The sequence below is a fragment of the Lissotriton helveticus genome, chromosome 7 (genome assembly GCF_964261635.1).
Source record: "Lissotriton helveticus chromosome 7, aLisHel1.1, whole genome shotgun sequence".
In the NCBI taxonomy this organism is placed as follows: domain Eukaryota; kingdom Metazoa; phylum Chordata; class Amphibia; order Caudata; family Salamandridae; genus Lissotriton; species Lissotriton helveticus.
The window spans coordinates 175,974,533-176,046,621 of NC_136068.1; positions in this window are offsets into that span (position 1 = coordinate 175,974,533).

Genomic DNA, 72,089 nt, shown 5'->3' on the forward strand with positions numbered 1-72,089 from the left:
AGGGAGACAGACGGAGACAGACAGAGGGAGACAGAGGGAGGCAGCGGGAGACAGTCAGGGGGCGACAGAGGGAGGGAGACAGAGGGAGACAGAGAGAGAGAGACAGAGAGAGAGGGAGACAGAGAGGGAGACAGAGGGAGGCAGACAGAGGGAGGGGACAGAGGGAGAGAGACAGAGGGAGACAGACAGAGCCAGAGGGAGACAGAGGAAGAAGGAGACAGTGGGAGAGGGAGATAGAGAGGGAGAGCGAGGGAAAGGGAAGGTGACAGAGGGAGGGAGACAGAGGGAGACAGAGAGAGAGAGACAGAGAGAGAGGGAGACAGAGAGGGAGACAGAGGGAGGGGACAGAGGGAGAGAGACAGAGGGAGACAGACAGAGCCAGAGGGAGACAGAGGAAGAAGGAGACAGAGGGAGAGGGAGACAGAGAGAGCGAGGGAGAGCGAGGGAAAGAGAAGGTGACAGAGGAATGGAGACAGAGGGAGGAAGACAGAGGGACGGAAACAGAGGGAGATATAGAGCATGAGACAGAGAGCGGGAGACAGAGGTAGACAGAGGGAGGAGGGTGACAGGGAGTAAGACAGAGGGAGCGAGACAGAGAGAGACAGAGGGAGGTAGACAGGGGGAGACAGATAGTGGGAGACAGAGGGAGAGAGGGGGGAGACAGAGGGAGAGAAAGGGAGGGAGACAGAGGGACGGAAACAAAGGGAGACATAGAGAGGGAGAAAGAGAGCAGGAGACAGAGAGCGGGAGACAGAGGGAGACATACAGAGGGAGGAGGGTGACAGAGACCGAGACAGAGGGAGCGAGACAGAGAGAGACAGAGGGAGGTAGACAGACAGAGGGAGACAGATGGAGACAGACAGAGGGAGACAGAGGGAAAGAGAGGGAGGGAGACAGATGGAGAGAGAGGGAGACAGAGAGAGGGAGACAGTTAGAGAGAGAGAGGGAGACAGATAGAGTGAGTGAGAACCCCCCCGAACCCCTTTAGGTGGTTTGGGCTCGCTCGCTACGATCGCTCGCTACACTGCCTTACTGTGTCACAAAATGATGCATCTCCAAAAAGTGTGTCACCAACATGAAAAGTTTGGAAAGCTGTGATCTAAGCCAATGGTACTAGCTTGCAGGTTTAGGTTCATTTTGTGGATACATCTGGACAATATTCTGACTACAAAGTTATAAGCTGTGGCTGATTACCTTATGCAACTAAAAACCATTACTAGGTCAATAGTCCTGGCTTGCGGTAGGAGCAATAGATGCCCCTGACAATTATTCTTCAACTTGTAATTTGTGCATGTCCAGCTGGCTTAAATTGGGTAAGGCAAGTAGCTAGGGTGACCAGATTCCCAAAACAAAAACTGTGACAGTTCATAGACATAGAACTAGGAATACAGTTTGCAGTAACCGTTGACATAAAAGTAAGACTATTTGACAGCTGTAATAGACATAGAAAAAGGACAACAATGACAGCCGCCTCCACAGACACAGATGAAGAATTACAGATGACAAATCAGATGTGTGACACGGACAGCAATGGATTGAAGCAAACAGCATGTGCATGAATAGGATGTTGGGTTTTTGCTTTACGAATGCCAAGAACGGCCTCCAAACTAGTAACTTGCAAAAATGGCTAAAAGGTTTGCCCCATACCAGAAGTTGAGAAGGGGAAGGGAAAGAATGAAGAGAAAGGGAGACAAACGGCACTCTGATGCGGAAAGGGCTGAGGTGGTAGGCCTGTCTGTGTCTCTGAGATGAGGGGAGAGATGAGAGAAGTCCTTTCTGTGCCTCTGAGGTGTGGGATAGGCTGTGACTATAGGCCTGTCTGTGCCTCTGAGATGGGGGGTGGTGTACAGGTGGACTGTGGCATTTCTCTGGTACAAGGCTAACTCTAAAATAGATGCAGTATGTTACTGGTGAAGTTCTCTCTGTGCACGCTGCTGTCGTTTTACATAAGTGTCTCCTTTGAACAGCTTTAAAAACACCTCTAGGCACTGCGTAAACATACGTTTTTTTTGTTGTGATAAAACCCATGACATTATAGTGCTTAAAAACATTTCACTGAGTGCATTTTGGGGAGTGCTTGCTTTCTTTAGGGGGCAGTTACTGTCCATTTAGAAGACAGCATTTCTGGTTGTCTGGTAGAACTGTCCAGCCCCCAGCTTCTTCCCAGGTAGGTGGTCTGAGTAGTGCAGAGATGGGCACTACAGCACAGACGTGTTGTAGGTCACAGCAAGCAGAGCTCAACTCTGACCCTGTATATCTCACCCAACCATGCCCCAGACCACTGCATCCGCAGACGTCTCACCGCTTCAACGTCACACAGGGCCTTCAGATGTAGTTGAAATACTACCCGAGCTGGCATAGAGGCAGCAGTAACTTGACCACATCACCAGCACGAAACCCAACGATTGCCCCCACACTCCCTTCAACCACTCATGCATCCTGTGCCCTCCCAGCTCTCCCAAAAAAGTCAGCGCGCTGGAGTCCCATACAGTGCTCTACAAAGACCAAGTGACATGTCAGAAGTACCCAGGCTTTCAGTGGGATGAAAAAACTGGGGGGGGGGGTTTCAAAGGGGCATGGCCGAAGTAATGAAGGGCGCGTCTTCAAACACAGATAAACATTCTATGCTTACCATAGTGTCCCGCCTTAACATTTTTCTGCTTCTGTCATTGCATACAGACATAATACAACAAGTAACATTACACCTACAACAAGCCAGGTCTATTAACTTTGTCAGTTGCTGTTAGCTGCATAAGATAAATAAGCAACAACCTTGGCTTTGTTGTACAGAACATTGAAAATGCTTCAGTTCTGGAATGATGAGACTGTGAAAGAACTATAATGGGTCTCTTTGAAGGCAGGGAAGGGCAGTATTGCTGCAGCGGTAAGATTTTTTTTTCATCCTGAGGGCTAAAATTAAGAGTCCAATAGAGACCCGTCTCAGCACCTGTGCAAAGTAAGCTGAGAAATGTCCTGGTTTTTAAATAGTGTCTTGCTGCAAGACACTATTTAAAAAACAGGACATTTCTCTGTTTAACCCAGGCACTGAACAAAAACCTGGACATTTCTGCAATTTGGAGCAAAGTGTTGAGACACTGGGACACTGCTCCGAAAACCGGGATGGTCCGGGGGGAAAACTGGGACGTCTGGTCACCCTACGAGTATCCCAACAAGTATCATTGTCAGCTCAGAATAATAATAATAATAATAATCCACATTTGTAAAGCGCACAATCACCCGTAAGGGTCTCTAGGCGCTGGGGGCCGTTGGGAAGATTAAGCAAGCTATTGCCCAGAGTCACATGGTGCTGGGCTAAACTGCCGCCGGAGCCGGGGATCGAACCGTGATCCCCAGATTCCAACGTCAGTCGCCCTGGCCGCGGCGCCACACCTCTCCCCGGCTCATCGAGCAAGAGTTTAATGGCCGGCCAGCATGAGCAGGTGAATTCTTCGTGGGATCAGCCTTCCATGCCACTCTGGGTCTGGATTGTCCGACCAGGGTGATGCAGTGGAACTGGTTGCAGGCAAGGGTCGAGGGATGGGTTTTCGATACCATGCTACCCCATAAACTTAACATGGTTTAGTAATCAGGCCTAGGAGTGGCTGTGCGACTCTTTGGTGCTGGAGAAGGTAAGTTTGTTGCCATGCCTTTCCCAAGTTTGTGGCAAGCTGGCACATCATGGTTCCACTCTCCTTGGGCGACATCATAAATAACAGCCGGCCTGACTTGTTCCTTAATGTAGATAACTTAGCACCATCACTGTGGCCATTCGGGTGGAAATCTTGTGCACAGTTTGGGTTAGGAGTGCGAAAAGGTCATGTGGAAAGACCGGTTCCAGACCTTTATTTAAGTGCAAGCAATATCATTGTTGAGTGATATTGTAGAGCGCCCAATGTATTAGCTCCTTTTCTCGTGCAAGCAAAAGGACTGCAGAATTTCATAGTATAAGTGGAGCTGAACCTATCGGTTGGTAGGCAATTCTGTTGTATCAAAAGGAGTATCATGAGGTGTGTGAAACTGGTGCTTAGGAAACTCAGACGTAGCATGGGTGGTTTAGTTGTCAGAAGGTCCACAGCACTCACCAGTCCGCCTCTAGCACGTCTATTAATTCTACCCCAATGTTATTACGCTGACCTTGAAAAGTCATTTCTCAGCTCAAGCAGGATCCCTCTGGGTGGTTTTGATAGATGAGGAACATTATGTTCAACATTCAAATACAAGAGAAAGTTTATACAGGGGATGTCTCGACAACATAGACTTAGGGTGCCCTTATGTCAAATGAACGTACAAGGAAACATTTCAGACAATTGACTAGGTTACACAATTTAGCCAGGCAGGGATAGGGGATAGGGGCAGCCATTACTCAAGGCTTTCCCACTAGAAGGGGTGCTTCTGGACAATAGTGGGGACATGCACCAACAATTAACGGCCTTGGGGGATCAATTTGGCAGGACATTGACACACACTTTAAATCAAAAGGAGCATTAAGGGTTTGACATGCCCTTCCAACTGTAGCAGCAAGAATATGCCAGCAGCAAAAAGCCCAGCTGGGTGCTTGTTAGCCTGGAGCCACTGGAAAGGGCAGCAATCGAACTGAACCAGGTACCTAGGCCATGCACATTAGGCAGAGGGGCTTCATAGGAGCCACATGAAGGGGAACTGCACCAGAACACGAAACTGTAACTGTTAGATTCTGACAAGCCCCCTCTCCACTGAGATTGTCTACAGTTAAACGGCCTTGAGGGTGATCAGTTGAACAACACTTCATTGAACTGCACGAGGAAAATTTCTGTAGGAAGTTAATGGGCAGATTGTGGCATACAGACTTGCAATTGTGCAACGCCACTCAGGCAGAAACACCAGACGCATGGCTGGCAGGTAGCTTGGTGAGGACGGTCACAAACGTATATCTGTACGGGGTGGCCCCTCAAGCAAGACAATTTCACACTCTCCTAATGGGAGCTCCTAGGTGGCAAACAGTGAGTGGCGCCTGCCATTAGTGGAGAGGAAAGGGGGTTAAAGAGCATTTCAGGGACCCCTTTGCATCTGCCAAATGACCACTGCACAGGAGGATGGAGAGTGATTAAAAGGGACATGGCGGTGTAATGGCAATGGCAATGCAAGACTGTCAGCTCATGCTGAGTAAAATATTTCTTATCACCAATCAGAAGGGTGGTATGTGGTGAAACCAGTAATTAGGCAGGCCGTTGATTCTGGTGGAGGGCAATAAACTCTGAAGAAAAGCCTTTGAACTAGGTCCAACCCCTGATTAAGCAACATGGCCACACCCCAGTAAGGCCCTGCTGTTGTCATAATTGAGTTGCCACAAAGTACCATGGGTAGGGAGCAGATTAGCATATTAGTTATCACAAAAGGTGTATCACAGCAGGGACTTTTTCACGGGATTGCTGAGGCACCAATAAATTGTTCGCCATAGTTCTCAATAAACCTGTGTAAAGGTCTGGTCAAGTCAGCTAAGTAGGTGCACCCTGTAGCCCTAGCAGCTAGGCGGGTTGTGGTAGTTGTCATCCTACAAGTGTGCTGCGGTTCTTAAAGTTGGGGTTACAATGGGTAAGAGCACAAATAGGCTACAATGTATTAGGAACATTTGGGACTCCAATGATTCAAGAAAGGGCAAGTACCGGTACGCATTGTTCTCCTCCTGTTCCCACCCAATTTTGCTCCCTGGCACACATTAGCAGAAGCGGGGGATGTGGACAACTTGGGCTAGGGTGGGGCATCTGCTTCGTCAACACTGTATCTAAATATCCCATTCAATTAGGGGCTGGCAGGCCAGTCAGTCAAAAAAATTCTTTATGCGATAAAATTAATATCATAAAAGACACGGTACAATCATTTTTAAATAACAAAAAGGAAGAAACATTTACAAAAAATTAAAACATTTCATTGTGGTTATTAAAAATACAGTACAATTCATTCCATTCATTATCATTGTAAATAATACAACATTTTTAAAAAGAATTTATAGCACTTAAAAATTTGTACCTTTAAAATCTGTTAAAACTGCAAACCTTACTATGCAAGTATATTACATATTTTTACAAAAATGTTACTCAAAGCAACTTTGGATCTGCGGTAGGCTGATGTTGTTTTTCCTTACACAAATAGCTGCCGTCAAGAAACTGGCCACAGAAAACATAATGTATGGGCTACCCAGTTGCATTAAATATACTAGAGCTGGTCTAACCTGAACGAAGCCCGCCTTCTTCAGGAGTGGTAGTAAGTATTTCCGTCTACACTGTTCATAATGAGTACAAAACATTACAAAATGAAGCGTGTCTTGCAATGAAAAACAATCACAAGAACAAGGATCTGCCTTGTTCGGTGTACACCAAGTGCGGAAGGAACCCAAAGAGTAATGAATCAAATTAAGGCGGAAGCTCGTCAGGAGAAATCGGTGGTACCGATTATTTACCACTGATAAATATGGTTCGGGTCCTGGGCAACTTACCAGCCCATAATTAGCTCTTACAAGAGGTTTTCTCAGCTCCATCTCCTCCCGGTCTAATGTCAAAAGATCCAAAAGAGCGTTTTTTTTTAGGGCAATGTCTTTTTTAATTATTGTGTCGGGGGAGTAAAACATGGCTGGGCGGCCTATCTTCTGGAAACCCTTTTTAATGTAATTCAACCATACAATATTATCATCCCTCTCCAAATGTAAGCAGTCATTGATAATCGAGTGGTTTAGGGTAATTTCTTCGTTGAGCCAGATTTTTAGCCAATACAAAAGGGGTGCTATTTTAATTTGGTCTGAGATGTAACCAATCCCCACTTCAGTGTGTGTAGTAAAAGTGGGGGTAGACTGGGGAACTGAGAGGAGCCCTCTTAGGAATTTATTTTCCACCAGTTGGATTTTATTTGTTGGGGTATGGCCCCATATTTGACATCCATAAGAGGCCACCGCCAAACACTTCGCTTTATAGACCTTTATAATAGCTTCAACTGGTCTACCTCCCAGTTTTTTGGCAAACCCCATGAGGCCCGAAACACTTCTGCTAAAAGCCACACTACGGCTTGTGTTTTGTGGGCGCCATGTGCCCTTTTCATCGAATACTACCCCAAGATATGGAAACGAGGGGACCTTGCATACCACTTCATTATTACAATAAAAATTTTTTGGATTCCCCTTATTTTTGCCCCTCCCCGCTATTAAGACCTGAGATTTTTTTGCGTTAACTTTGAGATCAAGGTTACTCATGAATGCACCAAAGGCGTTCAACAGTTTTTGGAGGCCCACCCCGGTACGAGCCATGAGCACAGCGTTATCCGCATATAGGAGAACAGGTATAACCTGTACCCCTACACACGGAATGTCCTGACAGACCTCCCCAAGCTCAATCTCAAGGGAATTTATGTATAGGGTAAACAACAGAGGTGCCAAAATGCACCCCTGTCTCACCCCTCTTTCAGATCTAAATGGCCTAGTGCATCGCCCTTCCATGTTCACTCTAATCTTTGCAGAAAGATTTGTGTGTAGGTTCGCCAAAAAATATACTAGGGGAGGGTCAAGACCTATCTCAAGGAGTCCTATCCAAAGCTTCGACCTATTAACTAGGTCGAACGCCGAGGATAGGTCCATGAACCCCATATAGAGGTTACCCTCCTTGGCCACTGTATATTTACTAACTAATAAATGCAAGTTTAAACATTGGTCAATGGTACCTCTATTTGACCTAAAACCATATTGCATATTAGACAGGGCCCCTTTCTCCTTCAACCATTCACTTAGTCTATGCAAGACCACCCGTCCCAAGACTTTTACAGAAGAATCAATCAATGAGATCGGTCTATAGCATGCGGGATCCTGCCTAGATCCTTTTTTATAGACCGGAATGATAGTTGAAGTTAACCATGATGAGGGAATACTATCTTTGCAAATGGAATTAAAAAGGTTTACTAAATTTTTTTACCACAGACCAGGGGCAGCTTTAAATAGATCGGCGGGCACCCCGTCCGGTCCTGGGGCCTTATTTTTGGACATTTCCTCAATGGCTTTCACAACCTCTGCGGTCTCAAATTTCATCGGTGAGAAGGTGATTTCAGAGAATAGGGCCTCAGTATTTTGACATTTAGAGGGCAGGCTATAGATCTCCTCAAAATATGCAATCCAAACCTCATCTGTGATGTTGCAGTCCAGGGGCGCATTATCTGAATTCACAAAGAGGGGTTGATTGACTATAGCCCAACATTTACAGCTATCTCTTAAGACTTCAGGTGACAATAATTTATGCCAGGCTTCGTCCCTTAGTTCCCGCTTTCTATCCGTTATCGCTGACTTATATGCCAGTCTGCACTTGATTACTAATCCCTTGTCCCTGGGGATAGCTTTAAGGGCTTTAAGAAGTGCAGCATGCGCATTTGAACATTTTTTGTCAAACCACCTCTCACCATGCCCAGTTTTTGGCTTTCCCATGGCAGTTAAATTGTCTTTTACATGTGAGCAGATAACATTATAGGCATTAACAATGTCAGAACCATTTGCCTCATTATCTAAGCATGTAGCTATCTCTGCCCTTTTCATTGCCAACAGGTCCGCTATAAAGGTGTCAGGTACCACTTTCGTCCATTTTAATCTTCTGTCTTGATCTTTTAAGACAATTTCATTTTGTGCCCTGTTGGACTTGGGCCTTAGGGCAGGTTCACCCCTAATCTTTTTGCTTTTATTTGTGACCCAGTGTTAGTGATTTTTGGGTCTTGGCGCATTTTTTCCCTGTGTCCCAGAGTAAAGTGCGTGCGTGTAGTATGGCTGGCCTGCCCTCCCATAGGAATGCATGGGGAATGTGTGTGTCCATGTTAGTTCCTGATGTGTGGGGAGTGCAGGCTCGAGTTTAGTATGTATGAACTCGTGAGAATGAATGCTGCGCAATGGTATGTGTGGCTTGTATGTGTCTAGAAGGGAAGTGCTACTTCTGGACATTGATGTATGTGTGCAGTGAGGATACTGGAGGGTGATTGGCTGGAGCTGGCTGGCATGCCAGGCTCCAGGAAGTCTGGATGGGTCTGCCCGGTGGTGAGTGTGAGATCAGCATGAGTGATGTGTGGGAGGAGTGCACCTGGGTCCTGGATGGGCTGGGTTTTTCCCCACACAATGCTGGCTCCGCCCCCCTGTGGTGTGTCTAATGACCCTAGCCTCCCCAGTGAATGAAAGGGGTGGTTGGGCCATCAAGGGTACTCCCAAGCCAGCTGCAACTGGTTTCCCCGCACCCTGCACCCTGAAGACAAAAGAATTTACAGTATAAGAAGGGGCTGTGTCCCCTTACAATTTGTTCTACTTTTGGATCCTTGCCAGAGGGGGCTGTTGCTGCTGCTGGGGCCAGGAGGACCGCCACTTGGCTTGTCTCCCTGCCTGGAGACCCAGTGTGCTGGCTCTGGCCCTGCCTTGCCCCCCTACCTGCCTCCAGACCCTGCTGGAGCTTGACTTTGTGCTTGGGGAGCGCTCTCCCTTGTCCCCAGTGCTGGGAGCGCTTTGTTTCTGCCCTTTAGCGCTGTGAGCGCTTTTCCCTGCCTGAATAGCGCTGAGAGCGCTTTATCTTTGCTGCTAGCGCTTCGAGCGCTTTATTTGGATTTCCAGCGCTGGGAGCGCTTTTCCCTCTGTTCATAGCGCTTGGGAGCGCTTTGTGCGCAGCCGGTGCCCACCCGGCATTTGCCCGCTTGTATTGCCGATTTTCGGCATAGCGAGTGCCCACCTCGCTTTATCTTCTAGTTAAAGGCCGGTGCCTACCCGGCATTGCCCCGTGGTGTCTTGATATTTACGAGCCGGTGCCCACCCGGCATTGCCCCGTGATCACCGCCGCAAGCCCCGGAGCGTGAAAACTGTTGCCGGGCCGCTGCCTACTGCGACCCGGAAGTCCCGCCTCCTGACCCCCAGGGCCGCGCTGCCATTGGCGGCCCCAGCGGAAGTCAGGCGGAGGGCAGCGAGACGAAGTCAGGCGGGAGACGCAGGAAGCGGCCTGCAGCGTCTCTGCGAGGCTCCCGAGTGAAGGGGAGCCCCGCCCGCGGCCCCAGCAGAGTCGCCGAGGAGCCGTCCTGCAGCCCCAGACAGCCGGTGAGTGTCAGGAAGGGAGGGGCGCCGGGACACATTGTCGGTGTCCGCCCCCCCCCTCTGCCCGGTAGCGCGAGCTCGCGCTAGCTTCTAGAGTGAAGCCACGAGGGCTTCAAAAGGGGGCATTCATTCGATTTAGAGCCACGCGGCTCTGGGGGCATTCATTTGTTCTGAGTCCCCCGTGAGGGACTCCAACGAAGCCGCAATTGTGATTAGGAGCCCCGAGGCTCCTGGGGGCCATTTGTATATTTCGAGCCCCGAGAGGCTCAGCGCCCATATTGTTCGTGAGCCCTAAGAGAGGCTTGGGTGCCAGTTATTGTTTAGAGCGCTGATGCTCTTTAGTGTCTATTTGTCTTGCCAGTTGTTCTACAGAGCCCAGAGAAGGCTCACAGCGCCCACATTTGTTTTAGAGCCCCAGAAAGGCTCTTGGGTGCCATTCATTGTTCAGAGCCCAGCGAGGCTCCAACGGGTGCCCATCTGTGATTTACAACTGTCCAGCACTTAGTGGACAGTTGCTAAGTTTAGGCTGTTGTTCTGTGCTGCCTGCGCAGCCTCCCCTGACATTGAGACTCAGGGCATTCCAGCCCTTTCGAGGCCAGTTGGCCTGGGGGACAATTCTAGTGTTGTGCCATGTGCACCCTGCGCAATTTATGATTCCTGCTTATTTGATTTCTGCGCAAATATTCTACCTGCACCTCTGAATGTGTTTTAATGTTTCATGTGCAATTGTCTATGTTATTACCTTTGCTAAAAGTGACCTGCTTAGGTGATTCTTTATGTTTTTATTCCCCTTCGCTAAAAGTGACCTGCTTAGAGGATTGTTATGTCGTTACCTTTGCTAAAAGTGACCTGCTTAGGTAATGCCTTGTGCTTTTATTTCCCTTTGCTAAAAGTGACCTGCTTAGAGGAATGTTGATGTTTTATTGCCTTTGCTAAATGTTACTTGCCTAGGTGATTATTTTAGGTTTCCTTCCCTTTGCTAAATGTGACTTGCTTAGGTGATAGGTTTTCCTTCCATAGGTCCTGATGATAAGGTCCTAGTTCCCTGCGTGATTTCCCTACAGTGTTTAGGGTGGCGTAGGAGGTATTTTCCCTTTACCAGTAGTTACTGGTTGTATGCTACATTAACTATTTTCTGTGTTACAGTCATTATATGTTTATGTGCTAAGTGTTATACCTACAAGTATTATTTCTAAAAAGTGCATACCCCTGACAGTGGTCCAGGTGGCCCTGTCCTGTACATAATCCCTTGTAAATCTTGCCCGTGCCTGTTGGCACATTGTAAAGTGTGTGTGTTATCTAATGTGTTTTTATTATTATAATACAAAGGCTATTTTTGATATAACCTTGTGTGGAGTTTCCTTTGTGGTGGGCCTAGGGGGTTGTCGCTGGGGTGCGCGCACAAACGCTTTACACATCGCCTCTGAGATTAGCCTTGCTGCTCGCGTCACATTACCTAGAGGGTGAGCAGGGGTTATCTTGGTGTGTAACTCCCTTGCCCTGACTTAGAAATGGTGATCCCTGACTGACCTTGGCGTGAGCCTTGGCCGGCCGGGGGTCCCGCTTCTAACATTGGTGGCTAGCGGTGCGGATTGGACTTGCGTTTGCGCTGTACCACAGTGGCGACAGGCCACATTACAAAACTCTACAATTTTAGATAACCACATTTTGGGGATTATCGTTTTTTAGGGAAGATCAGTATTGCTTCTCCTGAAAGGTGTCATTTTGTAATTTCTGTCCAGTACATTTGTTCCCCGCCCTGCTTCCAGAGTTTGGTACCTGTGTCTTTATGGTCAGGTTGAGAAAATCAGGGGTGGTAGAAACTGCCTTACCGGTCCGAGGGGAGGGTGTGTGTGAATGAGTGGTGTGTTACACTGGACAGTGGAGTGCAAGTTCTCTGAGATAGGAATCTTGCTGAATTTTGTAATTGTGTACTCCTGTGTAAGCTCAGACCCCCAGGTTCCCTGTGTCAAACTCTTCTTGAGAACGTCCGCCAAAATGGAGCCTGTTTTTGATCTCTGTTGTCTTTTTAGGTACCGTAGGTCAGAGCTGGTCAGATTCTGTGAAGAGGGAGGCATGGAGGTGAGTGAGTTGGATACTCAGTCCCAGCTTAGGGACAGCCTGATCCAATGGCAAAAGGGTCAGTGGGATCTTGAGCACAGTGAGAGAGATAGGGCCCGGGCCACACGTCATGAGGATGGTGAGTCTGTTGGGAGCCCTGAAGAATGTGAGTTGTATGATGATGACAGTGGATGGATATCAGCAGGTAGTGAGGACCCCATAGATAGGGAGTCCCTTGCTGGGTCCAGTGTCAGTACCAGCGCCCCATCCCTTTCCCTGTCCCCAGAGGAGTGGTTGGATAGGAGGGAAGAGCGGGAGCATCAGCTAGCGATGGAACAGCTCAGGTTGGAGCACGCCAAGCTAGAGGCTGAAAGGGCTTTGTTCAGGGAGAAGGTAGCCCTAGAGGATAGGTTATCCCCTGAGTGCAGTTGTGGTTTTCTGGATTCCCCAGGGAGGGTTGAATCCAGTGGTGGCAGCTATTTAAGTATTAGTGTAGACAGTCCCACTTCCAGTTTCCTGAGTATGGTACCTGTTTCCCAAGAGGAGGAGAACAGGTTGAAGTTTAGGAACCTTAGGAAACCACCTCACCAGGAGTGGGGGTATTTTGTGGATGACTGTTCTGATGCAATGTGGGATTGGCTGAGGGCTAACTCGGACAATGAGGTGGACGAAGTGGTGAATATGTTCCTCAAAGAGCAGTTGCTCAGTGTTGTTTGTCCAGAGTTGCGCCAGCACCTGCTGAAGTTGAAATGTTTTTGTCCTTGGGACCTTGCAAAGGAAGCAGAGCGCTGGGACAGTGCGAGAGGTTCTTTAGAGTCACTAGTGAGTGATTCCAACAATAGTGGGTCAGGTGTCTTCCAGCCCAGTGTGGTGGAGGAGGGTGAGAGTAGCCCAGCTAGGTCCCTGGTTAGTGAGAAGGGTGTAGGGGCTGACTGCCTGTCTCAGTGGAGCGGGAGGGAGTGTGTGACCGAGAGTCCCCAGACGCCCGAAGCCCTGTCACAGAGCCTGGATGGTTTCTTTAGGGAACACCAGGAAGGGAACCTAGACTTGCCTGTTAGTTCACTTGAGGGAGATCTCCTAGTGGGTAGAGGACCTGGAGCATCTGTAAGCGGAGCTTCTATGGTTCTAGAGTCTGGCAGTACCGCTCCAGTAGGGGGGGTACAGGAGTCCAGTACAAGGAGTTATTGGGGGATAGGATGTGAGTCCCCAGAAGTCCTGGAGTGCCAGGCATTGGTTCCACCAAAGGTTTTAGACCAGAGGTTGGAAGGCCAGGTTCAGGATCCGCCTGACCTGAAGGGTGGGACTACTGTAATCAGTGTCCTGACCAGTTCTTTTTCCAGAGGTACGGCCCCGGTTCGGAGGGAGCAGGACTCTGGAAGGGGGTGCAGAGGGTGGGAGAGCCCACCTCTGACCCCGGTACCACCTGAGGGGTTAAACCCTAGGTTGGGAGAATGTTATTTAGAGGGGACCCCTCGCAGGAGGAGGAGGAACCCTAGGAGAAGAGGTAAGGGGAGGAGAGCCTTCCCTGAGACTCCTGGTCCGCCTGAGGTTGTAGACCCTAGGTTGGAGAACCAGTGGCAGTCTAGCCCTGTCTTGCAGACAGGAAGGGTGGAGAATGGCTATTATGTGCCAGGGGTTACTACCCCCCACTTTGTGGGTAGGCAGGATCCAGTGGTACCTGGATGGCCTAGGGCCTGGTCCTCGCCGAGGGCAGCTGGAGAGTACCAGTGGGGTAGCCCAGTTAGTCCCTACCGTAGTTTTAGAAAGAACCCCAGGGGTTCACCGTGGCGTAAAACAGGAGGGTGTCCCTGCAGTTGTGGGCCCGCGTCCTTGTTTTATCGCCCCAAGCAGGGAAGTCCATCACGGTGGTGATTGGTCTGCCCTGCGTTTTGGCTGGAAGGGGGTTGTGTTGGACTTGGGCCTTAGGGCAGGTTCACCCCTAATCTTTTTGCTTTTATTTGTGACCCAGTGTTAGTGATTTTTGGGTCTTGGCGCATTTTTTCCCTGTGTCCAAGAGTAAAGTGCGTGCGTGTAGTATGGCTGGCCTGCCCTCCCATAGGAATGCATGGGGAATGTGTGTGTCCATGTTAGTTCCTGATGTGTCGGGAGTGCAGGCTCGAGTTTAGTATGTATGAACTCGTGAGAATGAATGCTGCGCAATGGTATGTGCGGCTTGTATGTGTCTAGAAGGGAAGTGCTACTTCTGGACATTGATGTATGTGTGCAGTGAGGATGCTGGAGGGTGATTGGCTGGAGCTGGCTGGCATGCCAGGCTCCAGGAAGTCTGGATGGGTCTGCCCGGTGGTGAGTGTGAGATCAGCATGAGTGATGTGTGGGAGGAGTGCACCTGGGTCCTGGATGGGCTGGGTTTTTCCCCACACAATGCTGGCTCCGCCCCCCTGTGGTGTGTCTAATGACCCTAGCCTCCCCAGTGAATGAAAGGGGTGGTTGGGCCATCAAGGGTACTCCCAAGCCAGCTGCAACTGGTTTCCCCCCACCCTGCACCCTGAAGACAAAGGAATTTACAGTATAAGAAGGGGCTGTGTCCCCTTACAATTTGTTCTACTTTTGGATCCTTGCCAGAGGGGGCTGTTGCTGCTGCTGGGGCCAGGAGGACCGCCACTTTGCTTGTCTCCCTGCCTGGAGACCCAGTGTGCTGGCTCTGGCCCTGCCTTGCCCCCCTACCTGCCTCCAGACCCTGCTGGAGCTTGACTTTGTGCTTGGGGAGCGCTCTCCCTTGTCCCCAGCGCTGGGAGCGCTTTGTTTCTGCCCTTTAGCGCTGTGAGCGCTTTTCCCTGCCTGAATAGCGCTGAGAGCGCTTTATCTTTGCTGCTAGCGCTTCGAGCGCTTTATTTGGATTTCCAGCGCTGGGAGCGCTTTTCCCTCTGTTCATAGCGCTTGGGAGCGCTTTGTGCGCAGCCGGTGCCCACCCGGCATTTGCCCGCTTGTATTGCCGATTTTTGGCATAGCGAGTGCCCACCTCGCTTTATCTTCTAGTTAAAGGCCGGTGCCTACCCGGCATTGCCCCGTGGTGTCTTGATATTTACGAGCCGGTGCCCACCCGGCATTGCCCCGTGATCACCGCCGCAAGCCCCGGAGCGTGAAAACTGTTGCCGGGCCGCTGCCTACTGCGACCCGGAAGTCCCGCCTCCTGACCCCCAGGGCCGCGCTGCCATTGGCGGCCCCAGCGGAAGTCAGGCGGAGGGCAGCGAGACGAAGTCAGGCGGGAGACGCAGGAAGCGGCCTGCAGCGTCTCTGCGAGGCTCCCGAGTGAAGGGGAGCCCCGCCCGCGGCCCCAGCAGAGTCGCCGAGGAGCCGTCCTGCAGCCCCAGACAGCCGGTGAGTGTCAGGAAGGGAGGGGCGCCGGGACACATTGTCGGTGTCCGCCCCCCCTCTGCCCGGTAGCGTGAGCTCGCGCTAGCTTCTAGAGTGAAGCCACGAGGGCTTCAAAAGGGGGCATTCATTCGATTTAGAGCCACGCGGCTCTAGGGGCATTAATTTGTTCTGAGTCCCCCGTGAGGGACTCCAACGAAGCCGCAATTGTGATTAGGAGCCCCGAGGCTCCTGGGGGCCATTTGTATATTTCGAGCCCGAGAGGCTCAGCGCCCATATTGTTCGTGAGCCCTAAGAGAGGCTTGGGTGCCAGTTATTGTTTAGAGCGCTGATGCTCTTTAGTGTCTATTTGTCTTGCCAGTTGTTCTACAGAGCCCAGAGAAGGCTCACAGCGCCCACATTTGTTTTAGAGCCCCAGAAAGGCTCTTGGGTGCCATTCATTGTTCAGAGCCCAGCGAGGCTCCAACGGGTGCCCATCTGTGATTTACAACTGTCCAGCACTTAGTGGACAGTTGCTACGTTTAGGCTGTTGTTCTGTGCTGCCTGCGCAGCCTCCCCTGACATTGAGACTCAGGGCATTCCAGCCCTTTCGAGGCCAGTTGGCCTGGGGGACAATTCTAGTGTTGTGCCATGTGCACCCTGCGCAATTTATGATTCCTGCTTATTTGATGTCTGCGCAAATATTCTACCTGCACCTCTGAATGTGTTTTAATGTTTCATGTGCAATTGTCTATGTTATTACCTTTGCTAAAAGTGACCTGCTTAGGTGATTCTTTATGTTTTTATTCCCCTTCGCTAAAAGTGACCTGCTTAGAGGATTGTTATGTCGTTACCTTTGCTAAAAGTGACCTGCTTAGGTAATGCCTTGTGCTTTTATTTCCCTTTGCTAAAAGTGACCTGCTTAGAGGAATGTTGATGTTTTATTGCCTTTGCTAAATGTTACTTGCCTAGGTGATTATTTTATTCACTACACAATCTCCCTTTGTAGTTTTCTCCCTGGGTCCGACCCAGCCCACTCTTCATGCAGTGATTATGTCAGATGCAATGTCCTCATCCCCGCTACAATATTGTTTACACCATTTTTTAGTTCTTTCCAACAGATCCCTTGGTCTCTCTCTCGTATTGATTTGCAAGGGCGGGACACCCACCAACACTGCTACCAGGGGGGCGGCTTGAGGCGGGAGGTGTAACTTGGTGCTACAGTGTGTGGTCCCTATATTCATCTTTCTAGCTGCGCTAAGTGCAGTTCCCTCTTTAGTGGCATTCTTATCAAGTGGGTATGCCCTTATGGGCTTTTCACGTACTGTACCATCTACCTCCCTTGTGCCTAATGATAAACAATGATTTTCCCTTGTAGTATCGCTGGCAATAACAATAGCTGCAGTAGGGCCCCCCTCAGGCAGAAGTGACACTGCTAAATTATTTTTTAAAAGGTCCCGCTGGCAGGCAATATGGACCTGAAATGAAGCCAAATACGTGTGGATCTGAAATGAAGCAGAATATCAGGGGTGCAGGAGCATTGCTTTAGGTGTGCATTTGCTCTTAGGTGAAATAGGTGGTTTGTGCAAGGTTGTCAATCCAAATATGTGTGTGCTGCGACTCCAAGGAGGAGGAGACAGAAGGGTTCAGTGCACTCATGCCGACAGTTACTAGAACACAGCGTGTATTCGAAATTGGAAGGAGCAGGTACATTTCCACTGCTGGTGCGGTACACGGGTGTCAGTTTTAACCCCCAATTTTGGGAATAATCAAGTATGAGGGTAAACAAGGGCTTAGTCATTCTTATATGTAAGGCACATAATTGCACGCATTACACAATGAATTATACCGGACATAACCAGGGTTATGAAGAGCAGTGGATTCGCACTCCCGCTTGGGTAAGAATTCCGGCCAACGTGGTACTCCTATACAAGTTGAGGCCAGCAGGCAGAGTGAAGGGTAGGGTGTTGGCCACAAACAATAACTTGTTAACATATGCTCTGTTGGCCTGGGAGGCGAACTCCATCATGTTTGTCAGTGTATTCTGAAATCAGTGACTGGGCGGTGATGTGATGCACAACCCGGCAACACATAACAAGTAAGCCTATATTGGCACAGTGCAATATGAGGATCTGACACTGAACGGCGATTAAAGTAGAGAGCAGTTTATTCACTTCTAGGCAGGCCAACGATCATGCCGAAGAACAGGTAAATAAAGCTGTGGTTAAAACAGAACAGCAGTTCCCATTTAAGTGGAGGCCATCACATTTGTCTACGATGGGGTAACTTAGCCATTTCCTCAACTAACCCCCCCTTGACGCTAGAGCCACAATGAGTAAGTTAAGCAACAAATTAGGAACATGTGAGTTATGGTGGTCCAACATCACCCCACGGTTAGTTTGGCACGTGGCCAGGTCTGGATAGGCCATTGAAATTTCTAGAAGTAGAGTGAACAGCGTCATACGCAAATTCACTGAAGAGAGGGGTTTTGGCTTTAGCAGACACTGACTCTTGCATGCCAAGACCACAGGATGTTTTGATATGGATGAGTCCATTTGTCTAGAGAGGGTATGGACCTGTTTCTGTTGGACCTGGGCGACGCCCTAGGGTCAGCAAGGTGCAAGTAAGAATGCCTGCCTTGGTGGAGGGCCTTGGGTGTGACGGGTGCCACACCCAGAGCTATGGCAGAGTTACAGGGCAATCCAGAGGCTGAACGGTACATGGGGCTACCCTCTTCAGGAGCACAAGAAGGGTGCAAATGCTAAACAACCACAGGAAGTCCTTACGACAGGACCCTGGAGGAACGACAGTGCCCCATTAGCCCTTCATGTGGCTGTAGACCTGAGCAACCGGGGGCTTGCCTGGATATGCTCCGCCCCCTCAAGGGGCGTGAATAAATGGGTGGACTGGTAGTCCACAGGATGTAGGAGGGAAATTATCCCAAATGATTAGCACTGATTGGTTAGGCCAGGGTGCAATGTGGTTCAACAGATGTGCAGGGTAGCAAAGGGGCAGCCTGCCCTTGGATCGCCCATAAGTTGACCCACCAAGTTGGCATATTTCTTGTAAGAAATAAACCTGCAGCAATGTTTTCTCCAACAATTACTACGTTGTGTGTGTTTATTCATGAGATTGCTATGTTTTGCAGGTTGGGTAAGTTGCCGATATTAGCGATATGAGGCTGCCCGTGCAGGGGGCACCATTAGAGAACGGCCACCTAAGTGCCACATTTGGAACAGCCAACCTGGACCAGTTTTCCGACCTCTGGGGTTCCGAGGTCTGGCGCCCTGGCCGAGTCACTTCCAGCTCACTGAGTGGGCAGGGAGCAAGGTACTTATACTCCACCTACCCATCAGGCGTTCCTTTGCGCTGAGGTTTACATGGCATCACCTTCCCTACCGCATACCCAGCATGCCAGCTAGGACGGGTGACTAGGGGGGAAGGGTGTCAACTTGTTATTTTGTGCTGCAGGCGGAGTTACAGGTCGGAGTTACAGGAAGATCCAGAGGCTGAATGGTACATAGGGGTACTATTCAGGAGCACAAGAAGGGTGCAAATGCCAAACAACCCCAGGAAGTCCTTACAGCAGAACCCTGGAGGAACAATGGCACCCTATTAGTCCTTTGGGCGGTTGTAAACCTGAGCAACCGGGGGCTTGCCTGAACATGCTTTGTCCCCTCAAGGGGCATGAGTAAATGGGTGGACTGGTGGTCCACAGGATGTAAAGAGGAAATCTTGCTTCTTTCTGTCCCTCAGTTGCTTCTTTCTGCACCCCTCTTGTCTCTTTCTGTACCTCTCTTACCTCTTTCTGTACCTCTCTTGCTAATTTCTGTACACTTTTCCCTTTTCTGTACACCTCTTTCTCTTTCTGCACCTCTCACCTCTTTCTGCACTTCTCATTCTTCTCTCTGCACCTTTCTTGCTTTTTGCCGCACTCCTCTTGTCCATATCTGCACCTCTCTTGCCTTTTTCTGCACCTCTCTTCTTTCTTTTTGCACCCATTTTCCTTTTTTCTATACTTATCTTGCCACTATCTGCACTTCTTTTACCTCTTTGTGTACTTCTCGTGCCTCTTACTGAACTTTTCTTCCCCTTACTGTACCTCTTGCTTCTTTCTGTAATTCTCTTGATTCTTGCTGCGCCTCTCTTGCCTCTTTATGTACTTCTCTTACCTCTTTCCTCACCTGTCTTTCCTCTTTGTGCACATTTCTTCCTCTTTATGCACTTCTCTTGACTCTTTCTGCATATTTCTTCCACGTTTTGCACCTCTTTTGACTCTTTCAGCACATCTCTCGCCTCTTTGTGTACCTCTCTTGCTTCTTTCTGCACATCTCTTGCTTCTTTCTGTACCTTTTTTGCTCTTTCTGTACTTCTCTTGCCTCTTTCTGCACCTCTCTTGCCTCTTTCTGTACCCCTCTTGCCACCTTCTGTGCTTCCCTTGCTTCTTTTTGCACTTCTCTTGCCTCTTTCTGCACATTTCTTGCCTTTTTATGCACAATTCTTCCTCTTTCAGCACCTCTCTTGCTTCTTTCATCACTTCTCTTGCCTCTTTTTGCATCTCGCTAGCCTCTTTCTGCACCTCTCTTGCTTCTTTCTGTACTTTGCTTTCCTCTTTCTGCACCTGTATTACTCTCTCTGCACTTTTCTTGCCTCTTTATACACATTTCTTCCTCTTTCAGCACCTATCTTGTTTCTTTCTTTACTTCTCTTGCTTCTTTCTGTACTTCTCTTGCCCCTTCCTGCACTTCTCTTGCCTCTTTCTGCACTTTTCTTGCCTCTTTCTGCACTTGCCTTGCCTCTTTATGTACAATTTTTCCTCTTTCAGCACCTCTTTTGCTTCTTTCATCACTTCTTTTGCCTCATTTTGTATTTTTCTTGCCTATTTCTGCACTATTTCTTGGGTCTTTCTGCACCTCTCTTGCTTCTTTCTTCACTTCTCTTGCTTCTTTCTGCACCTCTCTTGCCGCGCTCTCTACATCTCTTGCCTCTTTCTGTGGTTCTCTTGCCTCTTTCTGCACTTCTCCTGCCTTTTTCTCTACTTCTCCGGCCTCTTTCTGTACTTCCCTTGCCTCTTTCTGCACCTTTCTTCCTTTTTTCTGCACTTCTTTTGCCTCTTTCTGCACTTTTGTTTTTATTTCACTTGTTTGCCTCTTTTTGCACTTCACTTGCCTTTTTCTGCACTTCTCTTGCCTCTTTATGCACAATTCTTCCTCTTTCAGCACCTGTTTTTCTTCTTTCATCACTTCTCTACTTCTTTTTGCACCTCTCTTACCTCTTTTTGCACTTCCCTTGTGTCTTTCTGCACCTCTCCTACTTCTCTCTTCACTTCTCTTGCTTCTTTATGCACCACTCTTGCTTCTTTCGGCATCCCTCTTGCCTCTTCATGCACATCTCTTGCCTCTTTCTGCATTTCTCTTGCTTCTTACTGCACTTCTCCTGCCTCTTTCTGTACTTGTCAAGCCTCTTTCTCCACCTCACTTGCCTCTTTCTGCACCTCTCTTGCTTCTTTCTTCACTTCTCTTGCTTCTTTCTGTGAGAAGTTGGCCTGGTATATGCTGTCCACTAATTATAGTGGGCACCTTGTACCAGTCCAAATAACCCCTTATTGGTTATATGTTAAAGACAACCTTTATTGAAAGCTATCCTACCAGTCTACAATCTCCTAAATGCAAGACAACCACACCAGGTATATATATAAAATATATGTATTTATTTCTAAGCACACCCTCCTAGACTCTTCATGAGACTAGAGGTCAAAACACATAAGTTACACTTCAAATATGATAGTAATAAGCACAAATACATGTCAGGCCCTAGGGGCGAGCCTAAACATATACTAAAATAGTGGTATAAGAACCACGACTTAACTAGACACGAGGCCTAGAGCCTGTGGAATCGCTGGGACCCCAAGGAACCACCCAAGGTAGTGACACAGGGGACCCACGGGCGCCGTGTGCAGTTTGAGAACACAGCCGCGAGCTCCTGTTAGCTTCTATGGGGAAAGTCGCAGTCAGATTTCTTAAAGATTAGGGACACTTAGAAGTGAGTCCGGGCCAAACCCTTCGGGACTTAGGAAGTTCTAGGGTCAACACCCACTGGATCACTGGAGTACTTGTGTAGCCTCACCCAGGGAAGCCGGGTGCTAAGGTGTCAAATGGTGTCAGGTCGTGTCGTCTATTTCAATGGGAGCTGGCAAAGAAGTGCTGCTGCCGGGAAGATGTGAAGTGTCCGAAGAGATCCAAGCCTGGATCAAAGATGAGAGGAACCTGAAAGCAGAGGGGACAGATTCTGGGTCACTAGCCAGTGACCAGGAAGGCAATAGGCAGATGACCACCGATGTTGGGTGATTTCTGGTGAAGAAGGTGAAGCTTGACTCTTCAGCCATGCAGACCAGGAGGTGTTGAGGATAACCAGGAGCTGGATTTCAGCTGTCCCACAAAGGATGTCGAGTGCTGCAGTATCGGTGCCCAGATTGGACACGACAAGCCTTGGCAACAGCAACCCACACAGAAACAAGAAAGATGCTTTTGCGCAGACCAGCAAGGTCTGTGGGACTCACCACTTGGTTAGAAGACAGGGCATGTCTAAAGCAACCAGCAAAGCTCAAGGAAAATCAGGGACCCACCAGTCAATAGACCAGGGATCACAAAGGGACCTCAAGAGGAAACACAAAATGGCAGCCCACCAGGGCCGGACTGGGAACCAAAACCGGCCCTGGCAAAGTGCTCGGCCGGCCCCCCCGTCCCCACTCAGGGGAGTTGGAGGTGCCGCCGAGCGCTTTGCTAGGGCCGGTTTTCGGCCGATTTTGTTGCAGGGCCGATTTTGCAGCTATGTAACAAAATCGGCCCCCAGAGACTCAAAACCGGCCCCCGGTGCCCGCTATGGCCAGTCCGGGCCTGCAGCCCACGGGTCACACTGGCTGACTAGGCCAACAATCTTTGGTGGATCTTTTGCTCAAGGGAAGGGATATAAGTATCCCCAAGCACGACTTCAAGAAATGTCGAGAAGTTAATGCACTTGCAAAAGTGCACGGTGGCCAGGAGATCCGGTTCCACGCTACTCACGAAGGCTGCGGGTCTCAGCTTTGCTGGGGACTCAGGTCAGCCTCTCAGATGTCTGAAAATCTTCTTCATGGGCTGCAAATACTTCAGAGTCTGGCAGGAGCTTTGGAAATGCAGATTGGTAAAATGCTTTGTTGGTGCCTGCCAAGCAGGGGAGTCAATCCTTGACCCCAAGGGATATTTCTTAAGTCTTCTAGTCTTTGAGTAGAGCATTGAAGTACCAGGATTCAGCTTCAGAGTTTCATCCAGGGATATCTAAAGTTCTGGTTACAGAGGTTCCTTACTTATACCTAAGGAAGGGGTTGGACTAGCTCTGGGGACCCACCTATGGGAGGGTTTGGAAAGAGGGGTGGCTACACCCATTTCCGTTGTCCAGTTTCACGCCAGAGCGTCTGAACCGGTTTGAGCTGGACTATGCACAGGGACACCAAATGTGCCCCCAGTGCAGGACTTCAAAACACTCTGAGAGTGCTCCCACCCAGCCCCAATACACATCATCCTGTCTGGGAGGTGGTTACACCTCCCTGTGACAGGAAACCTATTGTCCAGTCCTCCCCTGCTGGAGTTTTGGTCAACATCAGGAGGCCAGACCAGTGTCTATGGCTGCAGCATCCATTTTGTGATGCCAGGGCTCTGTTAAGTTTCTACCGGGTAAATCAGTACTGCCATGTCTCTCCCTTTAGAAAGGTGGGATCATACACCCACACCACTACTGGTTTGGCGGTATGATTCCAAGGTGTTTTACACCAAACACAACATATTTCCGTGCAGCCAGTCCAAAGTTAGCATTTACCGTTTGGTTATAATGCAAGTCAGAGTATATGGTCAGGCTGCATGACTGACAACCCCAGAGAAGAGATTCCAAAGGCTGCAGAGGGGCTCAGCTCATTCCTGGGCACCTTCTCCCATATAACCAAACACTCTGCCTTCAGGAATGTTAAGGGTTGTCATAGGAGTGACTGATAGGTTTGTATGTGCAGTGATATGTGAGTTATAGTGAACCTATACCTCAGTAAGGGGTGCATGCACCACCTTACCCAGGATGCAGTAGCAGACCTGTGGTGTTATTTTGAGTAGCTTTCCAGGGGTGGCATAATACATGCTTCAGCCCCTGGAAGGCCTCTGGGTTACTTGTGCCCTGTATAGCCCATCCCCTGTAGGGAAATGGACCACCTGAGAAGTTTGGGATTCTCACCCTTCATCTGTTTTAGCCTTAAGAGCGGCTTATGGTCTGTCTGAACAATGAAGTGAGTACCAAACAAGTATGGCCTCAACCTCTTCAGGGCCCAAACCACAGCAAAGGCCTCCCTTTCAATGGCTGACCAACGTTTCTCTCTGGGGGGTCAACCTTCTGCTTATGAAAGCTACTGGTTGATCCTGACTTTCATCATTCAACTGTGACAGTACAACCCCTATCTCCAACTCAGATGCATCTGTTTGGGCAATTAACTTTTTAGAGTAGCCAGGACTTTGCAGAATGGGAGCAGTGCACATGGCCTGCTTCAGGTCATTCATCAAATGTCTTTTGACAGGTAGCTGTCCACTGAACCTTTGTGGGCATTTTCTTGGAGGTTAAGTCATTCAGGGGTGTCACTATTGATCCATAGTCCTTGACAAATCTTCTATAGTACCCAGTCAGGCCTAAGAAGTCTTTCGCCTGAGTCTGGGTAGTTGGAGCAATCCAGTCCATTATGGTATGGATTTTGCTCTGCAATGGTTGAACCTGGCCTCCACCTACAAGGTGGCCCAGGTGCACAACCTGACTCTGCCCTATCTGGCACTTATTAGACTTGATAGTTAGGCCTGATTTTTGCAGGACCTCCAAAACATTCCTCAGGTGGACCAGGTGATCCTCCCAGGTGGAGCTAAAGACACCATTATCATCTAGATATGCTGCACTATAGTGTTCAAGGCCTATCAGGACTTGATTCACCAACCTTTGGAAAGTGGCCGGCGCATTCTTCAAACTAAAGGGCATTACCACAAATTGATAGTGCCCACTATGGGTAGAAAATGTTGTCTTTGGCTTTGCATCATCAGCTAGTCTGATCTGCTAGTAGCCAGATGTCAGGTCAAATGTGCTTAGAAACTTGGCTGTGGCCAAAGTATCTATCAGCTCATCTGCCCCTGGGTATGGGATGGGCATCAGTCCTAGTGACTGCATTGAGACCCCTGTAATCCACACAAAACCTCATCTCTCTCTTGCCATCTTTGGTGTGAGGTTTAGGTACCAGGACTACTGGACTAGCCCAAGGGCTATCTGAGGGTTCAATAACTCCCAAAACCAATATATTTTGGTCTTCTGTCCTTATAAAGTCCCTGACATGGTCAGGTTGCCTGTAGATCATATTCTTCACAGGCAGACTGTCCCCAGTGTCCACTTCATGAGTGCATCAGGTGGTCTGACTTGGAGTTAGAGAAAACATATGTCTGTACTGACTGAGAAGCTTTCTGCAGTCAGTTTGCTACTTGACAGTGAGGCTGCCTGCCAAGGCTATAGCATCAACTGACCCATAATCAGGGTTCTGAGAAAGCAGGTCAGGGAGTGGGTCACTCTCTTCCTCCTGTCCTACATCAGTAGCCATCAGCAAGCCCATGTCTGTCAACATATGGTTTCAGTCTGATAAACAGGCAGTACAGCCTTTTGGTCATGCCAGGCTTTTTGTAATTCCTGGCTAGCCTCAAGGTTTTTAGTAGCCTTTTTATTTATTTATTTATTTGTGCAATTTATATAGCGCACAAATACCCGAAGGTGTCTCGGCACTGAAAGACAGAAAGCAAAGCTGATGGAATAATTAATTACTGGTTGAAGAGCCATGTTTTTACTAGCTTCCTGAAAGTAAGAAAGGAGGGGCTGGCCCTGATGTAAGGGGGCAAGGTGTTCCACAATTTGGCCGTGGCAACTGAGAAACATCTGTCTCCCCATGATTTCTTTGTATGTAAGACCGTTAGGAGTCGGTTTGTGGAGGAACGCAGTGGTCTTTTAGGGGTATACAGGCATAATGATTTTCTTAAAAACGCAGGGCCAGAGTTGTTTATTGCCCTGTATGCAATACATAGTGCCTTGAATTTAATTCGATTCCTGATTGACAACCAATGGAGCTGGAGTATTACAGGGGAAATAGATTTGAACTTGGGCGTGCCTGACAATATTCTGGCTGCTGCGTTTTGGGCTGACTGCAATATGTTAAAAACTTTCTCCTGGGCATTTAGAATTATGCCATTGCAGTAATCGATCTTGGATAAGACCAGTGTACCCATGAGAGTTTTTCCTCCGCTCAGAGGAAGGAAAGGTAAAAGTTTCTTAATCATTTTGAGGGCGAAAAAAGATGATGAGACTACCGCATTTGCATGGTGAATAAAAGAGAGCTTATCGTCATACATCACTCCCAAATTCCTAACCTTAGTGACCGGTTGCGGAATTCAACTTCAAGCAGTGGCGTGACATCCAGAGGCTGATGCCTCGCATGCCCTCTTGAAAATTTGCTGCCACTTCTAATCCATCATCGTGGACTGCCAGCACAAGTTGGGTGTCGTCGGCATACGATGTTAATCTCATCCCATGGGTTTTGATGGTCCTTGACAAGTCCGACACATAGATATTGAATAAGGTCGGACTTAGGGAAGATCCCTGAGGCACTCCACATGGGAGGAAAAAAAACGGGAAGTAAAATTCACCCAGCTTGGCCGACTGAGTGCGGTTGGCAAGAAATTATGTTAGTAAAACCCTGTTTTTTTGTTCAATGCCAATGGCAGCGACACGGCCGATCAAGATGGTATGATCGACGGTGTCAAAAGCTGCAGACAAATCCAACAGGATAAGGACAGCCGCTCCACCTCTATCCAAGATCATCCTGATCTCGTCCGAGGCCTTTATGAGGGCTGTCTCAGTCCCATGACCCTTCCTGAACCCGAATTGAGTATCATCGAGCGGCTTAATATTGTCGATGAATTGAGCTAGTTGCCTATTCATTAATTTTTCAATGATCTTTGATGGAAATGGAAGACAAGCTATAGGTCTGTAATTTTTTGGTTCTAGCAGATCAAGGTTGGATTTCTTGAGTAGGGGTTTAATGATGGCCTTTTCCCATACTGAAGGGTAAACACCAGTACTGAACATTGAATTGCATATGTCTGCAAGGGTATTGGCGATAGGATCCAGAATCAATTTGAGAATTGAGGGGGGAGAGGGATCCAGAGGGGAACCAGATTTAATAGATAGAACGAGCTCACGTACCTGCTCGAGAGGGACCTGAGCAAATTCAGAGAATACGGTGGAGAGGGAGGTCTTAGTTGAGTTATAGGGGGTAGGCGTATCGGGATTAGCCTGCGTGACGAAATTTGAGTAGATATGAGTGACCTTCTCTTTAAAGAAATTAGCAAGAGAGTTACATAAATCTTGCGACGCTTCCATAGTCAAACCTGTTGGAGGTGTGGAGAGTTTAGTTACCACTTGAAATAGTTCCTTGGTGGAGTTTTGGGCAGATTCAATTTGGGTTAGGCTGTATTTACTTTTTTCCAAGGTAAGGTTCCAACTCTGCCAGCTCGTCAGTGGCCCTACTCATAGTGGAGGTCATCGTTTAGACCCTATATTCACCAATCTAGCGGAAGTAATGGCAGAAGCTCCTATTCCATTGACCTGGATGGACCATATGCTAGTGATCATGTCAGTACCGATTCGAGGTGCACCCAATGTGAGTTCTGCCCAACGGGTTCTGAAACGCCCCTGGCGGAAACTCCGACTTGATGATTTCTATGCACTACTTAAAAAAGACCCCCCTAACATCAGCGATAACTCTGAATTGGGATATGAGAGCTTTTGCAACTGGATTATCAAGGCGCTGGATGCGTTAGTCCCGGCGGACTGGATTAAGGCACGCTCTCAGGAATCTAGCCCTTGGTACAGCGAAGCGCTCTCCACCCTTAGGAAAGAATGCGAAATTGCCGAGCGAAAGTGGAGAAAGGCATATGATCCTGTGCTCAAGACTCAATACACTCGGGTGCAAAAAAATTATCATAGACACATTTGCAGGGCAAGAGCCACCTACTATGCTAATGAGATCAATACTAGCCAGAATCCATCCAAAACTATTTTCAAAATTTTAAAAGATCTTAGCGCAAAAAGAGCTACTGAGAAAACTAATGTCTCTCCCACACTTTGTGAGAAATTAGCCTCCTTCTTCATTGACAAAATTCAGAAAATATATAACTCCTTCCCTACCACTCTATGTCTCAATCCCACAGCCACTGAGCCTACTTACAAACTTACTAATATACCAGAGCTGAGCCAAGAGGATTTCCTCAAACTTTGTGAAAAAATCAAATCAGGCTTGCCTGCGGACCCCCTAAAACCTGCGCAATTTAGAGCAGCAGACACGCCAATACTCAACCCCCTCCGAGACATTATGAATTCCTCATTCTCTACTGCCATAATACCCACCAGATGGAAGCAGCCACTGGTATCTCCCATTATGAAAAAACCAACGCTGGACCCCACTCTGCCCGAGAATTTCAGGCCTATCTCACTACTCCCCTGGCCAGCCAAGGTGGCCGAGTCCCACGTCAATACCATCTTGATGAAATTCCTTAGGTCAAACGCCACTCTGGACCCCTCCCAGCATGGCTTTCGTGAGGGCCACAGCACCGAAACGGCACTCCTAAGTGTTACGGAACATCTCCGGTCCATCTTGGATTCTGGCCAGATGGCAGCACTGATATTATTAGATCTCAGTGCTGCCTTCGATACGGTCTCACACGAGGTACTGCTATATCGGTTAGAGGAGGCAGGAATTATGGGGCAGGCCCTGGAATGGTTCAAGGCATTCCTAACGGGAAGATCCTTCCGGGTCTCCACTCCGCCGTTCCTTTCTAAAGAATGTCCAATCGAACAGGGAGTGCCGCAAGGGTCTTCACTCAGTCCGACGCTATTTAACATATACGTCCAACCACTGGGTGAGGTCGCCAAAAGATGGGGACTATCGATAGTATCATACGCGGACGACACTCAGTTAGTGGTAACTTTGAGGGACGAAGCAGGACTGAGCGCACAGAACTTTAAACAGGGCCTAACAGCAATAACAAACTGGATGACAGCAAATTACCTACAGCTCAACGTGGGTAAGACCGAGGTACTGCTAGTAGGTAAGGAAGCTGTGGCATGGGGGGGATACATGGTGGCCCGAAATTCTTGGCAATCCACCTGTGCCGAAAAGTGAGATAAAAAACCTCGGAGTCTGGATAGACTCCTCTCTCAACTTCACCCATCAGACTAAAAAGGTGGCAGCTACGTGCTTTGGGATCCTCCTGAACCTCAAGCTGATCCTAAAGTTCTTTGATCCCCACACGCGTCAGCTAGTGGTACAGTCTGCCATTCTTTCGCGACTGGACTACGCGAGCTCTGTACTCCTAGGGGTCAATCAGGCAGAGAGAGTAAGGTTGCAACGAGTGCAAAATGCAGCAGCCAGAGCCTTGACGGGCCTCCCCCGTCATCACGCGGTTGCTAGCACTCTGGTCAAACTCCACTGGCTCCCGGTAGAGAAAATGATTCAATTCAAGACCTTATGCCTTACATTTCAAAATCTTGAAAACTGCCTCACCTCCCATGTTATGTCCCCTCCTGACTCCATACATGCCCCGGCGAACTCTTTGTTCGGAAGGACAGAATCTGGCAATGGTCCCCCGTGTCAAGCTAGCACGGATGGGAGGACGCTCCTTCCGGTATCATGCAGCAAAGCTCTGGAACGCCCTCCCTCTCCATATTCGTGGACTAAATGACCTTCTGGCATTTAGATAGGCCATTAAAACCCATCTTTTCTGTTAGACTACCCTGCTATATGATTACCACTTTTCCATCTGTTGTGGCTGTCTCTACTACCTCTCAGGTAAGCGCCGGGACGCCTTTTGCTGGGGCAGCCGTGCGCTATAGAAAACCATATAACATAACATAACATAACATAACATCAGATGTTTATATTTTGTCATTGCCTTTTTATATGATGTTTAAGCTTTGTTATTATAGTCTTTGCGCCAATGTCTCTGTAGGTTCCTGCAACGTTGTCTCTCAAGTCTTAACTCCTCTGAAAACCAAGGAGTGGATTGAACCCTTCAGTTCATAGAGACCCTTTTGGATGGCACTAGCATAGAGAAGGTGTTGTCTAACCAGATAGAGTAGTTATTAGATGCTATTTCAGGGTCTTCTGAAGGAGTATAATGGCGAGAGGAGAAAGATGTTAGCAAAAGCTGAGTATCAATGTTATTCCATGCACGAATGTATTTAGGTGTGTGAGAACCCATAACCCTAGTGTTGGATTTCTTAGTCCGAATGGTGCAGGTAATTGTAGAATGGTCGGTCCAGATCAAAGGGGTAACCGACAGTAAGGAGATGTTGGGATTATTGGTAAAGAGACCATCCAGTGTGTGTCCTGCCCTGTGAGTGGGTGAAGTAACTAGCTGATTTAAGCCTAGTGATAGGAGATCATTGATGAGGGAGGAACATTCCTTGTCACTGGGAGATTCTAAATGAAAGTTGAAATCTCCCAGGATAGCATAATCTGATTTTCCTGCTATTGATTCTAATAAAGGTTGGAGTTCTGCAAGAAAATAAGTTTGCGAGCTTGGTGGTTGATATAATAAGGTTCCTTTAAGGGATTGAGTATTTAAAAGTATGATAGAAAAAGTTAATGCTTCACAGACTGGGGAGTTGAAGGTTTCGGTTTTGATTGTGTATTTATCACGATAAATGATTGCTAAGCCTCCACCTTTCTTTAATGTCCTATCCTGTCTAAGTACGCAGTAGCCTTCCGATGTGGCTACGCAAAAATCAAGGCCTGAGGAAGGATCCCCCCAAATTTCAGTAAGGAATAGGAAATCCAACTTCTGATTGATGAGAAAATCTTGTATTTCGAGCTTATGCTTAGGCAGGGTGCGGACATTTATAAGTGCGAAATTGATAGTGTCTGGTTTAATTAGGGAGGTGTGTGTGCTAGAAGAGCGTAAACCCTTGTTGGTTCTATGCAGAACCTGCAGTTAGGACATTTGGAAAGTTGCTTATTGCATAAAGCATCCTCTTTAAAGAGGGGGCAGTGATGATTATTGACAGTGTTGTTTAAGTCGAGTAGCTGGGAGCTGGAGTGGATTAAAACTATTCGACTTGGAGTTATGTTTTGATGGCCAGGGGGACAGGCCCTGGGCCCAGTCGAGGCGCAGACGGGCTTGCCTTTGGCACGCCTTCGGTGCGCCAGCGGCGCGTCCGCTGAGCGCTTCCACTGCGCCGTCCGCTGCGCGTTGGCGGCATTTGCCGCCTTTGTAGTGATCTGGCTGGCTAATTGGGTGAAAAACTATACCGCTAACATCTCCAAGATGGCGGCTGTCGATGGCCCTAGCAGGAAGTGAGGCACTATGAAAGAAAGGCTGTCCCCCGTAGTCTTCCTCCACATCAAACAGTCCGCTAATGACTGGCGGTGGAACTGGGAGACTGCAGGGCGCCGAGCGCTGTCACCGTGATCAGGTAGGTTTAAGCAATTTTTGTTTGGTGGCAAGGAGAAAACTAATAAAAACAATGAAACGGCGCAAATGAAGTACAAAACTAAATATTATAAGTAAAATTACCCGTAGGTATTCGCGTAAGCATTCAGCCTTCAGTGCAACCTGTGCTCTGTGTCTGTCTAGCGTGCTCACGGCATTTGCTTCCTTTTCAGTGATCTGGCTGGCTAATTGGGTGAAAAACAACACCGCTAACCTCTCCAAGATGGCGGCTGTCGATGGCCCTAGCAGGAAGTGAGGCACTCTGAAAGAAAGGCTGTCCCCCGTAGTCTCCCTCCACATCAAACAGTCCGCTAAAGACTTGGCTGTGGAACGGGGAGACTGCAGGGCGCCGAGCGCTGTCACCGTGATCAGGTAGGTTTAAACAATTTTTGTTTGGTGGCAATGAGAAAACGGATAAAAACAATGAAACGGCGCAAATTAAGTACAAAACTTAATTATATAAGTAAAATTACCCGTAGGTATTCGCGTAAGCATTCAGCCTTCAGTGCAACCTGTGCTCTGTGTCTGTCTTAGCGCGCTCGCAGCATTTGCCGCCTTTGTAGTGATCTGGCTGGCTAATTGGGTGTAAAACTATACCGCTAACCTCTCCAAGATGGCGGCTGTTGATGGCCCTAGCAGGAAGTGAGGCACTCTGAAAGAAAGGCTGTCCCCGTAGTCTCCCTCCACATCAAATAATCCGCTAATGACTGGCGGTGGAACGGGGAGACTGCAGGGCGCCGAGCGCTGTCACCGTGATCAGGTAGGTTTAAGCAATTTTTGTTTGGTGGCAAGGAGAAAACGGATAAAAACAATGAAATGACGCAAAGAAGTACAAAACTAAATTATATAAGTAAAATTACATTTAGGTATTCGCGTAAGCATTCAGCCTTCAGTGCAACCTGTGCTCTGTGTCTGTCTTTTTCATGTACTCAGCCATCCTGGAGCGAATACCAAGTACATAGTCCACTAAGTCCTGGTTAGGAGGTTTGAGATGTAACTCCCATCCCTCCTTAATCAGACACAAAGGACCCCTAACAGGATGGCCAAACAAAAGTTCAAAAAGGCTGTAACCAACCCACTTTTGTGGCACTTTCCTGTAGGCAAACAAAAGGCAGGGCAAAAGGATGTCCCATCTCCGCCTAAGCTTCTCTAGAAGACCTTTAATCATGCCCTTTAAGGTTTTGTTGAACCTTTCAACTAAACCATTGCATTGTGGGTGATAGGGTGTGGTGAATTTGTAATTCATTCCACACTCCTTCCACATAGCAGTTAAGTAACTAGACATGAAGTTTGCACACCTGTAAGCTACTACCTCCTTAGGAAAGCCTACTCTTGAGAATACACCCAAGAGAGCTCTTGCCACCACAGGTGCTGTAGTGGTCCTGAGGGGAATGGTTTCTGGGTACCTGGTGGCATGGTCCACCACCACCAGCGTAAACCTGTGCCCAGATGCTGTCTGAAGATCCATGGGACCAACAATGTCAATCCCCACCTTCTCAAAGGGAACCCCCACCACAGGTAGTGGTATCAGGGGGGCCTTTGTGGTTCCACCTGCCTTGCCACCGGCTTGGCAGGTCACACAGGAGCGACAAAACTCCTTAGTGTCTTCAGACATTTGGGGCCAGTGAAAGTGAGGGACAATTCTGTCCCAAGTCTTGTTCTGGCCCAGGTGTCCTGCTAGAGGAATATCATGGGCTAGTGTCAATAGGATGCCCTAAATTTCAGGGGTATAACCACCCTCTTGGGAGCAACAGGCTTGAGGTCTCCACTCTCTGAGTAAAGGAGTCCATCATCCCAATAAACTTTATGGGTGCCACTAGCATTCCCAGCAGCCTCATCAATAGCTTGCTTTCTGAGGGGTTCAAGAGAGGGGCAGGTTTTCTGCTCCTGGCTCTGATCAGACCTTGAAGGGCCCCCTGTCCACAAGAACTCAACCTGGTCAGGTTCATGCTCCTCTTGGATAGTTCCTTCTTCAGGCTCAAGATCATCTCTCTGAGGAGACTGATCTGCAATGAGTCAGGGGGGAAGGCACTGCCTTAACCCTACTGCTCCTCCTCTTGGGAGGCACCTGGTTCTTTCTTCCTAAATCCAGGGCCTGTCCAGTGTTAAACATTTTGGCCTGTGACCTAGTCACAGCAAAGACATTAGCATGGATCCCTAACATTTCTGCATGCGTCCTGAGTTCCACTTCAGCCCAAGCTCAAGTTTCTAGATGATTGCCAAGCAAGCACTGTACTGGTAGCTCTGCACTTACCACAACCTTCTTAAGGCCAGTTAACCCTCCCCAGGAGAAGTTACCAACTGCCAGATAATGGTCTGTTCTGACATTGCTAGCATTGGTCACTTGGTACATTTCACCAAGTATAATCTGCCCAGGACCCACAAGATCTTTTGTCACCATTGTGACACTTGCTTCTGTGTCCTTTAATGCCAAAGCCTCTTTTCCATTTATCAAAGGCTGCTGTCTGGATTTGCCCAGATTACTGAGGCTCACAAACGGGGACATATCCATGCCCCCATCACCGACCAGGACAGCCTGAGTTGGAACTCTGACTAGGCCAGCGTCTATCTCAGAACCCAGGGTTAACCCTTCTACACCCTTATTCTGAACACTAGCAGCCCGCCCCGACGTTGTCCGGGTATGAATTGCTGCCGGCCAGTACTATATTGTTTTGTAGGATTTCATTTTGATAGCATTTCTTATCTGTGACAGGCCTGTGAAATGCTTCGATTCACAGTGCACTGCTGATGCACTTAAGAGTGCGCGTTCAGTAGTGTGTGAACTCGAGTTTCCCTACTTTATTTTTCCTTGCAATTTTATATAGCGCGAACTCGACAACATGGCATGAGCACAATTTACATTACAGAAGAACACATTCATTTGTGGTAGGCACGGGGATACAAAGCGATTTGCCTAGAATCACAGGATGTTGAGCTGATGCCGAGATTCGAACGTAGCTCCCCAGCTCTAAAGTTCGCAATTCTAGAACTTGTGGTGGGAGGTGTGTCTAAAAGTGTATGTCGGTGCTGGCCATCAATGAGAGAGACCTGTGCATTTTTCAAATCGCTGGTGAAAAAATATGAGTATGTTGCTGGAGATGTGGGACACCGTGCCACCAGTGTACTGTACTTACCGGGGGAGGGCGAACACCCATTATTCCGCAACTTTCTTTCCGCATACCATCACTCTGCATACTTTCATTACGAAAGTACCATGACTCCGCAATGCCATTATAACGCATGGCATTAAATTTTATATGCTTTTACCACGCATACATTTACAACGAAATTCGTTGTAAATGCATGAATGGTAAAGGCATGTTTTTTTTAATGTTTGGATAAGGTAAGTATGGGTATAGGGGTATATGTTTTGGGGTACTGAGGTATATGTTTTGGGGTGTTTGGGTATGTTAAGGGTTCAGATATAGTTTTGGGTTATGGGGTACAGGGGTAGTTTTAGGGTTTAGGGATAGGTATGGGTTTTGGGGTACAGGGGTATTTTTATGGTTCAGGGCTAGGTGTGAGTTTTGGGGTATAGGGGTATTTTTAGAGTTCAGGGGTAGGTTTGGGTTTTGGGGTACAGGGGTATTTTAAGGGCTCAGGGCTAGATTTGGGTTTTGGGGTACAGGTCTCTCTCATTGATGGCCAGCACCGACATACACTTTTAGACACACCTCCCGCCACAAGTTCTAGAATTGCAAACTTTAGAACTGGGGAGCTACGTTCGAATCTCGGCATCAGCTCAACATCCTGTGATTCCAGACAAATCGCTTTGTCTCCCCGTGCCTACCACAAATGAATGTGTTCTTCTGTAATGTAAATTGTGCTCATGCCATGTTGTCGAGTTTGTGCTATATAATATTGCAAGGAAAAATAAAGTTGGGAAACTCGAGTTCACACACTACTGAACGCGCACTCTTAAGTGCATCAGCAATGCACTGTGAATCGGAGCGTTTCACAGGCCTGTCACAGATAAGAAATGCTAACAAAAAGAAATCCTACAAAACAATATACTACTGGCCGGCAGCAATTCATACACGGACAACGTCGGGACGGGCTGCTAGTCTTATATAAAAACCAATGCCTGAGTTGGAACTCTGACTAGGCCAGAGTCTATCTCATAACCCAGGGTTAACCCTTCTACACCCTTATTCTGAACATTACCTCCACCAATTGTAGCTGTACTAGTGGTAACAGTTGTCTTAGGGGCAATGGTGGCTGGAGTTGATTCGTTGGACTTGGTGCAGTCGCTTGTCAAGTGAGTTTTCTGCTTACATATTTTGCACCTTGGTTTCTTTTTGCCTTTTCCCTTGTTAGACTTGAATCCCCACCTTAAGTAGATTGTTGGGGACCTTGTGAAGACTTCTGGTCTTTACCTTTCTCCCCACCTGTGTCAGAGTTTTTAGGATCTTGCTTCGTGGGTTCACCACCTTGGTTCTGTACCTTCTGCCTCACTCTGGTTCTGACCCACTTGTCTGCCTTCTTTTACAATTCTTGGGGAGAGGTCAGATCTGAGTCCACCAGGTACTAGTGCAACAGCGGATGTTGACAGTTATTAAGGATCTGCTCCCTCATAATCAAATTGTACAATCCTTGGAAGTCATGCACTTTGCTGCCAAGTAACCAACCCTTCAGAGCCTTAGTAGCACAATCTACAAAGTCTACCCAGTCTTGATTCTGTGCCTTCAGTAGCTGCCTTAGCAGCAAAGGAAGTTATTAGTCAACCTGCTCTTATTTTCCCTGACATCAATACACAGTTAGAGGTGTCCTCAGGGCTTGCTGGCACCCCTACATCTGAAGTTATTAATATTGGCATTGTGGACTGTACCTCTGCCCTTGTCCCACTGGGCTGAGCAATGCCGATCGTCCTGGTGACCCAACTCTTAAATGTGGTATTATGAGCTGGAATATTGCGGGTCTAAGGTCAAAAAGAGATGACCCCAATTGGTTATCTTATATAAAAATCTATGATATAATTGCCCTCCGGGAGACCTGGGACAGGGAGGAAAATTTTTAGTTGGACGGTTTTAGCTCATATTTTGTACCTGCGTGTCCAGCCTCGGCGGGCAGAGCAAAAGGGAGCCTGCTGCATCTCCTCTCTTTGGACCTAAGGGGCTCTGTAAAAAGGTTTGAGATTGACTCCCCACATGTTTTTGATACTGGAGCTTAGTGAGCACCATCACCCAAAGTTTTTATTAGTGAATTAGTGAATATTTATAATTCAGGGGAGTGCAATCCATTTTTCCCTATTATGTCCTGTTAATGGTCGATTTTACAACTAATTTATGTGATTTACATTGTTCAATTGACGACCCATATGGCTTTTATTATGCCACGGCTCCGCATTTTTAGCACACTAGGCGAGGCGAGAGACTTGAGTCTCTTTTAACTGATGCTGATCTATTTGAACCTAGCTTTGTTAACGCCGAGGATCGGTTTCCCACATTTAAGGCTAACTCTATTTTAGATTTTATTTTCATGTCCCCTACGTTATTGAACAAAGTTAACTTTTATTATGCTCGTGAATCCCCTTTGAGTGACCATAACCCAGTTGTTTTAGTTTTGGATATTAGCTGTGGCATTATGGGCAAGGGTGGTAGGAACCGGGCCCCGGTTAAGGTATTTCCCCTGTGATCTGGGGAGGAGGCATAGATGGGCCAATGTAACCCCTGACACATTCCTTAAGGGCCTGTGGGAGAATTGCTCAGATGGCATTTTCATCAGTATTGACCCTCTAAGTACTAAGGATGCGGTACTCAGAGCTTTCGAAGGCATCTGTAGCCAGATAAGCCTTGACCTAACTACTAAAACCAAAATGAGACCTAAATGGGGCCTAAAGTGGTTTGATGAGAAATGCTCACATGCCCATTGCGCACTTTCCAAATAACACACATTTTGGGAATCAAAGCATTGATGCCCGCACTTTCCCTTTCCTTGAAAAAACAACCCCGGGATAGGGATTTGATAGTTAGGTGGAGGAAGGAGTATAAGCTAGTCCTTCAGATTGGGGGAAAAGAGATAAAGGAAGAGGCTTGGAACTCTTTATTGTCTGTGGAGGTATTAAGGGATAGCTCTAGGTTCTGGACCATCATCAACACTCCATTTTTTTCGGGGGAGGATACAGAAACTCAGGATTGTAATATCACAGAAGCTCCGTGGCTTTCTCATTTTGAGGCGATTTATGAGCTCAGGGGGCCTGTGGACTGCACCCCATGGTCCTCGCTATATCAGGCCAGTACCCCGATTGAGTTTAACGAGGAGGAAATTGAGAAAGCGATAAGAGATACTGCTAGTAATAAAGCACCGGGCCCAGACGGGGTTCCCGCAGATCTCTTTAAAAGTAAACCTCAATTCTGGGCTAAAATCCTTGCTAATGTCTTCCATGCTGTGGGTACAGTAGGCTTCCCGGCCTCCTGGTCTAAATCTATTATTATTCCTATTTCTAAAAAGGGGCAGCGAGGGGACCCCTGGTGTTATAGGCCGATATCCCTCATTGACTCCTCTGTGAAAATCCTGTGAAAGGTTATTTTATCTAAAATCACAGACTGGGTAAATGAAAGGGGTATTCTGTCTAATTTGCAATATGGATTTAGATGTGGGAGGAGTACTATGGATCAGTGCTTAAACTTGCATCTTTTATTAGGCAAATACACCATGGCCAAGGAGGGTTGTCTAACAATGGCTTTTATGGACCTCTACAGTGCGTTTGATCTGGTCAATGCATCAAAGCTCTGGAATATTTTAATGGAAAAGGGACTTGACCCCTGTTTAGTTTATTTTTTAGCTAACCTTCACCAAGACCTCACAGCCTCTGTTAGGTTATTTCAGGCTGGCGACTGTACCAGATCTTTTAACTCGGACAGGGGTGTCTGGCAGGGATGTATCTTGGCACCCCTACATTTTACTTTTTATGTGAACGATCTGGACAAATCGCTCGTTGAGGCTGCATTGGATATTCCGCGTGTGGGAGAGTGTCCAATCCCTGTTCTCCTCTACGCGGACGATGCGGTTCTTTTAGCCTGTATGGCAGTGGGTCTACAGCGGCTTTTAGATGCTTTGGGGCGTTCATGAACTCACTGGATCTGATTGTGAATAATGGAAAGTCAAACACCATGACAGTAGGTCATAGACCTAGAAAGACATTTTATTGTAATGGTGCGGAGGTTTCTTCTGTGTCTTCCTTCACTTATTTGGGAGTCCTTTTTGACGACAGGTCATCCTGGGTTCAACAACAAAAAGTCAAAAGAATGCTGTCACTCGAGCTTCCTCATCCCTCCTAGGATTTGCATGGCGTCTGGGTGCCAGGCCTATAGAGGCTATCCTTAAGGTTTATAAGGCCAAGTGCTTGACTATTGCGGCCTATGGATCCTCTATACGGGGCTATAAAGATCAGGCCGGCATACAGATAGCTAAAAACAAATTTTTAAGGAGTCTTTTGTCCGTCCCTCAATCAACTCCTTCGTACGCCATAGATCAGGAGCTAGGGCTAGGTTATGTTACCGATATTTTGAGAACAGCTCCGTTGCTTTGCTGGCTCAAAACCTGGTTGAATCCCAAATTAACCTTGAACCACCTGATTTTACGAGACTGTACTGCGCTGGATAAGTCTGTAAAACTCAAATGGTTGGCGTACGTTAAAAGTATGTATTCTAAACTAGGACGATCAGAGCTCTATGAGGAAACATAAGATTCGGAAGCAGTACGTATTGTGGGTAAAACTGAATTTTAAGAACCTCTTGTCTGTGGGGCAAGAAGAACAGTAGTTATCAAACCCTTAGTTAGGGCCTATTATTTGTTAAAAACATCTATTAACATTGAACCTTATCTGTTAATTGTTAACAAGTCGTACCACCGATGGCTCCTTATTAGGTTGCTTTTTAATTTGATTCATTTAACATTGGAGAAGTTTCAAGGATGGTGTACTCCTGAAGATGCTGAACCTTGCCAATGTGATAATTTCTCACGGCAGGACACGTTACATTTTATGATGTTTTGTGACTTTTTTTCCCATATTCGCATGAGATTTTTGTTACCTGCCTGAGAGGAAGGGGTTTCAACCAGGTTAGACCAGCGCTAGTTTTTCTTCAATCTTTGTGTAACCCTGGTGATATTTTTAATATTGCATCCTTTCTGGTAGCAGCAGTGATGATAAAAATAAGAGAACTTTGAGGACGTTACCATCTTAAGTTGCCGCTTGTGGTCCTCTGCTAGTCTCAGGCCAAGGGGTTGGAATGAGTGATAGGGTTTTATAATGATTTGAAATATTGCCTATGTATTTTAACTGTTATGCCTAAAGATTTGTAATATTGTTGTCTGGGTTCCGTTTTTGTACTTTTATGATTTTAAGTAATCAAATAAAGTGGATTGACTGACTGATTGATTCTGTGCCTTTTGGGTATCCCCGAACTTTAACCTGTATTGTTCAGTGGTTACGCCAAACCCTTCAATTAGTGCACTATTCAGACTGTTATAATCATCTGCCTCCTCATCTCTAACAGTGAGAAGCTTATGTCTACCATTGTCTGCAAAGGAGAGCCATAAGATTGCTGCCCACTGCTCCTGGGGGACCCTTTGAACTTTACAGGCCTTTTCCAGTGCAGTTATCAATTTATGGATGTCATCCCCACTCTGGAAGGAAGGGACAATCTTATTCATGTTTCTATGGTCATGAGACCTCTCCCTATCTCTAAGGATGTTGCTGCCGCCATGGGACTCTAGCCCCCATTTTTTCTAGCTCTGTAGAGCTCTAGGGCCTCCTTATCGAGGGCTACCTGCTCTCTTCTGATTTCAAGCTGAGATTCCTCACACTTAAGCAGTCTCTCCCTCCTTTCCTGAGAGGTTCCCCTCCTATGAGAGGAAATAGAGGTCCCTATGAATGAACCAGAGTGGTTAGACTCCACTGATGGAGATCTAGACCTTCTAGGCCCACCACCAACTCTTCCAGGAGGGACAAAGAGGGGGCATTGTGTGAGCACTCCCGCCATCTTCCAGAGGAGCTGGATTTTCCAGGTTAAGATCATTATCATCTTCCTGGTCAGCATTAGACGTCAGGTCATGGGGAATTTCACCAGTAGGCCCTTCCTCATGTGCTGTCCCACCCACTCTGCCTGCCCATTCAGACCCTATAGGTCTTCTGAGATCATCAAGCCTGAGTACCTCTATGAGATCCTGGGTGGTTGACTTTTGCCTGTCCTCAGTTTCCTAACTGTGCATAATACTCTCAGTTCCATGAATGGGAGGTTATCATTGTTCAATGCGGACCTCAACGCAGAAAGAAGATCATTGAGAGCCAAAGAAAGAAAGTGGAGAAACAACCCAACAACCACCCTTCGCCTACAACTAAAAACAGCCCGCAAGAAGTACAACAACAATATCAAAAGCAAGAAATCCAGCTTCTTCCGAGAGGCTCTAGCCAACTCCAAAAACAGACCTAAGGAGCTCTTCAACATAATCAGACATCAAACATCCAAGCCTCTACCCCCACCCTTGCAAGCGTCCAAAGAACTTTGCGATAACTTCGCCAGCTTCTTCAACGACAAGGTCCTAAAAATTGAACTATCACTAGACATCAGTAACGCGGCCATCCCTCAGACCCTCCTCTCTGGCCCCCTCCCCACCCCGTGGCTAAGCTTTCGCCACGTGCAGGAAACTGAGATAATCTCGCTGATCTCGACCGCCAAACCATCAGCTCACATCTCAGACCCCATTCCTCCCTCACTAGTCAAAAAAATGAAGCTCACTTTAGCTCCCATCTGGGGCAAAATCATAAACAGCTCCCTACAAAGCGGAGTGGTCCCTGACTGCCTAAAAATGGGACAAGTCACTCCTTTACTGAAAAAACCCGGTCTTGACTCTGCAGACTTAAACAATTTCAGACCGATATCTAACCTCCCTCTACTCGCCAAAACACTGGAACGCTGTGTTCTTCTGCAACTGACTCATCATCTGGAGAACATCAATCTCCTCGATCCCCTCCAATCTGGCTTCAGACAAGGCCGCAGCACAGAAACCGCGATGCTGAACATCTTAGATGACATTCACGGTTCTCTTGACGCTGACAAGTGCTGCCTTCTCATACTCCTTGATCTATCCGCAGCCTTCGACACGGTAGACCATAAGCTCCTCATCAAAACTCTGCAAGCAAGAGCTGGCCTCGGCGAAGTTGTCCTTGATTGGTTTTCTTCCTTTCTCCACAACCGTTCGCAAATAATAAAACTGAAGAACTTCACCTCTGAAACGCAGCAAGTCAACAAGGGTGTCCCCCAAGGATCAGTACTTTCACCTCAGCTCTTCAACATTTATATGGAACCGCTCGCCAAACTACTCAGGAATGCCAATATCCTCTTCCACCTCTACGCGGATGACACGCAGATCTACCTGAAAACCTCCTCGCTTAATGACATCCACAGACTAAATGCTGTCTTAAAAGATGTTCAAGACTGGCTAACAAAAAACCACCTGAAACTCAATCCTGACAAGACCGAAACTCTTCTCATCTCAAACAAAGAAGACAATCCTCAAATCACTGAATGGCTGAAGTCGATCGATGCTCTTAAAGGTTCTCTCACGCCAACTGATTCCGTCAAATCGCTGGGTTTCACCCTTGACCACAAATTAACCCTGACAAACCACATTAAGAACTCGGCAAAAAGTGCTTTCCTCAACCTCAGACTGCTGAATAAAATAAAACCTTTTATTCCAAACAAAGACCTCAAACTAGCCACCCAATCTCTAGTTCTATCTAGACTGGACTATGGGAACTCAATCCTTACAGGCATACCCAAATCACACTTGGCTCCATTAAAAACAACACTACATGCGGCAGCAAGAATGATCACAGGATGCAAAAAATTTTACCACATCTCCCCAGCACTCAAAGAACTTGAATGGCTCCCGGTGGAAATGCGTAGCTCCTTCAGAACGGCCTGCCTAACACACAAGGCCCTCCACACCGGTAAACCAGAATACTTGGCTAACAAGCTCAAAAAAGCAGGCCAAAGCAGATATTTGAGAAGCTCCAACTCCCTGTTGCTCATCCCACCAAAAACCAGAAAGAAGAAAACTGCGGACTGCTCCTTCACTGGAAATGCCCCCAAAATATGGAACTCTATCCCCCCTCATATCAGAACTCTACCTTCTTATCCGGACTTCAAGATCCAACTCAAATCCTTGTTCCTCACCCGTTCCCTGGGTCCTAGATAACTAGGATCTCCCTCTGAACTATGTGCTATCTCTGTATCCTTCTACCAAAAGGCCTACTGTTACGAATTTCTCCTCCCCCAACATTGTCTTGAGGACTGCCTTTATGTGTTACGTATCTTTTTGCTCACCATGCCTTTCCTCTTACTGTAAAGCGCTCTGCTACCTTCGGGTCTTGTTAGCGCTATAGAAAACTTCTAAAATAAATCATACTTGGAAACTAGAAGCCCATTGGCTTCTGGCAGGGACCCACTGGTTCATGGCCTTGAAGACATTACTAGTGAGGTGTGGTGTATTGCACTACCAACTCTAGTGTGGCCTACTAAACTCTTTTGAGTTGTAGAAAGGGTGTGCTAAGCAAGCCCTTAACACACAACTATAAGTTTAGTGGAACGTACTGTATTCTAAAGCTTATATTATATGTTCCTAGGGTACCTTAAGTGGTTTTTAGTTAGTCACTCAATTGAGATTATCTGGTAAAACAACAGCAAGCTGGAATCCCACACGCTGCACACCAATGTGAGAGTTGGCATGGTGTATGCTTTCCACTAATTATAGTGGGCACCCTGTACCAGTTCAAACAACCCTTTATTGGTTATAGGTTAAAGACAACCTTTATTGAAAGCTATCATAGTGGTAGCTATGGAGAGCAGCCTTCAGGCTAAGTCTTGAAGGAATGTAAATCAGCTTGTTTTACCAGTCTATAATCTCCTGAGTGCCTAAATGAAAGACAACCACACCAGGTATACATATATAAAATATATGTATTTATTTCTAAACACAGCCTCCTAGACTCTTTATGAGACTAGAGATCAAAACACACAAGTTACACTTTAATTATGACAGTAATAAGCACAAATACACGTCAGGCCTTAGGGGCGAGCCAAACCATATACTAAAATAGTTCTTTAAGAACCTGGACTTAACTAGACACAAGGCATAGAGCCTGTAGAATCACTGGGACCCCAAGGAACCACCCAAGGTAGTGACACAGGGGACCCACAGGGGCTGTGTGCAGTGTGAGAACACAGCCGTGAGCTCCCGTTAGCTTCTATGGGAAAAGTTGTGGTTAGATTTTTAAAGATTAAGGACACTTAGAAGTGAGTCAGGACCAAACCCTTTGGGACTTAGGAAGTTCTAGGGTCAACACCCACGAGAGCACTGGAGTACTTGTGTTACCTCACCCAGGAAAGCCAGGTGCATAGGTGTCAAATGATGTCGGATCGCGTCGTCGATTTCAATGGGAGCTGGCAAAGAAGTGCTGCTGCCGGGAAGATGCGAAGTGTCCGAAAAGATCCAAGCCTGGATCGAAGATGAGAAGAAACTGAAAGCAGAGGGGACAGAGTCTGGGCCACTAGCCAGTGTCCAAGAAGGCGATAGGCAGATACCCACCAATGTCGGGTGATTTCAGGTGAAGAAGGTGAAGCTTGACTCTTCAGCCATGAAGACCAGGCGGTGTTGAGGACAACCAGGAGCTGGATTAGAGCTGTCCCACAAAGGATATCGAGTGTTGCAGTGCCAGTGTCCAGATTGGACACAACAAGCCTCGGCAAAAGCAACCCACGCAGAAACGAGAAAGATGCTTTGGTACAGACCAGCAAGGTCTGTGGGACTCACCACTGGGTTGGGAGTAAGGGCACATAAGGCGCAATTAGGGAAGCCCAAGGAAAATCAAAGTTACCCCCTCAGGGACTTCAAGAGAAAACACAAAATGGCGGCCCACAGGTCACTCAGGATGACTAGGCCAGCAATCTTCAGTGGATCTTCTACTCGAGGTGGAGGCTACAAGTAACCCTAAGCACGCATTCAAGAGATGTCGAGAAGTAAATGGACTTGCAAAAGTGCATGGTGACCAGGAGGTCCGTTTCCACGCTACTCACAAGAGCTGCAGGTCTCAGCTTTGCTGGGGACTCGGGTCAGCCTCTGAGATGTCTGGAAATCCTCTTCATGGGCTGCAATTATTGCTGAATCCGGCCTGAGCTTTGGAAATGCAGACCGGCGAAATATTTTGTTGGTGCCTGCCAAGCAGGGGAGTCACTCCTTGACCGCAAGGGAGATTCATTCAGTACTCTAGTCTTGAGTAGAGCGTTGAAGTTCCAGGGTTCAGCTTCAGAGTTTCATCCAGGGATATCTTACGTTCTGGTTACAGAGGTTCCTTACTTATACCTAAGGAAGGGGTTGGACTAGCTTCTGGGGACCCACCTATGGAAGGGTTTGGAAAGAGGGCTGGCTACACCCATTTCCTTTGTCCAGTTTCTCACCAGAGCAGGGGCTGGAAGCACCTGAACCAGTTTGAGCTGTACCAAATGTGCCCCCAGTGCAGGCCTTCAAAGCACTCTGACAGTGCTCCCACCCAGCCCCAATACACATCCTTCTGTCTGAGAGGTGGTTATACCTCCCTGTGATAGGAAACCTATTGTCCAGGCCTCCCCTGCCAGAGTTTCGGTCAGCAGCAGGAGGCCAGACCAGTGTCTGTGGCTGCAGCATCTATTTTGGGATGCCAGGGCTCTGTTAAGTTTCTACCGGGTAAACCAGTACTGCCATGTCTCTCCCTCTAGAAGGGTGGGATCATACTCCCACACCAGTTACTGGTGTGGGGGTATGATTCCAAGGTGTTTGACACCAAACATGATATGTTTCCGTGCAGCCAGTCCAAAGTTAGCATTTACTGTTTGATTATAATGCACTTAAGAGTATATGGTCAGGCTGCACCACTGACAACCCCGGAGAAGAGATTCCAAAGGCTGCAGAGGGGCTCAGCTCATGCATGGGCACCCTCTCACATATAACCAAGCACTCTGCCTTCAGGATTGTTAAGGCCTGCCATAGGAGTGACTGATAGGATTGTATGTGCAGTGATAGGTAAGGTAAGATATAGTGAGCCTATACCTCAGTAAGGGGTGCATGCACCACCTTACCCAGGCTGCAGTAGCAGACCTGTGGTGTCATTTTGGGTAGCTTTCCAGGGGTGGCATAATACATGCTTCAGCTCCTGGTAGGCCTTTGGGGTACCTATGCCGCCCTGGGTATATAGTATGCCATATACTAGGGACTCACAATGGTACCTCAGGATCCAATCTCTTGGTGTACCTAAAGTACATGAAGCCAATTTAGTGAGAAAGCAGCTACACTGGGGCCCTGAGTAGCAGGGTCGCAGCCAGACAAAAGTAAAAAAACAGTGAAACACCAGCAAAAAGTGGGGGTAAACATGTGAAGCAGATCCTACTCTCCTACACATTCTACATTCACACTCTCTTGCCTATTTTTGAACCTCTCGAGCCTCTTTCTGTACTTCTCTTGCCTCTTTCTGCACTTCTTTTGCCTCTTTATGCACTTTTCCTCCTCTTTCTCTACCTCTTTTTCTTCTTTCAACGCTTCACTTGCCTCTTTATGCACAATTCTTCTTTTTTCAGCACCTCTCTTGCTTCTTTCATCACTTCTTTTGCCTCTTTTTGCATCTCTCTTGCCTATTTATGCTCTTCTCTTGTGTCTTTCTGTACCTCTCTTGCTTCTTTCTTCACTTCTCTTGCTTCTTTTTGCACTTTACTTGCCTCTTTCTGCAATATTCTTGCTACTTTCTGCACCTTTTTGCCTCTTTCTGCACTTCTCCTACCTTTTCCTGCACCTCTCTTGCCTTTTTGCTGGTCATTTCTTCCTCTTTCTGCAACTCTCTTGCATCTTTCTGCACCTGTCTTCCTCTTTCTGCATTTCGTTTGCTTCTTTCTGCACTTCACTTGCCTCTTTCTGCACTTTTCGTGCTTCTTTCTGCACTCTCTTGCCTCTTTCTGCATATTTTTTCCTCTTTCTGTACCTCTCTTGCTTCTTTCTGCACTTCTCCTGCTTCTTTCTGCACCTCTCTTTCCTCTTTCTGCACTTCTCTTGCTTCATTTTTGCACTTCTTTTGCCTCTCTCTGCACTTCACTTGCATCTTACTGCACATTTCTTGCCTCTTTCTGTACTTCTCTTGCTTCTTTCTGTACCTTTCTTCTTCTTTCTGTACGTTTCTTGCCTCTCTAAGCACAATTCTTCCTCTTTCAGCACCTTCTCATTCTGAACTTCTTTTGGCTCTTTCTGCACTTCTCTAGCCTCTGCCTGCGCTTTCCTTGCCTCTTTCTGCATTTTTCTTGCCTCTTTATGCACAATTCCTCCTCTTTCAGCACCTCTCTTGCTTCTTTCATCACTTCTCTTGCCTCGTTTTGCATATCTCTTGCCTATTTCTCCACTTCTCTTGGGTCTTTCTGCACCTGTCTTGCTTCTTTCTTCACTTCTCTTGCTACTTTCTGCACCTCTCTTGCCGCTTTCTGTACATCTCTTGCCTCTTTCTGGGGTTCTCTTGCCTCTTTCTGCAGTTCTCCTGCCTTTTTCCATACTTCTCCTGTCTCTTTCTGTACTTCCATTGCCTCTTTATGTACCTTACTTCCATTTTTCTGCACCTTTCTTGCCTCTTTTTGCACTGCTCTTGTGACTCTTTCTGCACCGCTCTTGCCTCTTTCTGCATCTCTCTTGCTTCTTTCTGTACCTTTCTTGCTTCTTTCTGCACCCCACTTGTCTCTTTCTATACCTCCCTTGCCTCTTTCTGCACCTCTCTTCCTTTTTATGCACCTTTATTGCCTCTTTCTGCACTGCTCTTGTGACTCTTCCTGCACTGCTCTTGCCTCTTTCTGCATCTTTCTTACATCTTTTTGGACCTCTCTTATCTCTTTCCGCACTTCTCTTGTGTCTTTTTGCACCTCTCCTGGTTTTTTCTTCACTTCGCTTGCTTCTTTCTACACCTCTCTTGCTTTTTTCGGCATTCCTCTTGCCTCTTTATGCACATCTCTTGCCTCTTTCTGCATTTCTCTTGCTTCTTTCTGCACTTTTCCTGCTTCTTTCTGCACTTGTCTAGCCTATTTCTCCACTTTACTTGCCTCTTTCTGCACCTCTCTTACTTCTTTCTTCACTTCTCTTGCTTCTTTCTGAACCTCTCTTGCCTCTTTTTGAACATCTCTTGCCTCTTTATGTACTTCTCTTGCCTCTTAATGCACATTTCCTCCTCTTTCTTGACCTCTTTTTCTTCTTTCAACACTTCTCTTGCCTCTTTATGCATAATTCTTTTTCTCAGCACCTCTCTTGCTTCTTACATCACCTCTTTTGCCTCTTTTTGCACCTCTCTTGCCTATATCTGCTCTCCTCTTGTGTCTTTCTGTACCTCTCTGGCTTTTTTCTTTATTTCTCTAGCTTCTTTCTGTACATCTCTTGCCTCTTTCTGTACCTCTCTTGACTCTTTCAGTGCTTCTTTTTGCACTTCACTTGCCTCTTTCTGCAATACTCTTGCTACTTTCGGCACCTGTTTTGCCTCTTTCTGCATTTCTCTTATCTCTTCCTGCACCTCTCTTGCCTCTTTCTGTACATTTCTTTCTCTTTCTGCACCTTGTTTGCTTCTTTCTGCACATTTCTTCCTCTTTCTGTACCTCTCTTGGTTCTTTCTGCACTTCTCTCTCCTCTTTCTGCACTTTTCTTGCTTAATTTGTAAACTTCTTTTGCCTCTTTCTGCAGTTCACTTGCCTCTTTCTGCACTTCCCTTGCTTCTTTCTGCACTTTTTGTGTCTCTTTATGCCCAATTCTTCCTATTTCAGCACCACTCTTTTTTCATCACTTCTCTTGCCTCTTTTTGCATCTCTCTTGCCTCTTCTGGTACCTCTCTTGCTTCTTTATATACATTTCTTCTTCTTTCTGTACTTTTCTTGCCTCTTTCTGCACATTACTTCCTATCTCTGCACTTCTCTTGCCTCTTTATGCACAATTCTTACTCTTTCAGCACCTCCCTTGGTTCTTTCTGTACCTCTCTTGCCACGTTTTACATCTCTTTTACCTATTTATGCACTTCTCTTGTGTCTTTCTGCACCTCTCTTGCTTCTTTCTTCACTTCTCTTGCTTCTTTCAGCCCCTCTCTTTCCACTTTCTGTACATCTCTTGCCTCTTTCTGTGGTTCTCTTGCCTCTTTCAGCAGTTCTCCTGCCTTTTTCTGTACTTCTCCTGCCTCTTTTTGTACTTCCTTTGCCTCTTTCTGCACCTTTCTTACTTTTGTATGCACCTTTCTTGCCTCTTTCTGCACCGTTCTTTTGACTCTTTCTGCACCACTCTTGCCTCTTCCTGCATTTCTCTTGCTTCTTTCTGCACCTCTCTTGCTTCTTTCTGCACACTTCTTCCTCTTTCTGCACACTTTTTCCTCTTTCTACACCTCTCGCTTCTTTCTGGACTCTTTCTTCTCAACTTTCTTGCTTTTTCTGCACTCATCTTTTTTTTTTTTTTTTGTTCTCATTAGCCTTTACGCCACCCATTTCTAACCACTCGATACCGCCCATGGGTTTTTTATCTCATATACCGAGTCCGTTGTCAACCACACTAGTAGTGCCACTCAATGACCAACTCTACGCATATGCCACCCTTTGTAAGAGATTGGTGCATAGATGGACCCCACCGTCACGTTGAAAAACACCACCGGCAAGATAGGCCAAGACCTTAATCATTGGACTGAAGTATTTACAAATCTACCTATCCCTTACCCAAACAGCAGGCTTTTCACCCAAAATGTGCCAAAAATAATGTCCAAAATTTACATTTATCTTTTGTCGGACCCAAAGTATCCATTTTAGCTGTGAATCTCATAGCTCGCAACCAATCTAAGATCCCTGGGGATAACGGGGACACCCACAATTTGCATATCTCTCTACGAGCCAAAAGTATCCCGTAAAATACAAGTTTAACTTTATCATCGATACTACTTATCTGCAAATTCAACCTTCCAGTTATGATGAGTTCAGGGCTTACCTTAATAGTGTGGTCAATAGCTTGGGATAAACAGCTACTTACTGCCTCCCAAAATACTTTAATATTTGGACACTCCACGAACATGTGAATATCCTTCTCATTGGGACTTCTGCACTTTGGGCATTCCACCAGCCCTCCAGGCTTGAATTTTGAAAGTCTATGTGGAGACCAGTAAGCTCTGTGGAGTGTAAAAAGATGATTTCGCCTTAAATTTGCGGGTTTGACAACTTCATACAAAATAGCCATAGTTACTTGCCATTGAGTGTCAGATGCGATGTCCGGCAAGCAATCCCTCCACAAAGTTTCTGGCAATGAGAACTGACCGTCCGCCGTCTCCAACATTGACCAATACCAAAGTCCTACTTCCTTTTTGTAGACTTGACTTGAATAGATCTTCTCTTCCAATTCACTCTGAAGTCCCACGATGATTTTGACTTTACCGGCCCAACTATGTATTTGTAGATATTTAAATTTCGATATAGCCTGCCCCCAGATCGCCGCTCCCTGACTCCATCCAACCAACTTTCCATCCAGAAAAAGATGCCCCCACATTTCTACCCCTGCTGATCTTAGAGGAATAGCCAGAGCATCTTTGGTCCATGCAGGAGCTCCTGGGCTGTCCCAAATGGAAGTATAATATCCATAATACGGGATTTTTAATAGCCTCCTAATCCGGTACCAAAGTTCCGCTGCTTCCCGTAATACCTTGAGACGCACTTTTTTGAAATACTTTGGATCCGCGAATTTATATAAAAAACCAGATTCCTTGTATTGGCAGCTTCTTAGCATTGCTGCCAACAATACACCAATAGCCGAAGTCGGTAGAGTATTCAAAAGAATTCTAAATTTTTTTAACTGAAAAGCCCAACAATATAACTGAAAATCCGGGGCTGACAACCCCCCTTTAATCAGTTTTCGCCTTATCTTAGTCCATGAGAGACGAGATCCTTTTGCGGCCCATATAAATGTACTAACCTCACTCTGAAGCTTCTTAAACCATTCTCCTTTAAATGCAAGAGGGATTGTCTCAAATAAAAAAGTTAATTTTGGAAGAACCATCATTTTTATCAAATTTGTACGTCCATATAGATTAAGAGACAGATGACTCCATCCACGTAGCATTCCTCCTATTTCTCTTTTAATTCTTACAAAATTAATTTTTGCAAGGTCATCCAAGTTCTGAGTAATCCTAACCCCCAGATATCTCATTTCTGATTTGCATTTTATAGGGCCAGGATCCAAATTCCAGCTCATAATTTCCGTTTTATCTTCGTTAATTTTGTACCCTGAGACAGCTCCAAATTCTTTAGTTATTGCTGATATATTTACCAGTGTCTGCTGAAGATTGGACGTATAGATTATGATATCGTCAGCATATAGACCTATTTTCTTGGACCAGGCTTCTACCGAGAAAGGGAGGATCTTATCCGAGCCCCTAATCCTACAGGCCAAAGGCTCTATATAGAGGTCGAACAATAAAGGGGATAAGGGACATCCCTGCCTGGTACCCCGCATTACTTTAATCAAATTAGTTAGAATCCCATTAATCAATACTCTAGAGGTGGGAGAATTGTACAGTGACAAAAGTGTGTTGGTAAAATATAAACCCAGGTCTAAATTAATCAAAAGTGCCTTTAAAAAAATCCAGTTGACACGGTCAAATGCCTTAGCGGCGTCCAGAGCTATTACTGCTAATGGAAGTTTGTGTGTCGAGGCCATATCTATTATACCTATTAGAGAGAAAGTGAGTTCCTTAAGGAACCTACCTTTAATAAAGCCTTTCTGATCTTCCTGCACTAGTTTAGGAATAGCCAAACTGAGCCTATCTGACATTATCTTTGCAAATACTTTATAATCGCAATTTAACAGCGAGATAGGCCTATACGAATTAGGATCACTAGATGGTTTCCCAGTTTTTGCAATTAAAACAATAGTTGCCTCGTTCCACGAATCCGGCAGACCCGCCTTTCCTCGAAAGATGTCATTAAATAACTGGACTAATACAGGCAGGATACTTTCCATAAATACTTTATAAACCTCAACTGGTAACCCATCAGGCCCAGGAGCCTTCCCTCTCTTAGCTGATCTTATAGCCTTTTCTACCTCATTTGAGAGTATCTCTCCATTCAATGCCTGTTTTAGCTCGGTTGGAAGCGGATCCACCAGCCTCAACCATTTTGCTATTTCCACAGTACCCGGATTTAAATCATCCTTATACACGTTCGAAAAGTACTTAAAGAATGCATCTGCAATACCCTTGCTCTCACTAATAGGCTCACTCATACCTGGCAGATTCAATTCTTTAATAAAATTACGTACTGAATCTTTCTTGGCCTTCCAAGCTAGTAGCTTTCCGCAGCCTTCACTATAACTAAAATGGGCCAGCTGACTGGATTCCCATTTCTCTCTAATTCTGTGATTAATAATTGCTGTTAATTCCAATTTTAACATCTCTAGATCTTTCAGCATCTGCTCTTCCATCTTGCCTTCACAGGAATTAATGCTAGCCTCAGATTCTCGAATATTCTTTTCCAAATCCGTAATTTTATTAAAATAAATTCTTCGTTTCTTTGCTCCCTGGGCTCCCAGTCTGCCCCTCAAAAAGGCTTTACACGTCTCCCATACTGTCTCTATCTTTGCAGTGCCTAAATTTGCAACCAAAAAAACCTCTAACTCTGAACTGATAATTTGCAGGCACTCTTGGTCTAAAAGTACTGTACGATCCAGCCTCCAAGTTGTTTCTGCAACAGATGCTTTTATTTTAATATTAAGTGTAGTGGCCGAGTGGTCAGAAATATGAACGCCTACATGCCCCACTGCTGTAACTAAGTCTTTTAACCTTAAATCCAACAAGACATAATCTATTCGAGATTTGTGCTTATATTTTTTATTATAGTATGTAAATCCTAACTGTTTTCCATAATTAAGCCTCCGAATATCACACAACCCAAACTGAGTCATCAGCAACCTTATTCTGTTGGACATTTTGGGATTCATGAGCCCACGTGAGTTGACAGATCTATCTAGTTTGAAATCCAGAACTGCCTTGAAATCTCCAGCCATTATAATTTTACCAGCAGATCCTAGCAGTTCCCTTGCCAAAGTGTCCAGAGAGTCTACTTCATCAAGATTTGGGCCATAATACCCAACTATAGTTAGTAACTCAGAATCAATTCTTGCACTTAAAATGAGCCATCTACCTTTTGGGTCTGCTGAGAAATTTTCAAAACAAAAGTGAACCCCATTTCTAACAAAGACAGCAACACCCTTTGTAACTATAGTCTGCGGAGTGCAGAACCCATGTGCAACCCACCTTTGACCCTGCATGACCTCCTTACACTCTATTAAGGTCAAATGTGTCTCTTGCAAAATTATGATATGGGCCTTTGAATCCTCTAAATATTTTAGTATTACTCGTCTCCTAGATTTTGTACGTAATCCGTTAACATTCCATGAGAGAATTTTTAAATTCTCTGTACTAGCCCCACTCATATTGATCTCTAAAAAAAAACATGTCACATATTTTGGTGGTCGCTAAGCTTCTTAGGACTTTTTTCCCCCTTTTCCCACCCCTTCCCTCCCCCCTAACTTCCCTTACCCCCCAACTACTCCAACCCCCCTCTCCCATGGAAAACCCTACCATCCTCCCTTTGGCCGAGGCCATGTGGGTGTTTTTTACCGTGGCGGTGCATCATATTTTATTACAACATTAGTACCAGTGAGCACAAGCTTAATAGTAAACCCTATGTAAAAAGTTTATCTTATACGGCAGCATGCCGGGTCATGTCTTGACATTGCTCAATAAATGCATCAACCTCCTCCACTAACCGAAAGTTGTGCATCTTGTTCTGCCACATTACTTTCAGAAAGGCTGGAAACTTTAATTGAACTGTAGCTCCCAAAGCCCTAAGTGGTTCTATGCGTTTGCCTAGCTCCCACTGCCTGTTGGCTGTGACTGGTGACAGATCAGACCTCACCTCAATTTTAACCCCATCAACCAAGAGATTCTTTTTCTTCAAGGCGACTGACAACATTTTTTCTTTTAAACTAAATGTCAGAAAATTTATCAAAACTTTTCTTGGCTTGGTGCGGTTAGCATTTAATCTAAAAGGATCTCGGTGAACCCTCTGTATATCTGCATAGATCGTTTCTTCGTCCACTACCAGTTCCAGCTCAAATTTTAACAGATGGGCTACAAATGTTTTAATGTCAGTCCCTTCTTTTCCTTCCGGCAGTTTCAATATCTTTAAGTTGTTGCGCCTCTGCATATTTTCAAGTCTCTCCATTCGCTCTTCCTGCGCCCTTTCTCTGAACTTGATTTCCTCAATCTCTCTATAATTGTCCGCAACAGAGTCCTGGAGTTTCTTTGCCTCAACCTCTAAAACTACCAAACGTGAGCTCATCTCACTAAATTTAGTCTCCAGGGTAGAACATGAAGCACGTATATTCTCTTGAATTGCCTTAGACTCCTCAAACCCCTTATGCATGTCTAAATCCAGTTTCTTCAAAAGGGCAATTATTGCCATATCAGAATTTTCCTCTCTAGTCAAGTCTGAGGAAAACAGCTCCTTCACTTCCTCTGAGTTCGGCTCCGGCACAGTCATCTCATTTATTTCCTCAAGTCCTTGCTCAAGTCCTTGCACTACCTGCATATTACTCGTATCTGCCAGGTCTTCCCCCTCCATATCGGTCGTAAGAAGCTGATATCGGTTAGGACTTAAGACACCAGACCAATCTATAGCCGTGGTATCTATCGGTGAGGCACTGGCCCTGGCCCCCTCGTCCTCTGATGCCGGTGTCACAGTCTCAGCTGAATCTAGTAAATTGGGCTTCAATACTAAGGCGTCTCTTGCTGCATCTTCCCGCCATAGGGAGGCAGATCTGAACCGCTGAGGCTCCGGAGGTAGAGTCGGCGAAGTCGGCGTCCATTACAGGTGAGGGAGGACACGCAGCCACGGAGCTGCAGGGCGCCAGGAGAGACTGTAGGACACGAGGGCTGTGGCTCTTTTTTTTTTGGGTGATTTGTAGCGCTAATTGCAGCAGCAGTACAAGGACATAGGACATAGAGGCAAAGTGGACGAGGTGCATGGCGGCAGAGGGTGTAGATAGCCCTCGGTGTGAGGACAGACCAAACGAGCTGGAGGTAGTGGGAACGGAGGAGTGTGGTCTGGGTTTAGTCGAGCCCTCGAAGATAGCTGGCTGTTGGGGGAGAGCGGCACATGAACTTGGGAGGGGGCGCCGAGCAGCAGCAAGAGTAGGCTATAAAGGGAAAGGTGGTATTGGCAGAGGTACCGAATTAGGGTCTGCCTTAGGCAAGTGTAATTTATCGACTAACAAACCCAATAATAAAAAAACCAGCAATGGAGGCTCTTTGGGCTTTAATGAGGAGCGTGGAGGCTTGTTAGAGCACAAGCAAGTAGCAGACCTAGCGGGATCTGTGGTGTCTGGTTATAAATTGAGGAGTGCGGCAAAAATTACTGCAGCTTCGGATACTGTAGGAGCGCAAGGTGAGGATAAGACTTGCACCCCCAGTAAGGGGAAAAATAAAAGCTCACGCGAGGTTAATTTCAAGAAAACTATCAAGAAAGGAATAGTTAAACATAACAGCAAGAAACCGAATATTTTGGAGAAAAAAAATCAAGACAACGCCCTCACTTAACTCTTTTTTTTCTGCACTCATCTTGTCTATATCTGCACCTCTCTTGCTTCTTTCTGGACCCATTTTTCTTTTTTGGCACTTCTCTTGCCACTTTCTGCACTTCTTTTGCCTGTTTCTTTACTTCTCTTGCCTCTTTCTGCAACTTTCTTCCTCTTACTGCTCATCTCTTGCTTCTTTCTACAATTTGTTTGCTTCTTGCTGCACTTCTCCTGCCTCTTTCTGTACTTCTCTTACCTCTTTCTGTACCTCTCTTGCCTCTTTCTGCACATTTCTTCTTCTTTATGCACTTCTCTTAACTCTTTCTGCATATTTCTTTCATATTTTGCACTTCTTTGGACTCTTTCTGCACATCTTTTGCCTCTTTGTGCACCTCTCTTGCTTCTTTCTGCACCTCTCTGTCTTCTTTCTGCACTTCTCTTGGCTCTTTCTGTACCCCTCATGCCTCCTTCTGGATGTCTTTTGCTTCTTTCTGCACCTCTCTTGCTTTCTGCGCTTCTTCTGCTTCTTTCTGCACTTCTCTTGCCTCTTTCTGTACTTCTGTACTTCTGCTTTTTTGCACTTTCACCTCTTTCTGCACTTCACTTGCCTCTTTCTACACAATTCTTGCCTCTTTATGCATACTTCCTCTTTCAGCACCTCTTATGTTTCTTCCATCACTCCTCTTACCTCTTTTGCACCTCTCTTACATCGTTCTGCACTTCCCTTGTGTCTTTCTGCCCCTCTCTTGATTCTTTTTTCACTTCTATTGCTTCTTTTTTCACCTCGCTTGCCTCTCTCTGCACCTCTTTTGCCTCTTTCTGTGCTTCACTTACCATTTTCTGCACTTCTCCTGCCTCTTTCTGTACTTCTCTTGCCTGTTTCTGTACCTTTCTTCCTTTTACTGCAGTGTTATCGCCCTTTTCTGCACCTCTCTTATGCCTCTTTTGCTTCTTTCTGTACCTCTCTTGCTTCTTTCTGTATCCCTCTTGTTCCTTTTTCTTCACCTCTTTTGCTTCTTTCTGCACCTCTTTTGCTTCTTTCTGTACCCTTCTTGTCTCTTTCTGTACCTCTCTTGCCTCTTTCTGCACCTGTTTTTCTTTTTTTCTGCACTTCTCTTGCCGCTTTCCGTACTTCTCTTGCCTCTTCATGCATCTCTTGCTTCTTTCTGCCTCTCTCCTACTTTTTTCTGCACTTCTCCTGTTTCTTTCAGTATCTCTCTTACTTTTTCCACAAGTCTCTTGGCTCTATCAGTGCTTTTTCTGCCTCTTTCTGCACTTCTCTTGCCTCTTTCTGTACCTATCTCCCTCTTACTGTACCTCTCTTGCTTATATCTGCAATTCTCTTGTTTCTTTCTGTACCTCTCTTACCTCTTTCTGCACTTCTCTTGACTCTTTCCGCATATTTCTTCCACGTTGTTCACTTCTTTTTACTCTTTATACACATCTCTTGCCTCTTTGTGCACCTCTCTTGTGTCGTTCTGCACCTTTCTTGCTTCTTTCTGCACCTTTATCCTCTTTCTGCAGCTCTCTTGCTTCTTTCTGCACCTTTCTTCCTCTTTCTGTACTTTTCTTGTCTCATACTGCATCTCTTACCTCTTTCTGTACCTCTTTTGCCTCTTTCTGCACATTTCCTCCTCTTTCCACACCTCTCTTGCTTCTTTCTGCACGTCTTCTGCTTCTTTCTGCACTTCTATTGCCTCTTTCTGTACTTTTCCTCCTTTATTTGCACTTATTTTGCCTCTTTCTGCACTTTTCTTGCCTCTTCATGCACAATTCCTCCTCTTTCTGCACCTCTTTTGCTTCTTTCATCACTTCTCTTGCATCTTTTTACACCTCTCTTACCTCTTTCTGCACTTCCCTTTTGTCTGTCTGCAACTCCCTTGCTGCTTTCTTCACTTCTCCTGCTTCTTTCTGCAACTTTCTAGCCTCTTTCTGTACCTCTTTTGTCTCTTTCTGTGCTAATCTTGCCTCTTTCTGCACTTAACGTGCCTCTTTCTGCACTTCTCCTGCTTCTTTCTGTACTTCACTTGCCTGTATCTGTACTTTTCTTCCTTTCACTGTACCGTTATTGTCTCTTTCTTCACTACTCTTGCTTCTTTCTGCAAACTGCTTCTCTCTTTTTGCACCACTATTGCTTCTTTTTGCACTTTTCATGCTTCTTTCTGCACCTCTTTTGCTTCTTTCAATATCCCTTTTATCTCCTTCTGTACCTCTCTTGCCTCTTTCTGGAGCCCTCCTGCCTCTTTCTGCACATTTCTTCCTCTTTCTGCACCTCTCTTGCTTTTTTCTGCACTTCTTTTGTCTCTGTCTGTACCTTTCTTGCTTCTTACTTTACCCCTCTTGCCTCTTTCTGCACCTCTCTTGCCTCTTTCTGTACCTCTCTTACTTCTTTCCACACACCTTTTGCCTTTTTCTACACCTCTTGCTTTTTTCTGCACCCCTCTTGCTTCTTTATGTGCTTTTCTTGCCTCTTTCTGCATCTCTATTGCTTCTTTCAACACCCCTCTTGCCTCTTTCTGCACCTCTCTTGCCACTTTCTGCATTTCTTTTGCTTCTTTCTGCAACTTTCTTGCTTCTTTCTGCATATGTCTAGCTTCTTTCTACGCCCCTCTTGCCTCTTTCTGCACTTCTCTTGCTTCTTTCTGAACTTCTCTTGCCTATTTTGCACTTTTCTTGCCTCTTTATACACATTTCTTACTTTCTACACCTCTTTTGCTTTCTTCATCACTTCTCTTGCCTTTTTCCGCACCTCCATTGCTTCTTTATGTACTTTTATTGCCTCTTTCTACACCTCTCTTACTTCTTTCTTCACCTTTCTTGCTTTTTTCTGCATCCCTCTTTTCTCTTTCTGTACCTCGCTTGCCTCTTCCCGCACCACTCTAACATCTTTCTGCACCCGGCTTGCTTCTTTCTGCACTTCTTTTGCCTCTTTTGGCACTTTTCTTGCTTCTTTCTGCACATTTCTTCCTCTTTGTGCACTTCTCTTGCCTCTTTAAAAGGGGCGTTATAGTTAGGAATTAGGATTTTAAAAAAACCTTAGAAATTCACTGAGAAAAATAGAGGTTTCAGGGACCTTTTAGTTAGGAATTTGTATTTTAAAAAACCTTAGAAATTCATAGAAAAAAACAAAGATTACAGGGACGTTATAGTTAGGGTGACATTTCACTCCAACAAAACCAGAGCTATTTAGCTGTTATAGAAAAAAACTGAATAAATGATGGACCCTGCCTAGAGTAAGCACCTGACTAACTTTCCCCCGTGAGGTATCTTAACCCTTAAGTTTAATCAAGGGGGTTGTGTGCACACTGAATGGCACCCATCATCACCGTGCCTATTCCCTAGGGAATTTTGATTCAGAACAAACAACAGCAAAGGTGCACCACAAAACACAAAACAGTAAGTGCAAACGATATCTAAGCAAAATAACGAGATATTCCTCAGAGATGTTGAAGTTCTTCTTTGAATCTTTATTTTCAAGAGGCAATAAAACACATACAGCCGACGCGTTTCGTCCCAAACTGGGACTTCTTCAGGGCTTTAGATCAGTTGGACGTCGCATATGTGGGCGAACAAATGAGGAAACGGGGTCCAGGGGTCACCTTCCCGGCTAATATAATCCTGTTCTATAGTTGTTCTATCGAAGGTTGATTAGCTTAATATAAGTTTGTTAGTGGTTAACAGAGGAAGAAGTGTCAATGGAGTTCTTTTTCGAAGGTATGGAGATTCATGTCACCTTGCTCACAATAAATGCTCAGTCCGTATGCTGAGTCAAGGTTAGAACTGGTGGACGGACTGAAGGTCCTATTAGTCCAATGGAAGAGGGAGTGGGCACTGTGTCCCAGTAGGCCGTTCTTGATAAAACGGCCGGCACCCATCCACAGCCCTCGACCTGATGACACACCCGTAGCGACGTCGTGTTTTTGTTATTTAGCTGTTATAGTTTGCTGAGTTAACTATAACTCGAGCCCCCTAATGCACTGCTGATGACTTCACATATTACATCACTCATGAAATGGTCAGTGATATCACTGATGACATTTCAAATGACATCACTGATGACATCATCCAGTGACTAAGTATTTTAAAAAGTTTAAGAATATTATTTATATATATATATATATATATATATATATATATATATATATACTAGCAGCCCGTCCCGAGGTTGTCCGGGTATGAATTGCTGCCGGCCAGGAGCATATTGTTTTGTAGGATTTCGTTTTGATAGCATTTCTTATCTGTGACAGGCCTGTGAAACGCTCCGATTCACAGTGCACTGCTGATGCACTTAAGAGTGCGCGTTCAGTAGTGTGTGAACTCGAGTTTCCCTACTTTATTTTTCCTTGCAATATTATATAGCGCAAACTCAACAATATGGCATGAGCACAATTTACATTACAGAAGAACACATTCATTTGTGGTAGGCACCGGGAGACAAAGAGATTTGCCTGGAATCACAGGATGTTGAGCTGATGCCGAGATTCGAACGTAGCTCCCCAGCTCTAAAGTTCACAATTCTAGAACTTGTGGTGGGAGGTGTGTCTAAAAGTATATGTCGGTGCTGGCCATCAATGTTAGAGACCTGTGCATTTTTCAAATCGGTGGTGAAAAAATATGAGTATGTTGCTGGAGATGTGGGCCGCCATGCCACCAATGTACTTGACGGGGGAGGATAAACACCCTTTATTCCGCAAATTTCTTTCCGCATACCATCAATCCGCATACTTTCATTATCAAAGTACCATGACTCCGCAATGCCATTATAACGCATGGCATTACATTTTATATGCTTTTACCACGCATACATTTACAACGAAATTCGTTGTAAATGCATGAATGGTAAAAGCATGTTTTTTTTAATGTTTGGATAAGGTAAGTATGGGTATAGGGGTATATGTTTTGGGGTACTGAGGTATATGTTTTGGGGTGTTTGGGTATTTTAAGGGTTCAGATATAGTTTTGGGTTATGGGGTACAGGGGTATTTTTAGGGTTCAGGGCTATGTGTGGGTTTTGGGGTATAGGGGTATTTTTAGGGTGCAGGGGTAGGTTTGGGTTTTGGGGTACAGGGGTATTTTAAGGGTTCAGGGCTAGATTTGGGTTTTGGGGTACAGGGGTATTTTTAGGGTTCAGGGCTAGGTTTGGGTTTTGGGGTACAGGGGTATTTTTAGGGTTCAGGGGTAGGTTTGGGTTTTGGGGTACAGGGGTATTTTAAGGGTTCAGGGCTAGGTTTGGGTTTTGGGGTACAAGGGTATTTTAGGATTCAGGGGTAGGTTTGGGTTTTGGGTTACAGGGGTATTTTTAGGGTTCAGGGTTAGGTTTGGGTTTTGGGTTACAGGGGTATTTTTAGGGTTCAGGGGTAGGTTTGGGTTTTGAGGTACAGGGTAAGCATGGGCGGATTTTGCGGATCCACGATTCGCGGATTCAGCGGATTCACGGATCGTGGATCCGCAAAATCCGCGGATTCAGCGGATTTGCGGATTTGGGGGCGGGGCTTCCTCGAGCGTGTGGGCGGGGCCAAACGGACGGGGCTTCCACGCGAGCGCACATGCCTCTTGTGTGTCTAAAAGGTCAGAGACCGATCAGAGCAGCAGATTAAGAGACAGAAGCCCCTGGTCACAGGAACAGCACGGGGGTTGCGCTCGTATGCTGAATGAGTCACTGCATTTGCGCTTCAACTAGTTCCAGCGACCAAGTGTGTGTCACTATGCAATCGCGCCGAAGTGCGCAGGGGTCCCTTGAGTGAAATGTCCATCATAGTGGGTAAATGGCGGGAAGACGGTGCACACCTCGAGTGTGTGGGCGGGGCCAAACGGACGGGGCGTCCATGCGAGCATGCCTCTTGTGTGTATAAAAGGTCAGAGACCGATCAGAGCAGCAGATTAATTTTTGGGCTGATGAATGAGTCACTGAATTTAAGCTTCAACTAGGGCACATGCTTTATTGATATTTGCAAGTGTTTCCTGTTGAGGTTTATTTTTTTGTGCCAGGACCGTCGTGCCCGAATGAACCCTGCCCTTCATATTTATTCAAGAAGACACCACTGTTGAAATAATTTACGATGGCGCCGGCAAGCTGCCAGCGCCATCCTGCAAAAGTTACTTAATTAGCTTCAACAGGAAGCTCCAACTGCTAAAATAAAGCAGGCGCTCGAGCCCCTGCTGTATCTTATCTGTTAGAGCTTCCTGTTGAAGCTAATTAAGTAACTATTGCAGGATGGGCGCTGGCAGCTTGCCGGCGCCATCGTTAATTAGGCGCGCTTGAACTTTTGACCGCAAAATCCGCTCCGATCGCGGATTGCGGATTTTCGGCAAATCCGCGAGAGTTCGCGGATCGCGGATTTGCCGAAAATCCGCAAAATCCGCGATCGGAGCGGATTTTGCGCTCATGCTTAGTACAGGGGTGTTTATAGGGTTCAGGCCTAGGTTTGGGTATTGGGGTACAGGGGTATTTTTAGGGTTTAGGGATAGGTTTGGGTTTTGGGGTACAGGGTATATTTATAGGGTTAAGATGGGTTAGTGTTTAAGGGTGTTGGGGTATTTTAAGGACTAAGGGTGGGTTATGATTATGGGGTGCAGGGGTATTTAAAGGGAGCAGGGTGGACACCCGGAGCTGGAATGTACAGAACCTGGGAAGAAAAAACAATGAAATATTGGGCACAACGCTCGCTTTTTTTTCCCCGTAATCTCGCGCCAGGCACATGCCCACGCCCGCAGCGCACGCCCACAGCACACGATATGAGACATGGCATGAAGGGCGGAACGTACCACACACCCCCAGCGTTTGTCATGCCCCCAGCACACGCCCACAGCACAACACAGACACGCCCACAAGGGACTACTTTGCTGGCACGGTTCTTTTACCTTTTAAATGTATATGGTGGGCGTCTGCATAGCCTATGTGCTTCTGCTGCAACTGCCCTTTCCAACGCTGTATTGGGTTTTGTGATTGGTGCTGTGGTTCTTGAGATTACCCGCCTCAAAGGTTTGGGCTCTTTCTTTATTATATTAGTATAGATATGTTTCCAACCGAGTGCCTAAAAGCATTAAGGACGTTCTCAACTGCAAATAAAACCTTCCGGTTCTTTATTGGAGACAGAAACCGGCATTTGCATACCAGGCATTTCATTCGCCTGATGCGTTTCGAGGCACCAGCCTCTTTCTCATAGGCTTTTAAGGAACCTTCATGGTAGCACTAATGGTTCACTCAGGTCAGCTCCTGTATTGAAAATGTTGGGCTGATTCATCAAGCGGCGCAAAGAAAAAGGGGGTTCCCAAACGCGTTTTCTCCATGTTAATTTCCATAGAAATTTTGGGACAGGCTACAGCCAGAACTGCTGAACGGAATTACACCAAATCATGTAAATCCAATTAGTAGTTCCTTAGAAATTAAAAAAATTAAACATGTTTATATCTGAGCACTGAGGAGGATTTGCGAACCCTTCTGAGCACAAGCTTCTTATGATTGGCTGCCAACACTCCAAACCAGAATGTTTTGGCAGCCATCTTGTGACTCGGTAACCGAATCACAAGAAAGCAGTCGAAAAAAGATTTAAAAAACAAAAAAAGGGGGCAGGGTAAAAACACCCTGACCCCCTAGGCCTACTCAGGGGGTCCCACAAGGACCCCATATGCCCAAAAAATATATATTTTTTTAAATCAGCCGAATTTGTGCTTGGTGCGCGAATTGGACGAAGAAATAAAAAAAATCGAGGCGAGGGCTCCTGCCCTTCATTTTCTATGAGTCCCCGGTGGGCAAGGTTCCGAGGGCAATGTCCAATTATGAAGCAGGTAACTGTTTAAAGCAGGGGACAACCCAATTAACCCTTCGGTATCTGGGTAATATTATACAATCAGAAAATAACAATGCCTCTGGATCAATAGATATACTAAACATTAAGATGAAGAGAAAATCAATTTAACTCTTCCTATCTATTTAACTATTTTCAATAAGTTTTTATACTTTTCAATATATGTAGTCAAAGAACAACCAAATATTTTGAGTTCAGATTATTCTGTATTGTATTGCATTCAATGCAAAACATATTATTTTCAAAATAAATATACTGACAAATACATTAGTACAACATATATATATACACCTATTTACATTTGTACATATAACACAAACACAAATATAAAGAAATTGCTTACTTTCTTCGCCCTTATTATATACCAGGATGCACCTTACATGATATAAACCAAGTGCATTCCTTTATTAGATCACCATCCTTGGAATCGCCTTAAGGTTTTATTAATTCAAACCCTATATTGTGTTAGGCGCCCTCTACTAATTTTACATTTCATTTAGTTTTTATATGGTGTCTAAACAAATCTGTTGATGCGTTTCAGCCAATGTATTTGATGGCCTCATCAGGACTAGGGCAGTTGAGTGTGTACTTTTCAATTCCACCTATGCAATCATAAAATACTGAATTTAACACTATATTTTAAGTAGGATTCACATATATACAGATATACATTCATATAGGAACAAGTAACTTCAATACCTAAAAGTGTTCTATATATTAAGTCTCAAGGTACCTGTAGTGGCGGGAAAGAGTGAAGATAAATGAAACTCCAATAAAGACCGAACTGTGAAAAAATAAAAATGCACCAAATATAACGTGTAGTTTTAACCTTTTTTCCCCTACTGTGTAGTGTCAACGCACTCTGTGGATATGGCGAGTGTTAACACATCCCTGTGATATCTAAATGTATGATCTCAATGGAGGTACACACTCACTGGGGTCATAATTGAACCGTAATGTAACGCCCACCGTCCTTGAAGAGGTTGAACAAATGGACAATTATGAAGCAGGGGCCTGTGGGGGACCCCACAGCCCTGGGGACTGCTACCTCCCCGGGCCTAAAATAATCGAAGAGCTTGGGGGGCCCCTGCCCCCCACTCTGTCCCGGGGGCCACTACCTCCCCAGCTCATTTGTACATTTTGGGTGGGGCCCATCGTGGGGGGCGACTACCCCTCCTGTTACCTCCAGTATGTCTCACACAGTGGGATTGCTAACAGGCCTTCGGAGGCCACAGCTCTGCAAACGCACCTCCAGGTATGGTAGTCTGTGTTGTGAAGTGGTAACCTCAGGTTTAATCTTCCTTGTTTCCATAGACGCTAAACTATGAACTCAATGAGACAAAAAAGAAGGACTCCTCACTGAGGAGCACTTATGGCCCTAGTCAGATGTATGAGTAGGGCCGCTGGAATAATGCACCTCTCCTGCCGCTCTCTGCATTTCTGTTGCTTCTTTCTGTACCTTTCTTTCTTTTTCTGTACCTCTCCTGCCTCTTTCTGTACATATCTTCCACTTTCTGCACCTCTTTTGCCTCATTCTGCACCTCACTTGCTTATTTGTGCACCCCTCTTATCTCTTTCTGCACCCCTCTTTTCCCTTTCTGCACCTCTCTTGCTTCTTTCTGCACCCCTGTTTCCCCTTTCTGCACCTCTCTCGTCTCTTTCTGAACCTCTGTTGGTTCTTTCTGCACTTCTCTTGCTCTTTCTGCACGCTTTGCGCCTCTTTCAGCACCTCTGTTGCTTCTTTCTGCACTTCTCTTCCTTCTTTCTGCACCCCTCCTGCTTTTTTCTGTACCTCTCTTGCCTCTTGCTGCACCTCTCCTACCTTTTTATGCACCCCTCTCTCCTCTTGTTGTACCTCTGTTGGCTCTTAGTGTACTGCTCTTGCTTCTTTCTGCACCTCACATGCCTCTTTCTACACTTCTCTTGCTTCTTTCTCCACCTCTATTGCTTCTTTCGGCAATTCTCTCGCCTATTTCTGCATTTCTCTACCTTCTTTCTGCAGCGCTCCTGCCTTCTTTCTGTACCTTTCTTGTCTCATTGAGCACCTCTCCTACCTCTTTCTGCATTTCTCTTGCCTCTTTTTGCACCTCTGTTGGTTCATTCTGCACCCCTCTTGCCTCTTTCTGCACCCCTCTTTTCTGTTTCTGAACTTCTTTCATTTCTTTTTGCACCTCTTGTGCTTCTTTCTGTACCCCTCCTGCCTCTTTCTCACCCCTCTTCCCTCTTTCTGCATCTCTGTTGCTTCTTTCTTGCACTTATATTGCATCTTTCTATACTTCTCTTGCTTCTTTCTACACGCCTTGTGCCTCTTTCTGTACCCATCTTCTCTTTCTGCTGCACGCCTCTTAAATCTATCTGTACCTCTGTTCCTTCTTTCTGCACCTATTCTGTTACTTTCTGTACCTCTCTTTCTTCTTTCTGCGCCCGTCTTGCCTATTTCTCTATCCCTCTTCCTGCACCTCTGTTGCTTCTTTCTGCACCTCTCTTGTCTCTTTCTTCACCCCTCTTCCCTCTTTCTGCACCTCTCTTGCTTCTTTCTGCACCTCTCTTGTCTCTTTCTTCACCCCTCTTCCCTCTTTCTTTACCTCTCTTGCTTCTTTCTGCACCCTTGTGCCTCTTTCTGTACTCCTCTTCCACTCTTGCCTCTTTCTGCACATTTGTTGCATCTTTCTGCACTATTCTTGCTTCTTTCTGCACTTCTCTTGTCTATTTCTGTACTTCTCTACCTTCTTTCTGCATTGCTCCTGCCTTCTTTCTGTACCTTTCTTGTCTCATTGAGCACCTCTCCTACCGCTTTCTGCAATTCTCTTGCCTCTTTTTGCACCTCTGTTGGTTCATTCTGCACCCCTCTTGCCTCTTTCTGCACCCCTCTTTTCTATTTCTGAACTTCTTTCGTTTCTTTTTGCACTTCTTGTGCTTCTTTCTGTACCCCTCCTGCCTCTTTCTCACCCCTCTTCCCTCTTTCTGCATCTCTGTTGCTTCTTTCTTGCACTTATATTGCATCTTTCTATACTTCTCTTGCTTCTTTCTAAACCCCTTGTGCCTCTTTCTTTACCCATCTTCTCTTTCTGCTGCACTCCTCTTGAATCTATCTGCACCTCTGTTCCTTCTTTCTGCACCTATTCTGTTACTTTCTGTACCTCTCTTTCTTCTTTCTGCACCCCTCTTGCCTATTTCTCTATCCCTCTTCCTGCACCTCTGTTTCTTCTGTCTGCACCTCTCTTGTCTCTTTCTTCACCCCTCTTCCCTCTTTCTGCACCTCTCTTGCTTCTTTCTGCACCTCTCTTGTCTCTTTCTTCACCCCTCTTTCTTTAACTCTCTTGCTTCTTTCTGTACCCTTGTACCTCTTTCTGTACTCCTCTTCCACTCTTGCCTCTTTCTGCACATTTGTTGCATCTTTCTGCACTATTCTTGCTTTTTTCTGCACCACTCTTACTACTTTCTGCATCACTCATGCTTCTTTCTGTACCCTTCTTCCCTTTTTCTGCAGCCCAGTTCCTTCCTACTGCTCTTCTTTTGTTTCTCTCTGTACCTCTCTTGCTTTTTTCTGTACCCCTCTCGCCTCTTTCTCAACCCCTGTTCCCCCGTTTTGTATCTCTGTTGCTTCTTTCTGCACTTCTCTTGCCTCTTTTTCCACATCTCATCCCTCTTTCTGCACCTCTGTTGTTTCTTTCTGTACTTCTCTTGCTTCTTTCTGCACCTCTGTTCCTTCTTTCTGCAACTCCTGTACCTCTTTCTGCCCCCCACTTCCCTCTTTCTGCACCTCTGTTCCTTCTTTCTGTATTTCCTTTGTTTCTTTCTGCAACTCTCTTGCTTATTTCTGTATCCATCTTGCCTCTTTCTCTTTCCCACATCCCCCTTTCTGCATCTCTGTTGCTTCTTTCTCTACACCTCCTTCCCCTTTCTGAACCTCTGTTGCTTCCTTCTGCACTTCTCTTGCCTTTTTCTGCACCCCGTCCCTTCTTTCTACAACCCTTGTGCCTCTTTCTGCATTCCTCCTCCCTCTTTCTACTCCCCTCTTATCTCTTTCTGCACCTCTTCTGCTTCTTTTGTTTCTTTCTTCACATTTCTTGCTTCTTTCTGCTCCCCTTGAGCCTCTTTCTGCACCCTTCTTTCCTCTTTCTGCACCTCTCTTGCCTCTTACTGCATCTCTCTTGCTTCTTTCTGTACCCTGTTGTCTCTTTCTGTACTGCTGTTGCCTTTTTCTGCACTCGTCTTTCCTCTTTCTGTACATCTCTTGCTTCTTTTGGCACTTCTCTTGATTCTTTTTGCTTCTCTCTTTCTTCTTTCTGCACCCCTCTTGCCTATTTCTCTATCCCTCTTCCTGCACCTCTGTCGCTTCTTTCTGCACCTCTCTTGTCTCTTTCCTCACCCCTTCCCTCTTTCTGCACCTCTCTTGCTTCTTTCTGCACCTCTCTTGTCTCTTTCTTCACCCCTCTTCCCTCTTTCTTTACCTCTCTTGCTTCTTTCTGCACCCTTGTGCCTCTTTCTGTACTCCTCTTCCACTCTTGCCTCTTTCTGCAAATTTGTTGCATCTTTCTGCATTATTCTTGCTTCTTTCTGCACTTCTCTTGCCTATTTCTGCACTTCTCTACCTTCTTTCTGCATCGCTCCTGCCTTCTTTCTGTACCTTTCTTGTCTTATTGAGCACCTCTCCTACCGCTTTCTGCAATTCTCTTGCCTCTTTTTGCACCTCTGTTGGTTCATTCTGCACCCCTCTTGCCTCTTTCTGCACCCCTCTTTTCTGTTTCTGAACTTCTTTCGTTTCTTTTTGCACCTCTGGTGCTTCTTTCTGTACTCCTCCTGCCTCATTCTCACCCCTCTTCCCTCTTTCTGCATCTCTGTTGCTTCTTTCTTGCACTTATATTGCATCTTTCTATACTTCTCTTGCTTCTTTCTAAACCCCTTGTGCCTCTTTCTACACCCATCTTCTCTTTCTGCTGCACTCCTCTTGAATCTATCTGCACCTCTGTTCCTTCTTTCTGCACTTATTCTGTTACTTTCTGTACCTCTCTTTCTTCTTTCTGCACCCCTCTTACCTATTTCTCTATCCCTCTTCCTGCACCTCTGTTTCTTCTGTCTGCACCTCTCTTGTCTCTTTCTTCACCCCTCTTCCCTCTTTCTGCACCTCTCTTGCTTCTTTCTGCACCTCTCTTGTCTCTTTCTTCACCCCTCTTTCTTTACCTCTCTTGCTTCTTTCTGCACCCTTGTGCCTCTTTCTGTACTCCTCTTCCACTCTTGCCTCTTTCTGCACATTTGTTGCATCTTTCTGCACTATTCTTGCTTTTTTCTGCACCACTCTTACTTCTTTCTGCATCACTCATGCTTCTTTCTGAACCCTTCTTCCCTTTTTCTGCAGCCCAGTTCCTTCCTACTGCTCTTCTTTTGTTTCTCTCTGTACCTCTCTTGCTTCTTTCTGTACCCTTCTCACCTCTTTCTCACCCCTCTTCCCTCTTTCTGCATCTCTGTTGCTTCTTTCTTGCACTTATATTGCATCTTTCTATACTTCTCTTGCTTCTTTCTAAACCCCTTGTGCCTCTTTCTTTACCCATCTTCTCTTTCTGCTGCACTCCTCTTGAATCTATCCGCACCTCTGTTCCTTCTTTCTGCACTTATTCTGTTACTTTCTGTACCTCTAGTTTTATTCTTTCTGCACCCCTCTTGCCTATTTCTCTATCCCTCTTCCTGCAACTCTGTCGCTTCTTTTTGCATCTCTCTTGTCTCTTTCCTCACCCCTTCCCTCTTTCTGCACCTCTCTTGCTTCTTTCTGCACCTCTCTTGTCTCTTTCTTCACCCCTCTTCCCTCTTTCTTTACCTCTCTTGCTTCTTTCTGCACCCTTGTGCCTCTTTCTGTACTCCTTTTCCACTCTTGCCTCTTTCTGCACATTTGTTGCATCTTTCTGCATTATTCTTGCTTCTTTCTGCACTTCTCTTGCCTATTTCTGCACTTCTCTACCTTCTTTCTGCATCGCTCCTGCCTTCTTTCTGTACCTTTCTTGTCTCATTGAGCACCTCTCCTACCGCTTTCTGCAATTCTCTTGCCTCTTTTTGCACCTCTGTTGGTTCATTCTGCACCCCTCTTGCCTCTTTCTGCACCCCTCTTTTCTGTTTCTGAACTTCTTTCGTTTCTTTTTGCACCTCTTGTGCTTCTTTCTGTACCCCTCCTGCCTCTTTCTCACCCCTCTTCCCTCTTTCTGCATCTCTGTTGCTTCTGTGATGTATTCCTATAGGTTCTGTATCGATCCCCCTATTCCTGACCCTGTTCTGGTTAATAATTAACTAGCAGCCATCCCACGGTACAAAAAACCGTTATCTGATTAAGCCACACCACGGCACAGGAACGCGTTATCTGATTAGGTCATAACGCTTGCCATCTAATTAGGCAAGCACTATTCCTCCAGCCCCTGATAAGGCATACGGAGTTCTCAAAACAAATCAAACCTATGACAACCTGGGAAAATCCCTGCGGCCATTGTTTTGATTTCACCGAGAACTTCAGCAAAAGAATGTGCAAACAAGCCCGTTCGTATGACATCCTTATTGACGTATCCATGTCCATCCTTACGTCAATCTCGGCACCTTACAGGTATAAATATTACCGTCATTGCCTTAAGCAAACACACGCGGTGGTGACGAGATCGGAGCAGTGAGACGTGCTGAGGAGCCCAGCAGAGAGCGAAGCCCACACGCGCTGCCCCGCCTTCCTGACGCGCTGAGAACGAGACGCTGCTTTTCTCCTACCGAGAAATCCAGCTCCGGCGCTTCCAAGCAGCCCTCGCAGGCAGCTGGAATTTCAAGACCAGAGACGAGAGATACCAGCCCTCAATCATTCTAGACCTCAGGTACCGAACTGAACAACCCCTTGCAGAGAATTCTTGAGTCAGTCCCTTGGCAAAACAAACTTAACTTAAACTGCTACTTATCTACTCCCGCCCACGTATTAGGCTTAGGTCAGGTACACTGGGGTAGGCGTGGCTAGAAGCACCAGTTGAGTACGATTAGTCAAATGTATATATGTATGTATCTATTTTATCAGTTTTAAATATCATATGGCTTAGAAACCATATCAATGCTTCTGCAGTATTATTTTATACTCCTGCTTTTATTGTATGCACTTTACTTAACCATAAGTATCACAATAATATCGATTCATTTCTCTTGTACGAGAAAAGAGACTGATCAATAAATACCATCTTTTATTGAACACGCCCGTCTCTTCCTTTTCTCTACAATCTGGTGAAACTAAGAATGCACGTACTGACTGAGTGAAATAAGTTGTCTTTTGTTTTCACACGACTCTAGAGATACACTCTTGATTAGGGGAGAGCAAAGTTGTCATGTTCTATGGTTGTCAGAAACTAAATCCCTTCTTGTCTATCCAGGGAGGTTAAACTCCTCCTTGCCTATTCGAGAAAGTTTCTAGTGAACTCTGAGCTAGCTGGCAAAACCAAAAACTTTAAGTCTAATATCGTCAGTAGAAGACCTAGTTAATCTCTGCCCTAGGTCTATACTATTGAAGATATTATTCCAATGCGCAGAGCCTATTGGGATAATAGGAACTACACTACATGGCGCCCAACCGTTTGGATAGGCGATAAAACTAACGCAAGACATTAGAGTAACTCAGTCGTGCTTTTTCACACAGAACCCCTTTTTCCCATAATACTCCAAAGACGTCTGGAGTGGGTGAAAGGTTATATCCGCCAAACCTCGCAGGAAGAGACTCCTATGTATGGTTCTTGGTTTAGTCAACGTTGAAGGATACACTGTTCCAAAATATTGTGCATCTAATCTTTGTTTCCATAGAAACCTGATCTGCAAACAAACAGAATAACCTTCCTGTCGGTAACATGATAGACAGTGATGGAGAAAGGGAGACAGTTAGACTAGTAGCTGAACTCCTAGTAGCAGACAATACTCTGCTGGAAAATGACCCAAATGCAATACTCATCCCGGTCAACATAAGGAAATCTATAACCTTAAAACTTATAGAAAATGGACTGACATCGAGAGGTGGTACAGTCATATTCGTAATTGAGGCACACGAATATCGGCAGACAGAGGTATTCTATTCATGGATAAACTTTCCAGCAGCAAACGCTGTAACAAAAGAGTTCCACTATTATAAAATAGAGGAACCACCGGATACCTACACTCCTTTCGAGGAGGTGGAAGTACCACTCAAATTCCAAGAGCACCTGCTCTTGTTTAAAGGCGCCCTAAAACATAATAATCACATCACCAGGCTCGGTCCACTAGGTAGACCAGGAGCAACGTGGCCGGTCCTAGCCGGATATACACCACATCCAGACATTGAAGAAATGCCTGCACCAGATCTTTAAATACAGCTAAAACAACTAATCAAAATACATAGACAATTAGTCCAATATGTAATGCGGACTTCAACAGTCCAACCAGCAAGTAAAATTCCACAGCTGAACCCTCATCAGGGTAACACAAATAAAATTACACCACAGAACATACAGTCCTGTCTGGGTAAAGTACCTGCAAAACGGGAACAAATACCCTTCTGGCTAGCACAAAAAATCACTCAAATAGAGGCAGTGTTTCCAGACACCACCCCAGTAGAAAAACACAGGATTCTGACTATCTGTCTTCCAATGGGAATCGCACCACACGTGGAGGACTGTGACACTTGGGGTACAGTCTTTGCTTCCATATACACAAAAACACATGGTGTACCATCCATGTCAGTAATACCAGATGTGCTAAAACAGATTCAAGATGAATATGGTCCAGAACCCGCTTTAACTCTTGGTATGAAATTACTGAAAGACTTCAAGCAGGTCTCGGCTATATTATTAGCCAACATAAAGGGAGAAGCAGCAAACGTGGCGATCCGCCAAAGGTTAAAAGAGACAGACATAGCAGACCAACCAACTGAAATTGCCAGAATCATAGAGAAATCCTATGAAGAACTAGGAAGGGATAGTCTGGGTGGAATACCGGTAAAACCTCAACTGATTGAAAGTCCTGAAAAGGCATATATTAAAAAAAATTTAAACACTCAAAAAAAGAGCTGGGATGGAAACAAACAATCCAATCCTAAAGAAAAAAGATTCCAGTCCAGAGGAAGGTCTCCTCGGCGGAGAGAAAGATTTCCGAACCAAGGACGCAGGTCTCCCCAAAGTGAGCCCTCTGGGAAAAAATACAACCTTAGAAATAGGGATAATCTGAAGAAACCTGATAGATATCAAGATAATGATACACGTCCCTCTCAATCTTTTCAGACTTCCTCGCAGAAATCGGAAAGAAGAGGACGATCAGAACACAGGGAAGAGCACGTCAAGTCCAAAGACAAGGAACCTGCTCATCCAAATAAAAAGTTACAATTTCCAAAAAAGAAGGTAGCCAGTATTAAAGTAATCAAAGATGCCGAGAATACTGAGAACACAGCTGAAAAACGGAGAATGGGCTCAGACAATGCTAGACAGCGCAGCAGAAGTGAGCATAGCTCGCAAAGTCCTTATGAATCATCTGGAGACAGTGGACACGAATGAATACATTCAGGTGGAAACTGCAGATACCAGAGTTAGCAAACCTCATAAAATATATGAAATAACATTACGTATAGAAGGGGATAAGACTAGAAAA